We start from the raw sequence: 72,089 nt of genomic DNA on the forward strand, positions 1-72,089 counted from the left end.
ATAATTTTATATTTTGTATTTGTAAAGTATATTCATCTGAGTCTAATAAGTGGTATAATTTATTTTTATTCTTTTAGCTGTGTTCTCTCATTTTACTCCAGACCTTTTGCCTGAGCAGAGCATAAAACATTTATTCCCAAAAGTGATACTGAGAAGATATGAAAGCTATAGCATTGAAAATTTAAACTTAAGAAAAGACTGGAAAAGTGTGGGTTACTGTAAGGGACAGAAAAAAAAGTTATAATGGACTTAACCAATATTTATCAACTACCCTTAGCAAAATCTTTCTTTCCTATTTTTTTTTTTTTTTTTTTTTTGAGACAGAGTCTTGCTCTGTCACCCAGGCTGGAGTGCAATGGCATGATCTCGGCTCACTGCAAGCTCCACCTCCCGGGTTCATGCCATTCTCCTGCCTCAGCCTCCCGAGTAGCTGGGACCACAGGCACCCACCACCACGCCCAGCTACTTTTTTGTATTTTTAGTACAGACGGGGTTTCACCATGTTAGCCAGGATGGTCTCGATCTCCTGACCTCGTGATCCACCCACCTCGGCCTCCCAAACTATTGGGATTACAGGCGTGAGCCACCGCACCTGGCCAGCAAAATCTTTCAATGCGATGAATGTGGCAAAGCTTTTAACTGGTGCTCAATCCTTATTCAACATGACAGAATTCATACAAGAGAGAAACCATACAAGAGAGCCTTTAACTGGTTCTCAAACCTTACTCAAAATAAGAGAATTCGTACTGTAGAGAAACCCTACAAATGTGAAGAATGTGGCAAAGCATTTAACCAGTGCTCACACCTGATTGGACATAAGAGAATGCATACTGGAGAGAAACCTTACAAATGTGAAGAATGTGGCAAAGCCTTCAACCAGGGCTTACATCTCACCGGACACAAGAGAACTCATACTGGAAGAAAACCCTACACATGTGAAGAATGTGGCAAAACTTTTAACTGATTCTCATACTTTTCTCATCGTAAGAGAATTCATACTGGAGAGAAACCCTACAATGGTGAAGAATGTGGAAAAGCTTTTATGCGTGGCTCAATCCTTACTAAACCTAAGAGAATTCATACTGGAGAGAAACCCTAGAAATGTAAAGAATGTGGTAAGTCTTTGACCAGTGCTCAATCCTTACTGAATAAGATAATTCACATGATAGAGAACCCCTACAATTGTAAGGAATGTAGCAAAGGTTTTAATTTGTGCTCAACTTTTACTGTAAGTGAGTTCATTCTGGAGAGAAACCCTATACATGCAAAGAATGTGGCAAAGTCCAGCCCTCAGGCCTTATAATACACAAAATTATTTATGCTGGAAAAAATCACTACACGTGTGGAGAATGTGGCCAGGCCTTTGACCAGTTCCAAACCTTTCTTATACATGAGAGAATTGATATTGGACAAAAATCTTATACATGTAAAAAAATGTAACAAAGCCTTTAACCAGCCCTCAAAACTTAATGAACCTAAGAGAATTTATTTTTAAAAACAATTGTTTTTTAAGATGGAGTCTCACTTTTTCACCCAGGTGGGAGTGCAGTGGCACTATCTCAGCTCACTGCAACCTCTGCCTGCATGATTCAATTGATTCTCCTGCCTCAGTCTCCTGAGTAGCTGGGATTGCAGGTGCATGCCACCACACTGGCTGATTTTTGTATTTTTGGTAGAGATGGGGTTTCAATGTATTGACCAGGCTGGTCTCGAACTCCTGACCTCAGGTGATCCATCTGCTTCAGCCTCCCAAAGCCTAAGAGAATTTGTAGTAGAGAGACCCTACAAGGGTTAAAAATGGGACAAAACCTTTAAGCACATCTCAGGCCTTACACAATATCTGATCATTCATTCTAGAGAGAAACCCTACAAAAGCAAAGAATGTGGTAAAGCTTTTAACTAGTCTTGAACCCTTATTATATGTAAGAGAATTAATACGAAGAGAAACCCTATAATAAGGAATATGGAAATGTCTTTAAAAAGTCCTCAAACCTGAATAAATGTAAGATAATTGATACTGGAGAGAACCCCTGCAATTGTAGAAAAAAATGTGGCAAAGTCTTTAACTGGTTCTCCATCCTTGTTAATTAAACAATTTTATACTGGAGAGAAACTCCACATACATAAAAAATGTGACGGAGCATTTAACCACACCTCAATCTTTTCTACAAACCATACTGGTGAGAAACTCTAGAAATGTGTTAAATGTGTTAAATGTGGCAAGGCCTTTAAATGGTAGTCACATGTTTATGGTAGGCAAGATAATTTATACTGAAGAAAACCCCTACAAATATGAAGAATGTGGCAAAACATTTAACAAATTCTCACACCTTATTGCACCAGAAAGCATTTATGCTAGAGAAAAATTGTACAAATACAAGAATGTGAAAAGCCGTTAATATCTGCTCACATCTTACTCAATAGCAGAAAGTTCATACTTAATAAAAGCATCATAGGCCGGGTGTGGTAGCTCACACCTACAATTCCAGCACTTTGTGAGGCCAAGTGGGTGGATCACGAGGTTAGGAGTTCAAGACCAGCCTGGCCAACATGGTGAAACCCCATCTCTATTAATAATACAAAAATTAGCTGGGTGTGGTGGTGTTTGCCTGTAGTCCCAGCTACTCAGGAGGCTGAGGCAGGAGAGTTGCTTGAATCTGGGAGGCAGAGGTTGCAGTGAGCCGAGATCAAGCCACTACACTGCAGCCTGGGTGACAGAGGAAGACTCCATCCAAAAAAAAAAAAAAGGCATTATAAATGTGATTACTGTAAAAAGACCTTTCAGAAAATATAGGCCTTTAAAGACTATTTATTCTGAAGACAAACATACAAACATAAAATGGATTGTTATACCTTTACTTGCATTACAGATGTTATTGTACACATTTTATATTAAAGGAAAACCCTGAAGCAGATGCTCAAACTTTGTTGAACATCAGAGACTTTATATTGGAGAGAAAGTCTAAAAATGTAATTAATGTGAAAAAACATTTGTTCAAAAACTACAGCTTAGAAAACACCATTTTATTCTAAATATTTTTGCAGATCCAGTAAATGGGGAAAATATATATAATTAAAAATTAAGTCTATAAAAACATTTGAGGATTCACAGTAGAAAGAATGAAGGCACTGAAACTTCAGACATTACACTAAATGAGAGTATTGAGTATAAAAAAGGTCCAAAGGTAGCACTATATACAATTTAAAGAAGTAGATTAGAGATTTTATAGCTACATTCGAGGTATGCTTCTTTTTCTGTGAAAAACATTAGATTTTCTGAAAAGCAAATAATAATGTATCTCAAGTCTCAGATTACTTCATGCTGATTCTTTCTTCTCCTTGTTTGTGAAAGTATTTGATCAATGTTGCATCACAGACATGACAGATAGTTTTTTTTATTAGGTGTCCATTATTTATGAACTTTTCTATGGAAGAGTAAGGACATTAAGTTGTAAGATGCATAATGAAAATGTAAATAGATAGGCTTTTTGTTGTTGACTTTTTGTTTTTGTGATGTATAAGGCCGGTGTTCAGAGTAATATTCTGAATTCTAGTGAGAGGAAAATGTTTGAATATTAGTATAAATTATTTTATCAATTGTAATTTTATGTAAATAAAATGCGATAAATTCAAAAATTTTTTTAAAGTTTATGTGTGAACATAATTTTTTCATTAAACAAAGTTGTTTTTAATGTGTTAAAACTATAGTGCTTTGAACAAAGTGTTAATTTGCCATCAGCTTTAATGTGTCCCATCTTATTTAAGGTTCTAAATAAAATGGTAACAATATAGTATTTATTAATGTAGGGGAATGACATCTCTAGTAATATCTTTCTTGCCAGTGTTTGTTTGTTTGTTTGTTTGTTTGTTTTGAGATGGATTCTTGCTCTGTTGCCCAGGCTGGAGTGCAGTGGCGTGATCTTGGCTCACTGCAACCTCCACCTCCTGGGTCCAAGTGATTCTCCTGCCTCAGCCTCCCAAGTAGCTGGGACTACAGGCACGCGCCACCATGCCTGGCTAATTTTTGTATTTTTACTAGAGATGGGGTTTCACCATGTTGGCCAGGCTGGTCTCAAACTCCTGACCTCAAGTGATCCACCCGCCTCGGTGTCCCAAACTGCTGGGATTACAGGTGTGAGCCACCATGCCTGGCCTGCCGGTGGTTTTTAACTGCCCTAAGTTAAAGAATTTCTTTTTCCCCATAGGTCAAATTTGTATTCAGGCAGAAGTCTTTTACAGGGGCAGAGCCCTCATGGAGAACTTGTGCTAGGGCAATGCAGAAGGGAAATGTGGGGTTGGAGCCCTCATGCAGAGTCCCCATTGAAGCTGCGAACTGGAGTTGTGAGAAGGCCACTATACTCCATGAGCTTGCACTATGCCCCTGGAAAAGCCACAGGCACTCAATTCCAGTCCATGAAGGAGCTGCCCAAGGCATGAGGGCCCACCCCTTGCATCAGCATGGCCCACATGTGAGACATGGAGTCAAATGATATCATCTCAGAGCTTTAAGATTTAATGACTGACCTGTCGAAATTCAAACTTGCATAGGGCCTGTAGCTCCTTGGTTTTGGCCAATTTCTCCCATTTGAAATGGGAGAATTTATCTAATGCCTGTACCCCCATTGTATCTTGGAAGTAACTAACTTGCTTTTGATTTACAGGCTCATAGGTAGCAGGGACTTGCCTCGTCTCAGATGAGACTTTGGACGTAGACTTTTGGGTTAATGCTAAAATGAGTTAAGACGTTGGGGGACTGTTGGGAAAGCATGTTTGCTTTTGAAATATAAGAAGAGCATTAGATTTTGAACGGGCCAGGAGCAGAATGATACCCATGGTGTTCTCATGATAGTGGGTGAGTTCTCATGAGATTGGATGGTTTTATAAGAGATAATTTTTCCTGCTCTCCCTCTCTCCTGCCACCTAGTGAAGAAGATACCTGCTTCTCCTTCACTTTCTCCCATTATTGTAAGGTTCTTGAGGCCTCCCCAGCCATGTGGAACTGTGAGTCAATTAAACTTCCTTTCATCATAAATTATCCAGGCTTGGGTAGTATCTTTACAGCAGTGTAAAAAGAGACTAATGCACAAATATAAGATAGGGCTATGTCTGTCCTAGATGCTTCATAATCAGCCATAATTATTCCTGCTTGAGTTTTTTTGTAACTCTCAGCCACAGATGGAAAATATTCATGGTGAAAATATAACATTGATTCTGCATGTGCAGAGGACATCTGTTCCCAGGCTGCAGAACGGCCTCTCTGAATTTAAATAAAAATTCTGCTTTTTAAATTTTCTGATTATCTTTTGTTTTGTGTCTGTTTATGTCTATCCAAATGATGTGTCCATCACAGCCCTTCCCCTTTTTTCTGTGCTATGGCTACAGCTTTCTCACTGCTCTCTCTGTACAATGTCATTTCACACAGTACTTTGTAGATTCTGATGAGAAGTTTGGAATTTTTTAATATGGTGAAAAACTGTGTTAAACTTGGGAGTTTGAGCTTATTTATAGCTTCTCGATGTAACTTCCAGATCAGTTAATTGAGATAAGAGGCATACACTGTCCACAGGTGAGAAGATTAAATCAGGTAGCACTGTTTGTCTTAGTAAATTTTTTTTATTAGATTCTAAGACAAAGTGTAGCATATACAAAATTAGTTAGAAAATATAGCTTAGAAATTAAACTTATTGGAGAGTTAATACTAAGGGATAATTATTAAATGTAATTTTTATGATATATTTATAGCACAACTTATGTTTTCATGCAGAATCATGTATTTTTGAGTGTGAATGTTAAATGTTGCAAATAAAATGAGTTCTGTGGATTTAAAATTTGGAATAATATTTCTTTTTCATATTAATGTTACAATCTTGAGAGATTTTTCCATTACTTTATGATTATTTTTGACTGGGTGAGATTCACAGTCTACAGTTTTCACTCTTAGTCACCTAAGCATAGCCAACATTTTGGTCATTTTTCTGGGAAAATTTTGGAGATTATGGCAGCTTTTGGGTTAAAACATTTACTCAGTTGTTTTCATGCAAAGATGTTTATTGTGTCACACAGTGACCAGTCATGTGACAGAGGGTAACAGCTGATTTTTAGTGCCCTCTGTTACATTGCCATCAGCACCAGAAACTAAAGGTCCCCAAGCTGAAAGTAAAAGCCCTGAAGTATATTGGCTCCTCCCATGTGCTTCTGGACCCAGAATATGCTGTAAATATCAGAGTTTCTATTGCTATTGCTGACAAGTTAAATAACAAACAGCACAGAAAAACTGAGGAAAATGCATTGATACATTTTTTAGTTCTTTATAGTTTATAGAACTTTCTAGTTTCTAAATTATTGTAAGTTGAAGCAATTTCAACATGCAGATATCTATAAGTTCTATCTAGATGATGGTATTAATATTGTAATCACTGATAATTTTGAGCAACAATTGCCCCATTTGGTTTACTGCAAAATAATTATTTCTCTTCTAAATGTAAGTAGTGAATAGGGTTTATATAATTGTAAGCATACAAGGCCTTTTAAGATGATCACTAAGATTAAAATAAAATTCACACCTATTTAGTAACATAAATTTTAATTATTTTCTAACAGAAGTGAAGAAGCAATAGAAATAAGTTGTTAAAATGAGCTCAAAGAAACTACACATGTGGTCATTAAATAACATTTAAAACCACATTGTAAGTGACTGATTAGTAATTCTGTTTCATTTTAGTCACTGAGAAAACAATATTCTTTAATCATTCCATATAAAAAAGTGTTCATTTATTAGTGTTTTCAAAACTTTCAGAAACTTTAGACCACTCAATGAATAAGGTTGTACATTTAGATCACAAATTTTAAATAAAATAATAGGTTTATTCTAGCTTTTTTTTTTTTCAGACGGAGTTTTGCTCTTTTGCCCAGGCTGGAGTGCAGTGGCATGATATCAGCTCGGTGCAACCTCTGCCTCCCAGGTTCAAGTGATTCTTCTGCCTCAGCCTCCCAAGTAGCTGGGATTACAGTCACTGCTACCACACCAGGTAATTTTTGTGTTTTTAGTAGAGACGGAGTTTCACTGTGTTGGCCAACCTGGTTTCAAACTCCTGACCTCAAGTGATCCACCTGCCTAGGCCTCCCAAAATGCTAGGATTATAGGTTTGAGCCACTGCATCCAGCCTCATTGTAGCTTTTAATGTAAAGGCTATTTTTCAAAAGTACCATTGGTGACTCTTTTAAGTAATGAGAGGAACAAGGTTGTTAGAAACCATTTACCAACCAAAGCATTTGTGTTAGGCTTTGTTATGAGTTCTTTGAATGCAAAATGAAGTTCTCCATACTATCTAAGGGTCAAAAAGTTGTTTTTAAATTCTGCTTAATCTCTACTAAATTAGAAAATTCAAAGCAAAAATGTTAAATAAAAAATGGAAAAAAAACATTGAGTGAGAGGGGGCTGGCCATAATGGTTAATATTAAAGCTCAGTATCTGGTGGTTCCTGATTGCATCCTGGTTCTGTCACTATGGGCTGTGTGACCTGGAAACAGTTTCTTGACATCTCTGTGCTTCAGTTGTACAGTAAGGATAATACTGCCTAAATCCTAGGGTTTTGGTAAAATTAAAGCAATTAATACAAATAAAGGTGTCAGAAGAGGGCCCAGCATAGAACGAATGTACAGAAAATTTATTAGCTCTGGTGATTTGTATAGTTTTTTAGATCAGGACCAATGTGAAGCCTGGGAACAACAAGGTGGCCACACCAGGGGGTTGTAATCCATGTTCATTTTAATTGGTCAGTTTGGGAATGTAACAGTCGATGGATATTTTTAATACTATCTTTGGCAAATTCTCATATGTTTTCATACAGCATGAATATAAATACTAAAGAGAGATCCCTCATCTTGTACTGCTTTTTACCACTCTAGTAACACTAGAGAATAAGCACTTAAATTCTGAGTGTTGTCAGTTGTAAATTAGAGAAACAGGCAAATTGTTTTCTGATCTACTTGGTTAATAAATTTTTTTTGCCAACTAATTTTTAGGTTCACTTGGTAAATTTAAAGGTAGTTTAAAATGTATATTTAAATAACTTTATAAGTGAAGAAAATCATTTATCTTGAGATAATTTTACTTTAAACAGTTGCTTTAGAGTCTTTCTTGGAAAGTATTCTATTATCAAATAAAGCCGGGTGCAGTGGCTCACGCCTGTAATCCCAGCACTTTGGGAGGCCAAGGCAGTCAGATTACCTGAGGTCGGGAGTTTGAGACCAGCCTGACCAACATGGAGAAGCCCCATCTCTACTAAAAATACAAAATTAGCCGCGCGTGGTGGCGCATGCCTGTAATCCCAGCTACTCAGGAGGCTGAGACAGGAGAATCGCTTGAACCCAGGAGGTGGAGGTTGCGGTGAGCTGAGATCGCACCCTTGCACTCCAGCCTGAGCCACAAAAGCGAAACTCCGTCTCAAAAAAAAAAAGAAAAGAAAAGAAAAGAAAGAATTACATTATTCTGAACAATGATAATTAACATTTTATTATTGAGCGATAGGTTCACACTATTCATGATATCAAAAGTACCAACATCACTAGGTAACCAAGCTGTGTGTAATTAGAAATATATACATATCTTTCCTGACATTATAAGATAGAAAGAAACATTTATTTCTCTGGCCCAATTTTTTAAAGTTAAGTTTTACAAAAATATACTTGTATTACTACCAGTATATTTGACTGACAAATCAAAATTGGGTACATTTATGGGGTACAGTGTAATATTTTGTATATGTATAAAATATGAAATAAGTCAAGTTAACTAATATATCTATTACCTCATTTACCTATCATTTTTTGCAGTGAGACATTAAAACTTACTGTTAGTTATTTTGAAATATAGATACATTATCATTGACTATAATCACCCTACTGTGCAATAGATCTCAAAGCCTCTTTATTCTGTCTGTAAAACTGCATTCTTTTGTCAACATCTGCCTCTGGTAACCAATTATTCCACATTTTACTTTGTTATTAAAACTTTATTAGATTCTACATGTAAGTGAAATCATGCAGTACTTTTCTTTGTGTGTCTGGCTTATTGTACTTAGCAAAGTATCCTGTAAATGTATCCATATTTTTTCAATTGACAATATTCCCCCCTTTTTAAGGCTACATAATATTCCATTCTGTTTACTATTATTCTAAATATATATACCACATTTACAATAAAATTGTAATTTAAATATATATTCATCTAATGGTTGGAAAAATCATGTGTAATGGAAAAATATTTGTGTGAAAGCATATATTAACATAATTCAGCATATAAATATCTAGTTAATAATAGCTAATTTGTACTGAGCACTAACCATAACACTGTACATGTGTTAATAAATTTTGTTGTCACATTGTTGTAGTCTGGCTGTGTCTGCACCCAAATCTCATTTTGAATTGTAGTTCCCATAATCCCTATGTGTCATGGGAGACATCTGGTGGGAGGTAATTGAATCATGTGGTCAGTTACTCTCATTCTGTTCTCATGATAGTGAGTGAGTTCACATAAGATCTGATGGTTTTCTAAGGGGCTTTTCTCCCTTTTGCTCAGCACATTTTCTCTTCTTGTCACCATATGAAAAAGGACATATTTGTTTCCCCTTTTATTATGATTGTAAGTCTCCTGAGGCCTTTCCAGCCATGCTGAACTGTGAGTCAAATTAACCTCTTTCCTTTATAATTTACCTAGTGTTGGGTACATCCCTATAAAAGTGTGAGAATGGACTAATAGACACAGTAACTTAATAACATATTATTATTATCCTCAATTTACAAAGAAGAAAACAGAGCCAGAGAGAGAAATAACTTGCTTACAATAGCAGATCCAGTATTAAAACACAAGCAACTTTGACTCCAGAGATAATACTCTTGAATACAACAGTAAAAACCCTTTCAAACAGAAAAGAAGTTATCTTTAACACCCATTCTTAAAAATTTAACAAAAATTTAAAATGGATACATTTTTATTGTTATATATGTATGTATGTGAATGTATAATATAAATGAGAAACACTTCATATAAGCCAGGAAAAGCTAATAATTATTTTAATAAAATTAAAAAGCAGTTCAATTAATTATTATTTGCAGATGGTATCTTAGTTTACTTAGAAAGACAACAAAAGCAACTGAAAGGTGATTTTAGAAATCTATTCAGGTGGGTAGGCAAAATTCTCAGATGACCCTAAGGTTCCCACTTCAGTGCACACCTGCTGTGTAATCCTTTTCTCTTGAGTGTGAGAAAATGTGTGACTGTGGTGGGACATTATTCATGTAATTAGGTTACTAATGTATTGGCTTCCTGTTTATCATAAGAGAGATTATCTTGATTAGACTAAACTTAATCAGAGTTGCCTTTAAGAGAAAGAGCACATCATAGAAAAACATCCCTGCTTCCCTGAAATTAATCAAACTTCTTGGTAAGCCATGTCGTAAAGTGTTTATGGTGGCCACATGGCAAGGGATATATTTGTATATTGTCTCTATTTCTACCTTCCACATGTTGCTTTCAGTAGAGAGAATGGGAGGATCTCATGGCAGAGAAAAAAGAAGGAATCTCATTTATGCAAGAAATAATCACCCCTCATCTGGGACAGCTTAAGAAAAACAGAGACCAGAACATGACCACATCAATGGGAAACAAAGGCAACTTGGTTGAAAGGGCTCACTGGCATTAGGAAGCAATGTCTACACAACTGAAGTAAATGATCAGCCACTGGGATACCAACAGTCTACCAACACGGCTGAATTCATTCTTATTCTGATTAAATTAGCATTTCTGCACCATTCTGGTAACTCAGTTTTACATAATTTATGACAAAAATACCATGCAGATCATTGAGTACCCTCCTAGAACTGAACTTATGAAAAAGCCTACCCAATTCTTTAATTTCAACATTGGAAAATGTTGAAAAAATAATGAATTTATTAATAATAATCTGACTTTCTAATTTTAGAGAATTCTACTCTTTTGTAATACAATACTGAACTTCAAACACCTTAACATGAATATTTCTTGAATGCATAAATTGTTACATAGTTTCTCTTTTAGATTAATGCAATAAGACTAACAATTAGAGAAAACATTTGAAATAAAATAAAAGTCATCAGAATCACATCTTTCAATGGCTTGGCATAATTGCCATGCTCTTTAATATGGTCAAGAAGCAAAGACAAGATTTTGGCTTTGCCCAATTATTAAGTCCTTGACCTTTTTAAATCTAATATCCTGGCTAAAAAATTAGGATGGAATATATTTTAGGTGGCTGCCTAGAGTGGCAAAGGCAATATGAGAAGAATTTTGATAGCTGGGCAAGAAAATGCATACCACATACACACATTACTCTTCTCTGATTTGCTTTAACTTTGAAATGTTGGAAATTGCAAATCTAGTCCCTAAATTTAGGGTAAATTAACAAAAGAGTCATGTTTCAGCTGAGCAAGTTATTGTATGAAACTTATAGGTAACAGATGTCATTAGCTGCAAAAACCAAAATAGTATGACTACATTCAGTAACTATCTAGCCATGCAAATGATAGACCAATTAGATTAAGAACCTAACAGGTGCATGTAGAAAGCATTTATGCACAATGTTTTGACCCTCCCCCAAACATCTTTTTCTGTCTCCTTACAGAGATACCAAATTTTCCTGAATACCTCAGGGTGAATACTGGGAACTGAGAGGCTCAGAGTTGATTACTGGGAACAGAGTTAACACATTTCTTCTATATTATAAAGAAATTTTATGAATCTTGCTCTGCCTCAGAAAGGCTTTTAGTAAAAGATTGTTCATGTGTAACACTCTATTTGGATTCATGAAAATTTTCAATATTCCATTTAAGTCAGACACACTGAAATGTCAACCAAATTTCATAAAACATATTTGAATGAGATCAAGTCTTTCTTAGCTAAGAATTTTATTTCAGCAGTAAATTTAGAAGAAAATAAGAAATGTGTGTACTTTGGGCCAAATAACAGTGTTGGCCACTTGGGAACAATTCAGACAAGTGCTCTTCATCATTACTCTTAAAGTAGCAATAGCACCACATCCATTTCCTGGTACTAGCCAGCCTGTTTTTCACTGATATGAAGTGCAGAAGACATTGAAACAGTGAAGAAGGGTGATATAAATGGAATACTTATATGAAATACAATTGTTAATAAAAGGTAGCATTTGATATTGTACAACTATAGATAAGATGACAAGTGTGAGATAATATTTTTACTTTAATTGACAATAACTTTATTCACAATATTTCTATTTCAAATAATTTTTTTGCTTTTCATCCAATATTACCTGAGCTCAATAGGAATCAATAAAATGAAACTTTATTTCACCACAAGAATTTTATTCATGCATATGCTTAATTTGCTGAAAATATGTGAGCCTTCCATGAAAGATTTATACTTTGAGTGTGTCATTTTTCGCTGAGAAGTGGCTCTCCTGCCAGAAAACTGCTATTCTCAACTCTGCTCACATTGACTCTGGTCAGCATAGTGATGGCAAGTGATGAGTGAATAAAAAGCAAATGTGTCTTCCTTGAATCTTTTTTCATCTATTGGCTGAAGAAACAGAGAATGCAGATAGAAATTTTTTTTAAAAATCTAATCTCTGAATAATCACAAAGAAGTTTTCTTAACCAGAAATAAACCAAAGGGGATGGTGAGTTAAGCAGAAAATGTATTATTTTGCTAAGCCTTTGAAATTTTAGAGCTTATTAGTATGACAATCTGCATTGCTTTAACAAATCTATTGGTCTTTCAGTTTTAATTCTTCCGGATATGATTCAATTTCCTGATGAATCTGAACTGAGAGCAGAGTAACTTACATGGGAAAAAATATGTTGACTAAAATAAGATAGTCAAAAAGAGACAGACAAAACAGAAAGTAAAATGATGTTCTTCAGAAGCAGAAAAGAGAGAAGGAGAAGACAGTTTATTTGATATTAAATTGCACTTTTTTTTTTTTTGAGACGGAGTAACGCTCTTGTTGCCCAGGCTGGAGTCCAGTGGTGCAATCTTGGCTCACTGCAACCTCAGCCTCCCAGGTTCAAGTGATTCTCGTGCCTCAGCCTCCCAAGTAGCTGGGATTACAGGCGCCTGCCACCACGCCCAGCTAATTTGTTGTATTTTTAGTAGAGTGAGGGTTTCACTATGTTGGCCAGGCTGGTCTTGAACTCCTGACCTCAGGCGATCCACCTGCCTTGGCCTCCCAAAGTGCTGGGATTACAGGTGTGAGCCACTGCGCCCAGCCAAATTGTACCTTTTAAAGATAAAATTGATCTAGAAATTTGTTTCAAAATAATGTAAGTATACTTAAAAGCACTCAACATATAGTTTAAGTATACAGCTTTAAAATGTTTAAGATGGTAATTTTATCTTTTTAATCACAAATATTTACATCTCTCAAAAAAGTTACATTTTTAGAAATTGCTTTAAATAACAAGTGTTTTTCTCACACAATAACATATATTCAGACAATAAATAGACGGTAATTTTAGGCTGACTTTTTGACTACTCATCTATACAATAAAACACTGACAACCACCCGAGAAAAGAAATAGATAATCAATAAACAAAATGGGGCAATACTTACACAGGTAAATATCACATAAGTAACTTTTATAGGCAACAGAAGTGTCTGACTTATGGGGCTGGGCGCAGTGGCTCATGCCTGTAATCCCAGCCCTTTGGGAGGCCGAGGCGGGCAGATCACCTGAGATCAGGAGTTAGAGACCAGCCTGGCCAACATGGAGAAACCCATCTCTACTAAAAATACAAAATTAGCCAGGAGTGGTTGGCGCATGCCTGTAATCCCAGCTACTCAGAAGGTTGAGGCAGGAGAATCGCTTGAACCTGGGAAGCAGAGTTTGTGGTGATCTGAGATCGTGCCATTGCACTCCAGCCTGGGCAACAAGAGCAGAACTTTGTCTCAAACAAAAAAAAGGAAGGAAGGAAGGAAGGAAGGAAGGAAGGAAGGAAGGAAGGAAGGAAGGAAGAGGAATCAAAGCATATAACAGCAACGAAAACAAAAAAAATTCAACCAAACACAAGTGAAGACAGCATGAAAAGAAAAAGATATTATTAAGTTGGTGCAAAAGTAATTGCAGTTTTTGCCATTAAAAGTAATGGCAAAAATACTAAAGCATAATACTAAATTGTCAGACAAAAATTAACAAAATGGCAGTAGAAAGTACTTACCTATCAATAATTGTTTAAGTATCAAACAAATTATCTAATAAAAACACATTGCTATGGTTTGAATGTCCCCTTCAAATTTCATGTGGAAATTTAACTGCTATTGTTATAAAATTATAAAGTTAGATGTTTAAGAAGATAATAGGTCCTGAGGGACCTACTCTCGTGAATGAATTAATGTCATTATTTCCAGAGTGGGTTAGTCGGCAGGAAAGTGGGTCTATTATAAAAGTACGCTCCCTGGTGTGCACCTTCAGTCATCCTCATGCGTTTGGCCATTTTGTGATGTGGAAATACGATTCTCATCAGATGTCAATGGGATGCTCTTGGACATCCATAATCTAAAATTGTGAGCTAAGTAAACTCCTATTTTTTAGAAAATACCAACTCTAAGGCCGGGCACGGTGGCTTACACCTGTAATCCCAGCACTTTGGGAGGCCGAGGTGGGTGGATCACCTGATGTTAGGAGTTTAAGACCAGCCTGGCCAACGTGGTGAAACTCCATCTCTACTAAAAATACAAAAATTAGCTGGGTGTGGTGATAGGTGCCTGTAATCCCAGCTACTTGGGAGGCTGAGGCAGGGGAATCACTTAAACCCAGGAGGCAGAGGTTGCAGTGAGCCGAGATTGTGCCATTGCACTCCAGGCTGGGCAACAGGAGTAAAACTCTGTTTCAAATAAATAAATAAACAAATTTAAAAAAAAACAATTCTAGGATATTCTGTTATTAAAGCAGAAAATAAAATAAAAGATTCGCAGAATGTCTAATTAGATTTTTTAAATTAACAGTATGCTTCACACAAGTGACATATTTTAGATTTAAGGGCATACATATGTTAATGGTTAAAGAATTTAAAAAACCCATACCAATAATAATTGAAAGAGTGTAAGAGTGGCTATATTTATATCAGACAAAATAGACTTTTAGAAAAAAAATCTGTCCCAACAGACAAAGAAGATCACTCTCTAATAATAAGAGGATAATTTGTCAAAAGAATCTAACAATTAAAAAATATATGAACCCAACATTGGAGCACATAAATATATAAACATATATAAACAGAACTTTAAAAAAGACAAATATGACAATAATAGAGGACTTTCTTATTCTACTGAAAACAATAGATTATTCAGACAGAAAGCTAGAAAGAAAACAATGTGCTTGGATAGTGCTGAAGAACAACTGTACCCCCTGGGCTTATGTAGACTATTTCATGTAACAGTATGAGAATACACATTCTTATCAAGCACAAATGGAACATTATCCAAGATAGATCATATGTTGGACCAACAAAAACAACAAACTCTTTTCAAATTTAGAGATTAAAATTATATCAACTTTTTTTGTTTTTGCTTTTGAGACAGAGTTGCACTCTGTCACCCAGGCTGAAGTGCAATGGCATGATCTCAGGTCACTGCAACCTCCGCCTCCTCGGTTCAAGCGATTCTCCTGACTCAGCCTCCCAAGTAGCTGAGATTACAGGTGTGCACCATCATGCCCAGTTAATTTCGTATTTTTAGTAAACACAGGGTTTCACCATGTTGGTCGGGCTGGTCTCAAAACTCCTAACCTCAGGTAATCTACCCTCCTCGGACTCCCAAACTGCTGGGATTACAGGCATGAGCACTGCACCTGGCTGTATCAACTTTTAAAATTACAGTTTAATAAAACTAGAAAATAATAGCCAAATAAAAATTTTAAAACTCACAAATATGGGGACAGTAAACAACATGTTCTTGGACAACCAATGGGTCAAAGAGAAAAAGCAAAGGGAAATCAGAAAGTGTATTGAGAAAAAAGAAAATAGAAACACAACATACAATAACTCCTGGGATACAAAAAAAAAAAACAAACAAACCACAAAACAGTTCAAAATCACAAGTTTATAGTGCTGTTTTTGTATGTTAAGAAAAAGGAAAAGATGTCAAATAAAAAACATAATTTTAATCCACAAAATACTTGAAAAAGGACAGCTAAATAATTGCAAAGTTAGCATAATAAAGTAAATGATAGGTCGGGCGTGGTGGCTTACGCCTGTAATCTCAGCACTTTGGGAGGCTGATGTGGGTGGATCACCTGAGGTCTAGAACAGGCTGGCCAACATGGCAAAACCTCATCTCTACCAAAAATACAAAAATTAGCCGGATGTGGTGGCGGGCGCCTGTAATTCCAGCTACTCTGTAGGCTGAGGCAGAAGTATGGCTTGAACCCGGAAGGCGGAGGTGGCCGTGAGCCGAGATGGCACCACTGCACTCCAGCCTGGGCAACAAGAGCGAAACTCTGTCCAAAACAAAACGAAACAAAACAATACAAAAAAATGAAAGAAAGAAAAAAAGAAAAAAGAAAAAATAATAAAAATTACAAAAGAAATAGACTTCATACATACTGAAAGGACAACAAAAAATATTAAGAGCAGAGAAAGAATTTACATATAAAAGCTATCTAAATAAAACTTTAAAAAAAAGAGGAGTTAATTCCTTTTATTGTTTTGAAGTTGAATGATTGTCTTATTTTTATTTTGTATTTATGCTTACAATAAGCAGGTCAAAAAAATTTATCCTGAACTCATGGACATTTGATTTCCAGTAGGGTTTGTATTAAGGCACACAGGTGTGGACTTGGGTTTGTGAAAGAGTGTTTGTGGAAAATAAAAAGGCAGAATAAGAGAATGTGTTATAAAAAGCCTATGGGGGCTGGGCACAGTGGCTCATGCCTGTAACCCCAGCACTTTGTGGAGACCGAGGCTGGTGGATCACCTGAGGTCAAGAGTTCCAAACCAGCTGGCCAACATGGTGAAACTCAGTTTCTACTAAAAATACAAAAATTAGCCAGGCATGGTGGCAGGCACCTGTAATCCCAGCTACTTGGGAGGCTGAGGCAAGAGAATCTCTTGAACCTGGGAGGCGGAGGTTGCAGTGAGCCGAGATCCCACCACTACACTCCAGCCTGGGCAACAAGAGTGAAACTAGGTCTCAAAAAAATAAAAAAAAATAAAATAAAAAAATAAAGAAAAGAAAAAAGAAAAAAGAAAAGAAAAGTAAAAAAAAAGAAAAAAAACCTATGGGTGGAAAACAGTACCCAGTTGGTGAAAAGACTGGTTAGTGCTACAGATACTGGTCCAGGCAGGGTAGCTCTGATTTACAGGTGCCCGCCACCACATCCAGCTAATTTTTTGTATTCTTAATAGAGACAGGGTTTCATCATGTTGGCCAGCCTAGTCTTGAACTCTTGACCTCAAGTGATCCACCCTCCTTCGCCCCTCAAAATGCTGGGATTACAGGCGTGAACCACTGTGCCCGGCCACAACATTACTTTAGAATAAAGTTGCTTCTTACCTACATCTAAATTTATTTTATTTGACAATATCTAAAAACAGCCCCAAAACAATAATTACATCCTGACAGAGGACATCATAACCCTCCTCCCATCTCAACTCTCATTGCACCTGCCCGTGCATCCCCACAGTTAAGATGGTGACATATACTTTGACCCAGCTTATAGGCATTATGATAACTCTTACACATAGGCCCAGCAAAAGAGAGAGATTTTGACTCTCATAGATAGGACTAGGGCCATGAGTAAGGTCCTGTGTCTTCTACTTGTATGAAAATCACAGAGAATTATGACACCCATGCATATTGAATAAACCCCGTGGGTGGTACAGAGAGTCTAATAACAGGGCCCAGAACACAGGTGAGATTGAGAGTCTTGTATGAACACACAGCCAAAAGTAGAAATTGTCACATGCCCAAGTGTACACAGGTCACAATTGAGGTTCTGAATCTCACACCCAGGGGCAGTCAAGAGTTGTTGCTACAATCCCAAATGTAGGATCATGCCCATTGCCCTAAGCCCAGGCATGAGAGTCGACATCTCTCCTCTTATATACAGATCCAGTCCACAGGTGAAGTGGGAACTCTCCAACCAGGATTCAGCACACCATTGATGTTGCGACTCCTCTACTGGAACACAGCTTGGAGAAGGGATTGGGGCTCTCATGGCAGGATGCAATCCACTGTTGAGATTGTGACTCATGCACTTGAACCTAAGTCTCAGGAGTTGTTGACTCTTACACCTGGAGTGGGGAAATGTGTGGAATTGGGAGTCTCATTCCTGGGCCTCCCTGCAGGTTGAACTGTGACATGCACTTCTACCTAGAACCTTAGTAATTTCATTGTCCTTCTGGGCTCAAAACACAGTTATCTTGTGACTTTTACCTGGGCCAAGCACCTAGGTGATGTGATTATATTGCCTGGCTACTTCCCTCAAAGGAATTGTAATATATGCTTTACTGAGCACCTAAGTGATGTAAACCTTCTCTCTTGCCTGGACTCTGCCCACAGGTAAGGTTATGACATATCACCAAGCCTAGCACTTAATGGCATGACTGTCCTATCATGTTTGTGCCCTGCCCTGAAGAAGCACTGTGACATTACTGGCCTAAGTAAAAAGGTAATTCGAGTCTTCTGCCTGGGACATGTGCACAGGGGAGATTGTGAAATATCTCTTGGCTTATCAACATGTTGATGTGATTCTCCTCTCTTGCCTGGTACCTTTTTCCAGTTGGGATTGCAACATATTGCTGGGCCCAGCACCGGGTGATGTTATTCTTCTCCCAGGGCCCAGCCCACAAATGGCGTTGTGGCATCTCTCTGGGTCCATCACCTAGGTGCTGTGAGTCTGCTCTTCTAACTGGGCACTTTCCACAAAAGGAATTGTGACACATAGCTGGACCCAGCTCCCTGGTCATGGAACTGTCTTGTCTTGGTCCTGTGCAAAGGGGTCATTGTGATATATTGCTTGGCCAAGCAGCTAGGTGATATGACTCTCCTGAATGGGCCCTGCTCTCAGAGAGGATTTTCACCCATCACTGGGCCAGTCATATAGATGATGTGTCTCTCCTCTGTTGCCTGGACCCTGCCCAAGTAAGAATTGTGACATCACTTACCCAGCACCCAGGTGATAGGACTCTCATGTCTGGTTCCTGCCCACAGGTGAAATTGTGACATATACATGGTCACAGCTCACAGGTGAGGTGATAACTCACATACCTGGATCCAGCTAAGAGAACAGATTTTGACTCTGATATCTAGGCTTAGAGCAACAGGCAAGGTCCTTGGTCTCCTACTTAAATAAAGGTCATAGTGTATTATGATACCAAGGCATACTGTGTAAAGTCCTCAAATAATACAGTGTCATAACAGGACCCAGAACAAAGGTGAGATTGTGACTCTTATATGCACATCCAGCTGAATAGAATTGTCACCCTCACATATAGACAGTGCTCACTGGTGAGGCCTAAATCTCACATGCAAATGCAATCCAGACTTGGAATTGTGACTGTCATATGTAGGTGCAGCCACAGGTGAGAAAGTGACTCATTTTTGAACCCAGCTCACAGGAACAGCAATGGAACTCATACCTGGACCCAGTCAGTAGCAGAAATTCACAATCCGGGACATTTTCCAGGACATAGCTAGAGGTATAAAAGTCGACACTTCCTGTGGGTTGAGTTCAAGTATGCAAGTCAATCACAACAGTGGACTAAATCAATGCACAAGAGCCCAAATCTCACCAACAGACTGTGTTTCGATAGGGGAAGCACAGCCCCCCGGTGTTCTAAATCCTGGACTTGGCATCATCACCTCATCTGTCGATTGGATTGATGCATGAGATTCACAATTCCAACTCCATTGCCTCTTGGTGTGTGATTCGGAACCTCAACAGTGGGTTCTGTTAATGTGGAAGGCTGATAATCCTCACTTTCATATGAGTTTGCATACAACAGCCACGATTTTCCCTGTGTGCTGGGCTCTATTTTGGCACACTGTAGCACTTGAGAGCTTCATACAATGTGCATGCAAGTCATAATAGTCTCTGGCCATCCTACAAGTTGAAGACCCAGAACCTTAGTTTTTGCTCTAAGACTAACTACAAGAGTCATATCTTCAGGTATGAGTCATCATTCCACCTGTAAGCTGTGCCCATGTGTTTTTCCCAATTCCAACTGTGGAGACAGACCAGGCACAAGGGTTGCATCACCTGGGTGCTGGCCAGAGATATGTCACAATTGCCACTTTGGGCAGGGTCAAAATCTCCCCTTAGTGCAGGGGCAATTCAGGAGGGTCATATCACCTAGGTGGTGGGCCCAGCGATATGTCACAATGCCCCCCATGGGCAGGGCCAAAGCAGTACAGTTATATCATCTGGAAGCTGGGCCCAGTGATATGTCACAATGCCTTTTGGGGGCAGGGTTCAGGAAGGAAAGAAGAGTCACATCACCTAGGTGATGGGTCTAGAGATATTTCACAATGCCTTCTGTAATCAGAACCCAGGAAAAAGAGTTATATCATTTGGGTTAAAGGTCTGGTGATATGTCACAATCCCAACTAAGGGCAAGACCCAGGCAGAAAAAGAGACTCAATTCACTTTGACAATTGGCCCACAGTATAATTTAATTTCTCCTGAGGACAGGGCTCATGTAGAAGAAAAACATAAATTAAGTGCATGGCCCAGGTATATGTTACAATCTCAACTGTACACTGGGCCCAGGCAATTGAATAAAATTAATCAGATGCTGGGAAAAAGTATATGTCACAATCACACCTGCAGAAAGGTTTAAAGATAAGATTTAAAACCCCACAGATGTGCTGGCTTCACTTATGACAGTCAACATATCTTGTGAGATGTGTTCAAGTATTCAAGTCACAACCTCAACAGTGCACTGGCTCTGTGCATGAGAGCCCAAACCCCACTTGCAGACAGTGTCCCAGTAGGAAAGTCACAGTCTCACAGGGGTGCTGGATCTTGGTGTGAGAGTCACCGCCCTACCTGTGGACTGCATTCACGTATGAGAGTCACAATTCCAACTTTTGACTGCCTCTGAGTGTGAGATTCAAGACGTTGTAAGGAGGCTGTGTTCAGGTGGGAGGGTGAGAATCCTTATTGTCAGCCAGGTGTGCATATGAGAGTCACAGTCTCACCTGTTTGCTGGTCCCTGTTATGACACTCTCTGTACCACCTGAGGGATTTATATGGCACATGTGAGACTCACAATCTGCTTTGAGACCTTTGTGCTTGCCCAGGTGTTTGTTACAATCCCAAAAGTAGGATCACGCCCATTGCCCTAAGCCCAGGCATGAGAGTCAACATCTATCTTGTTTTTGGGTCCAGGTAAGAGAGTCATTTTTGTTCCTATAATCTGGTTACAGAAATTGGTCAACATCCCTCCTGTGGCTCAATCCACATGTGACAGGCATGATCCCAACTGTGGACTGTATCTGTCAGTGAGATTCAGGAACTCACCATTTTGCTCTCTCCCTATGTAAAGGTGACAATTTTAACAGTCAGCTGAGTGTGCATACAATAGTCACAACCTCAGTGTTGTGCTGGGTTCTGTTATGACACTCTCTGTCCCATCTGAGGGCATTACACAATATGCATGTGTGTTGTAATCACCTGTGATTTTTTTTTTTAAGTAGAAAAGCCAGAATTTTATTTTTTGGCCTAAACCCAGCTATGCGAGTCAACACCTCTCCTATTAGCAGAGTTCAGGTATAAGAGTCATCGCTGTGCCTGTAAGCTGGGTCCAGCTATGACTTACCACCTGACCTTTGGCCAGATCCATATGGGATGGTCAATATTCTAACTGTGTATTGTGTCCTTATATGAGAGTCAGGACCTCACCAGTAAGTTTTGTCAGTGTGTGAGGGAGACAATTTTAATTGTCAGATGGGTGTGCCTATAAGATTCACAATTTTACTTCTTTACTGGACCCTGATATGACACTCTTTATATCACGCAAAGACTTTATAGAATATGCATAAGTAATATATTGTGTGATCTTTCTACATGTAGAAGGCCCATAATCCTTACCTGTTTGTCTAAGCCTAGCTAGAAGAGTTAAAATCTCTTCTATTGGCTGGGTTCACATATGCGAGTCTTCGTTATACCTGTGAGCAGGGCCTAATGTGTGACCATCCCACCTGTGGGCAAAGAATAGCGGGGAGAGTCGTATCAACTAGGTGCTGGACCAGTGATATGTCAATATTTTTACTATGGGCAGGGTCCTGGCAGTAAAAGTCACATCTCCTGGGTGCTAGGAAAAGCAATATGTCACAATCCACCCTGTAAACATGTTCCAGGTAGAAGACAGCCACATCATCTAGGTGATGGGACCAGTGATATGTAACCATTTCTCCTGTAAACAAATTCAAGGCAAAAAAGAATCGCATAACATAGGTGATGGGCCTAAAGATATCTCACAGTATCCCCTGTGGACTGGCCCAGGCAGAAAGGGAGAGACACATCGCCTAGGTGATCGGCCCAGTAATGTGTCACAATACCCAGGAGGGCAGAGCCCAGCAGGAAAGTCACATTATCTAGATGCTTAACCTAGTTATATTTCACAATCTAAACTGTGGGTGGGGCCTAGGAAAAAGGGAAAAAGTCAGATACTAAGCGATGATATATGTCACAATCACACCTGTGAAAAAGTTCAGAGATAAAATTTACAATCTCTCACACACCCCTGCTTCAGGGTCAGAGTCAATACCTCCTGTGAGTTTCACCCAAAAGGCAAGTAACAACTTCAACAGTGGACTTGATCCATGCATGAGAGCCCCAACTCCACCCGCAGAGAGTGTCCCAGTCAAAAAGTCAAAATATCACAGTGGTGCTGATTCTTGGTGCAAAAATCACCATGTTACCTGTGTTTAGAATCCATATATAAAAGTAAAAATGCCAACTTTTGACTGCCTCTAGGTGTGAGATTCAGAACCTTTACAGTGCACTGTGTTCATTTGGAAAGTAACCGTACTGTTGGCTGGTTGTGCATATGAGAGTAACAATTTCACCGGTTTTGGGCCCTTTTATAATGCTCTCTGTAGTACCTGATGGCATTATAAGGTATGCACCAGAGTCACAATAATCTGTGAGATTTGCATGCTTGTGTGGACACACAATCTTACCTATTACTTTAAGCCCAGAGTCAACATCTCTCCTATTTTCTGTGTCCAGGAATGAGATTTATCACTGTGCCTGTGAGTGGGGTCCAGAAATGAGTCACCATCCCATCTGTGGCCAGATCCACATACGACAGTCAAAATATCAACCATGAGCTGCATCCATGAGAGATTTAGGACCTCAGCAGTGGGCACTGTCTGTGTGTGAGGGTGACAATCTTAACTTTTGACTAGATGTCTATATGAGAGTCACAATCTCAACTGTGTGCTGGGCCCTGTTTTGACATACTCTGTACCACCTGAGGGAATTCTACCATATGTTAGAGTTTCATAGGCCCCTGTGACCTCTGTAGAGGTAGGAAACAGACGACCTTACCCATGGACCTATGTCTATCTATGAGTCAGTATCTGTCCTATTGACTTGGTCTGAGCATGAGATTCACCACCATGCTTGTAAGCTGGATCTAGAAATTAGTCACCATCCAGCCTGAGGCCAGATCCACATATGACAGTCAGAATTCCAACTCCGGACTGCATCCGTGTGTGAGATTCAGAATCTCATCAATGGGTTCTGTCCATTTGTGAAGGTGACGGTTCCACTTGGCTACTGAGAGCCACAATCTCACCTGTGTGCTCGGCCCTGTTTTATTTATAAAGCCCAAGGGCTTTATAAAATACATGTGTGTGTCATAATCTTTTGTGACCTTTTTATAATTAGTAGACCAAGGTTTTTAGTTGTTGCCCTAAGCATAGCTATTAAAGTCCAAATTTCTCCTATTGGCTAGGTCCATGTAAGAAAGCCATCAAATGACTGTTGCCTGGGCCTAGGTATAGGTCATAATCCCACATGTGGGCAGAACCAGGGAGGAAAGTCACATCACCTGAATGCTGGGCTGGGGAAATATCAATATCCCTCCATGGGCAGGACCCACGCAGGAAAGCCATATCACCTTTATGCTAGGTTTAGTAATATGTCACAAAGCCCACTTTAGGAAGAACCTAGTCAAGAGCCAGATCACCTTGGTGCTTGGCCCAGCAATATGTCACAATCCCTTGTGTACGTAGGGCCCATGCAGGAAAGGGGAGTCACATCATCTAGGTGCTGGGCCCAGTAATATGTCACAATCCACCCTGTTAACAGGGCCCAGTCATGAGAAGAGAGTCATATCACCTAGATAACATGCCCAGATTATATGTCACAAATTTTACTGGAGAAAGGGATAGTCAGGAAAGTAGAGTCTCATCACCTAGGTGAGGGTCTCAGAGATACATTACAATGCTCCTTGTGGGCAGGGCCCAGGCAGGACAGTCATATCACCTAGGTGTTTGGGCCAGGTATATGTCACAATCCCAAGTGTTAGCTGAGCTCAGGCAAGAGAGTAAAGTCAATCAGGTGCTGAGAAAAAATTATGTCAGAGTCACACCTGCAGAAGGTCCAGGGATGAGAGTCACAGTCCCACATATTTCCTGGCTCAAGTTATAAGAGAAAACACCTTTTGTGAATTGTGTTTAAGTACACAAATTACAATCTCAATAGTGGACAGAATTCATGCATAACAGCTCCAAACTCACCTGCAAACACTGTCTAATTAGGGCAGTCTCAGCCTCACAGGTGTGCTGAGTATAAAAGTCACCATTCTACCTGTGAACTGGATCCATGTATGAGATTCAACTTTCAACTGATCTGGGAGTGATACTCAGAACTTCAACAATGGGCTGTGTCCATATAGTATAATGACATTCCTCACTGTATGTATGTGTGCACAGAAGAATCACAGTGTCATCTGTGTGCTGGGTCTTTGTAGGACACCTTCTGTGCCACTCAAGAGCTTCATACAGTATGCATGAGAATGAAAACCTGCTCTGAGACCTTCATGCTGGTATGAACTCATGATCCTACATATTGCCCCAAGTTCAGGTATGAGAGTTAACATTTCTCTTATTTGTTGGGTCCAGGTATAAGAGTCATCAGTATGTAAGCTGGGTCCAGAAATTAGTCACCATCCCATTTGTGGATGGATCCATATATGACAGTCACAATTCCAACTGTGAACTGTTTCTGTGAGTGACATCCAGGACCTCATGAGTATACTCTGTTCTGATTTAATAGTTACAATCCAAACTGTGGCCTGTGTACACATGAGTCACAATCTCAATTTTGACATGGGCCCTGTTTTGACACTTTTTGTACCACCTGAGGGCATTATACAATATGCATGAGTGTTGCTATTCTCTGAGACCTCTGTTAAAGTACGAAATCCAGGACCTTATCTTTTGCCCTAAGCCTAGATACAAGAGTCAAGATCTCTTCTATTAACTGGAACTAGGTATGAGAGTCATTGACATGCCTATGAGCTGGGTCCAGAAACAAGTCACCTGACCTGTGGCCAGATCCACATATGACAGTCCCAAATTCAACTGTGGACTGTTGAACCCTCACCAGTGGGCTTTGTCCAGGTGTGAGAGTGATAATCCTAATTTTTGGATAGTGTGCCTCATATGAGAGGCACAATTTTACCTCTGTAATGAGCTCTGATATGACGCAAGTATTTTATAGAATATTTATGAATGTCAAAATCCTCTGTAATTGTGATACAATTAGGAGACCCAGAAACTTACTGATTGTTCTAAGCTCAGCTATGAGAGTCAGAATCTCGTCTATTGGCTGGGCTGTCACATGACAGTCATTATTATTCCTGTAATCCGAACCTAGGTATATGCCAGAATCCCACCTGTGGGCAGAACCAGGCAGGAGAGTCACATCACCTGAATACTCAGCCAGGGGTGTATTAGTATCCCCCCTGTGAGTTGAGTGCTGGTAGGAAATTCACATCACTATGGTGCTGGGACGAGTGATGTGTCACGATGCCTCCTGTGGGCAGAACCCTGGCTGAAAGATTACATCACATGATTCCTGGCTCAGCAATATGTCACAATCCCCTTTGTGAACCGGGCCCAGGCAGGAGATGACAATCACATCATCTGGGAATGAGACCAGAGGTATATCACAATGCCACCTGTGAGAAGGGACTAGGCAGGAGGGTCACCTTACTGAGGCTTTTGGCTTAGGCATATGTCACAACCCACACTGTGGGCTTTATTCAGGCAGTATAGTCAAATCAGTCAAATTCTGGCTGGGCAAAGTTATATGTCACAATCACACCTGTGGGAAGGTCGAGGAATGGAATTTACATTTCTGCACATGTTCTGGGTCCAGGTATAAAAGTACACACCTCGTGAACTTTAACCATGTGTCCAAGAATGCAAATCACCATTTTATTTCTTTCCTTTCTTTCTCTTTCTTTCTTTCTTTCTTTCTTTCTTTCTTTCTTTCTTTCTTTCTTTCTTTTTCTTTCTTTTTCTTTCCTTTCTTTCTTTTTTTTTCCTCTTTCTCTTTCTCTCTCTCTCTTTCTTTCTTTAGTTTGACAGAGTTGCACTCTTGTCACCCAGGCTGGAGTGCAGTGGTGTGATCTTAGCCTACTGCAACCTCTGCCTCCAGGGTTCATGTGATTCTCCTTCCTCAGGCTCCCAAGCAGCTGGGATTACAAGTGCGTGCCACCACACCCAGATAATTTTTGTATTTTTAGTAGAGACCAGGTTTCACCATGTTGGCCAGGCTGGCCTCAAACTCCTGACCTCAGGTGATCCACCTGCCTTGGACTCCTCAAGTACTGGGATTACAGGCGTGAGCCACCACACCGAGCTGCAAGTCACAATTTCAACAGCAAATTGAACCCATGCATGACAGCCAAACCTCAGACAGCACCTATTAGGAGAGTTAAAGCCTAATATTGGTGCTGAATCTTGGTCAGAGACAGGCTGGATCCACATATTAGAGTAACAATACCAACTTCTGACTGCTTTTGGGTGTGAGAATCAGAACCTCAACAGTGGGCTGTGTCTATGTGGGAGTGTGACAACCTTTACTGTTGGCAGTGTATGCATATGAGAGTCAAAATCTCAACAGTGTACTGGGCCTTGTTATATTATTACTCTTTGCACCATCTGCGGCGGTATATAATACGTGTAAGACTTGCAATGCACTCTAAAACATTTGTGCCTATATGAACCCATGATCTTACTCATTTCTCCAAGTCTAGGGATGAGATTCAACATCTCTTCTATTGACTGGTTTAGATATGAGAGTCATCACCATGCCTGTGAGCTAGGTCCAGCAATAAGTCACCATTTTACCTGTGGCCAGATCCACATATGACAGTCAAATTTCCAACTGTAAACTGTGTCTACTAGTGACATTCAGGACCTTAACTGTGGGCTCTATGTGTAAGATTGACAATTTTAACTGTTGGCTATGTGCTGGGCTCCGGAATGACATGCTCTGTACCACCAAAGGGCATTATAGAATATGCATAAGCTTGCTCATACTTTGCCATCTTACCGGAAGCAGGAGGCTGAAGACATTATATATTGTCATAAATCCAGCTAAAAGAGTCAAAATCTCGTCTATTGGTTGTGTCCATGTATGATAGTCATCAGCATGCCTATGAACTGGACCCAGTTATATGTCACAATACCACCTGCAAGCAGGGACTAGGAAGGAAAGCCACATCACCTGAATACTGAGCCTGAGTAGGTCAATGTCCCTTCTGTTGGAAGAGTCCTGGCAGGAAAGTCGTATCACCTGGCTGCTGAGCCCACTCAATGTCACAATGCTCTCTGTGGGAAGGGCCAAGGCAGGAGAGTCAAATGACCTGGGTGCTGGGTCCAGCAGTATGTCACAAATTACCCTGTGGACAGAGCCCAGGAAAAAAAGGAGAGTCACATGACCTAGGTGATGGGCACAAAGATATGTCACAATGTTCTCTGAGAAAAGTGTCCAGAAAGAAGAGTTACATTACCCAGATGCTTGACCCAGGTTTATGTCACTATCCCAACTATAGGAATTGCTAAGACAGAAGAGCCACGTCACCGGGATGCTTGGCCCACTGATTTGTCACAATCCTTTCTGTAGGCAGGATCCAGGTAAAAAATAGACAGTAACATCTACTAGGTGATGGGCACAGTAATCTGCCACAATTCCCCATGCAAGCAGGTCCAAGGCAAAAGAGGAGATTCATATCACCTAGGTGATAGGCCTGGGGATATGTCAAAATTCCAAACGGGGGTTCGGCCCAGGCAGAAGGGGAGAGTCATGTCACCTAGGTGATAGACCCAGTAATATGTCACAGTGCCTGTTATGGGCTGATCCCAGGCAGGAGAGGAGAGTCATATTATCTAGGTGATTGGTGAATAAAATATTTCAAAACCACCTCTGAGAGATTGGCCTGGGCAGGAGAGTCCCATCACCTATGTGCTTGGCCTAGGTATATGTCACAATCCCACATTTAGACTGGACCAAGGCAGAAAAGTAAAATCAATCCGGCGCTAGGCACCTCTTGTGAGTTCTGTCCAAGTACCTAAGTCACAGTCTCAACAATGGACAGGATCTGTGCATGACAGCCCCAACCTCATTTGCAAGCAGTGTCCTAATAGGGGACACACAGCCTCACAAGGGTGTTTGATCTTGATTCAAAAATCACTGTCTTACCCGTGATCTGGATCCATGTATGAGAATCACACATCCAACTTTCAATTGCCTCCAGCTGTAAGATTCAGAACATTTTGTAAATTTTATCTTTTCAAAAAAACTAACTTTTCATTATGTTTATCTTTTCATATTTTGTTTTATATTCATTTATTTCTGTGATAATTTTTATTTTCTTCTAATTTTGGGTTTGGTTTGCTCTTTTCTAGTTGTATATGATACATCAATAGTTTATTTGGAGATTTTTTTAAACTGTTTTTGATGTAGGCACTTATTGCTATAAACCTTCTAAGTGATTCTTTCACTCTATTCACAGTTGCGTTATGTTTTTATTTTCATTTTTTTCAAGAACATTTTAATTTTTTCTTTCAGTATTGGCCCACCAGTCACTCAGGAGCATGTTTCAATTTCTATGTATTTGTATAGTTTCCAGAGTTTTTTCTGTTAGTGATTTCTAGTTTTATTCTATTATCATCAGAGAAAATACTTGATATAATTTTATTTGGGGGGAGATTATTTTAAGAGTTATTTTGTGACCTAACATGTGGTCTATCCTTGAGAATAACCCAGGGGCTGAGGTGTAGAATTTGTATTCTGTAGCTTCTTGATGAAACGCTTTGTAAATATCTATTAGGTCTGTTTGGTTTACAGTGCAGATTAAGTCCAATGTTTATTTGTTGGTTTTACTATCTGGATGATCTGTCCACTGCTGAAAGTGGGTTGTTGAAGTCTCTAGCTATTATTGTATTGGGATTTGATCTCTCTTTATCTCTAATATTTACTTCATATATCTGAGTTTTCCAGTGTTAGGTGCATATGCATATAAATTTGCAATTGTTATATTCTCTTGCTGAATTGACCACTTTATTATAATATAATAACTTTTGTTGTCTCTTTTTATGGTTTTTTTCTTGAAATCTGTTTTGTTTAATGTAAGTGTAGCTATTCCTGCTTTTTTGATTTCTGTTTGCATGGAATATCTTTTTCTATCCCTTCATTTTCAGTCTGTCTTTGTCTTTATAGGTGAAGTATATGTCTTGTAGGAAACAGATTGTTGTGTCTTGTTTTTATTTTTACCCACTTGGCCAATCTATGTCTTTTGATTGGGGAGTTAAATTAATTTATATTCAGTGTTAGTAAGTAAAGACTTAAGTCAGCCATTCTGGTATCTGATTTCTTGTTGTTTTGTGGTATTTTCTCTTTCTCTCTCCCATTCATCCTGTCTTTCTTTTAGTAAAGATGATTTTATCTACTGGTATGTTTTCATTTTTGATTTTATGTATGTGTGTCTCTTGTAAGTTTTTTATTTGAGGTTACCATGAGGCTTGCAAATAACATCTTATAACCCATTATTTTAAACTGATGGCAACTTAACACTTACTGTAAAAATGAGCAAACGAGCAAAGAGAAAAACTAATAAAAAATACAGTTTAACTTTTTCTCCCAACTTTTTAACATTTTGTTGTTTCTATTTATATCTTATTGTACTGTCTATGTCTTAAACTTGTTTTAATTAGTATTTTGGATAACTATAACAGTTATCCAAAAAGTCAAAATATGAGAGCTATGGCCTTAAAAAGGAGGTAGAGAGTTATTATTTTTAATAATTTTAAGTATAGGCTAATCTTTTAGTCTTCTCAAAATATGAATAGTTTATACGCCACATTTACGGTGCTAGAAAATTTTGTGTTTGTCTGTGTGCTTCATATTACCAGTGAGTTTGGTACCAGATGTTTTCTTGTTGCTCATTAATGTTCTATTCTTTTAGACTGAAGAACTGCCTTTAGCATTTTTTGTAGGACAGGTCTGGGGCTGTTAATAAAATCTCTCATCTTGTTTGTTAGTTTTTTTTTTTTTTAATAGTTGAAGTATATTTTTGCTGGGTGTATTCTAGGATAAAAGTTTTTTCCTTCAGTATGTTAAGTATGTCATGTCACCATCTCCTGGCCTGTGGGATTTTCACTGAAGAGTCCACTGTCAAACATATTGGTACTTGTTTGAATGTTGTTTTTTTTCTATTGCTGTTTTCAGAATCCTTTATCTTTGACCTTTGAGAATTTTATTATTAAAGACATTCAGGTGGTCATATTTAAGTGAATTGTGCTTAGTATTCTACAACCTTCTTATACTTGAATATTAATTTTTTAGGTATGGGAAGTTCTCATTATACCTTTGAATAAACTTTCTACCCAGAACTTTTTTTCTACCTCCTCTTGAAGGCCATAACTCTTAGCCCTTTTGAGGCTTTTTAAAAAAATCTCATCTGACTGTATCTTTTCAAATAACCTGTGTTCAAACTCACTGATTCTTTCTTCTGCTTGATCAATTCTGCTGTTGAGAGACTCTGATGCGTTCTTCAATATCATTTAAATTTTCAGAACCAGAATTTTTGCTTGATTCTTCAAAATGATTTTAATCAATTTGTTAAGTTTATTGGATCAGATTCTGAATTTCTTTTTTTTGTTGTTATTTTGAATTTTGCTGAGCTTTTTCAAAACAGCTGTTTTGAATTTCCTGTCTGAAAGGTTACATATCTCTGTCTCTCAGGATTTGCACACTAGTGCTTTATTTGGTTTTAATGAGGTTATGTTTTCCTGAATAGTCTTAATTTTTGTGGATGTTCATTAATGTCTGGGCATTAATAAGTCAGGTATTTATTTTAGTCTTTGCATTCTGGGCTTTTTAATACTTGTCTTTCTTAGAAAGGCTTCCCAAGTATTCAAAGGGAATTGAGTGTTGTAATCTAAGTCTTTGATCATTGCAGTCATATCTGCATTAGGGGACACCCCAACCTGAATAACACTGTGATGCTTGCAGACTTGTAGAGGTACCACCTTGGTGGTCTTAGGTAAGAACCAAGAGAGTCTCTGGATTACCAGGCAGACTCTTTTTCTGTTTTTTTAACATTCTGTCAAATAAGTGGAATTTTCTCTCCATACTGAGCTGCCTGGGGCTAGGGTCAGTGAAACACAAGCACCCCTGTGGCCACCATCACTAGGACTACAATAAGTCAGACCCAAAGCCAGCACAGGACTGGGTCTCACATAAGGTCCACAGTGACCACTACCTAGGTACTGCTGATGTTCACTCAAGATCCAAGTTCTCTTCAGTCAGTAGGTGGTGAATCCAGCCAGGCTTATGTCCTTGCCTTCAGGGCAGTGAGCTCTGTTACTCATCCTGGGCTGGGGATAGCAAAATGCCATTTGGTAGGAAGAACATGGAGTCAGAAGCCTTAGGAATCTACTTGTTGCCCTATTCTGCTGTGGCTTAGCTGGCACTGAAGCCATGAGACAACATCCTTCCTACTCTTTTCTCTCCTTTCTCAAGCATAAGAAGCCACTCCCCATGGTCACCACCACCCAGAGCCCACAGTAAGTACTTCCAGGCTACTGCTGATATCCAGTGAGGACCCAAGGATCTTGCGTCAGCTTGTGGTGAACTCTGCTGGGCCTGCTTCTTTTGCTTCAGGGCAGTGGGTTCTTTTCTGGCCCAGGGTGGTTCCAGAAATGTCATCCAGGAGCCAAGGCCTGAAATCAGTGACCTCAGGAGCTATCTTGTTACTGCTACCTCACTATGGCTGAGCTGGTAATCAAGCTTCAAGACAAAGCCTCTTTTACTCTTCCCTCTCTTTTCCTCAAGCAGGAGTCTCTCCACATGGCTGCCACAGCTTGGATTGCACTGCACTGGGTCTCACATCCCAGGGGCTGCAGCAAGTACTACTTGGTTACTGCTGATGCTTATTCATGGCCAAAGGTGATGAATCCTGCCAGAACTGGTACCTTTCCTTCAAGGCAGTGTGTTCTCTTCTGGCCCAGGCTATGTCTAGAACTGTCACCCAGGAACTAAGTCCTAGAATGGGGGCCTCAGGGCTTTTTCTGGTGCTGTATTCTACTGTGGCTGAGATGATGTCCAAGTTGCAGGACAAAGTCTTCTTTACACTTCTCTCCCCTTTCCTCAAGTAGAAAGAAAGATTTTCTCCTGGAGCTGTGAACTACACTGCCTGTGCCTGGGGTAAGGATGATGCAGGCACTTTCTTGGCCATCCCAGTTGGCATCTCACAGAGCACCAGGATTTGCCCAGAAATTGCAGTCCCAGTGGCTTACACTGCCTTTCAGGTTTATTTATAACCCCAGAGCGCTTTAGCCTATGGTGATGGGGCTACCTGAAACTCAGGTTTTGATTACTGAAATGGACACTTCCTCTCTGACTATGGCTAGTCTGAGTGCTCCGTCTGTAGGCTCTGGCTGAATTCTGCCCCATGTTGCTTTCTGCTATGACAGGCAGCTCTGAGTTTTACTGCACAGTCTCATAATCACTGCACTCTCCCTTCTGTAAGCACATGGATTTTCTCTCTCTGCCAAGCTGCACTGCCAGGGAATGGAGGAGGGCTGCTGTTGGCAATTAACAGCTTTCTTGTTTACCCTCCTCAGTGCCTCTTTCATGTGATGCTAAAACTAGGTCCTGTGATCGCTCCCCAGAGTTTTGGTTCTTATGAAGATGCTTCTTATTTGGATAGTCATTCTATTTGGTGTTTTATTCGGGGAATGGTTGCTGGAGGGTGCTATTAAGTCATCTTGCTCCTCTTCTCCTCTGCAGCCATGTTGTTTAAATTAAGTGCCACATGTGAGGCTAAGGTGAGCCCAGCGTCAACCACAAGTGTTTTCAGATACATTCACGAGAGGTGAGTTTAGTTTTAGTCCCAGATAAAGATCATAGAGACTGCTCTGCTTGGGTTTGGTAGGGGCAGGTCAGTGCGGCCTGTATTCCCATTGCTGCAGTAGAAATTGCTGGCATCTGTGGCAGAGAAGGGCAACGAGTACTGGAAAGGGGAAACTCACATTTTGTTTTTATGTAGGAGTTTATTGGTTCTGAACCTCTCCTGTGATAAAGGACAAAGAAAGGCAGACTTTATCTGCAATTCTAGGTCCTTCTGCCTGTGGGTGTGGTGGTTTCAAGGGAAGGAGTTTCACTGATGCTTCAAAGGCGTATTCTCAAGAAACAGGTTTAATTTGTGCAGATAGTCACACCTGGAAGGGATCACAGATCCATCTTTATTCTCTACATCCCAGCTCTTAATAAGCCATGAAAAAATTGTCACCATGAATTTATAACCTGCAACATTACAAATGTTCCTTTTGTGGCTGTAGAACATAGAAAGATGTGGATGCCCAAGATTCTTGTTTGAGATGGGATCAGGTGCTTGGTTATCAGTGAAGGAGACCATGTACTATTTAGCTTCCATTAAATCTATGCAAAACTGCTTGTAAAAACACACATTTAATGAGAATGGTCTTTATTGCCCAGGATAACTCAGAAAGTTCTAAATAAAAAATAATTAGAAGAGACTTCTCTAGGATGCTAAAGCAAGGAAATAAGAGAGGATACAAACAAATGGAAAAAAATTCCATGCTCATGGATAGGAAAAATCAATATTGTGAAAATGACCATACTGTCCAAAGTAATTTATAGATTCAATGCTATTCCCATCAAGCTACCATTGATTTTCTTTACAGAATTCGAAAAAAACCACTTTAAATTTCATATAGAACCAAAAAAGTTCATATAGCCAACACAATCCTAAGCAAAAAGAACAAAGCTGGAGGCATCATGCTACCTGACTTCAAACTATACTACAAGGCTACAGTACCTAAAAGAGCATGGTACTTGTACCAAAACAGATAATGTAGACCAATGGAACAGAACAGAGGCCTCAGAAATAATACCACACACCTACAACCATCTGATCTTCGACAAACCTGACAAAAACAAGCAATGGGAAAAGGATTCCCTATGTAATAAATGGTACTGGGAAAACTGGCTAGCCATATGCAGAAAACAAACTGGACCCCTTCCTTACACCTTATACAAAAATTAAGTCAAGATGGATTAAAGACTTAAATGTAAAACTATAAAAACCCTAGAAGAAAACCTAGGCTTCAGGACATAGACATGGGCAGAGACTTCATGACTAAAACACCAAAAGCCAAAATTGACAAATGGGAACTAATCAGAGTGAACATGCAGCCTAAAGAATGAGAGAAAATTTTTGCAATCTATCCATCTGATAAAGGGCTAATATCCAGAATCTAGAAGGAACTTAAACAAATTTACAAGAAAAAAAAAAACCCCATCAAAAAGTGGGCAAAGGATATGAACAGACACTTCTCAAAAGAAGACATTTATGCAGCCAACAAAGATGAAAAAAAGCTCATCATCACTGGTCATTAGAGAAATGCAAATCAAAACCACAATGAGATAGTATCTCATGCCAGTTAGAATGGTGATCATTAAAAAGTCAGGAAACAGATGATGGCTTGGATGTGGAGATACAAGAACACTTTTACACTATTCTTGGGAGTGTAAATTAGTTCAACCATTGTGGAGGACAGTGTGGCAATTCCTCAAGGATCTAGAATCAGAAATACCATTTGACCCAGCAATCCCATGACTGGGTTATAAATCATTCTATAAAGACACATACACTTGTATGTTTATTGCAGCACTATTTACAATAGCAAAGACTTGGAGCCAGCCCACATGCCTATCAGTGATAGACTGGATAAAGAAAATGTGGCACATAAACACTATGGAATACCATGCAGCCATAAAAAAGAATGTTCTTTGCTTGGATATTGATGAAGCTGGAAACCATCATTCTCAGCAAACTAACACAGGAACAGAAAACCAAACACTGCATGTTCTCACTCATAAGCGGGAGTTGAACAATGAGAACACATGAACACATGGAAGGGGAACATCACACACTGATGGCTGTCGGGACTGGGGGCAAGGGGAGGGAGAACATTAGGACAAATACCTAACACATGTGGAGCTTAAAACCTAGATGACAGGTTGATAGGTGCAGCAAACCACCTTGACACATGTATACCCATGTAACAAAACCACACGTTCTGCACATGCATCCCAGAACTTAAAGTTAAAAAAAAAAGTTTAACCAAAAAAAAGAAAGACTTATTTATATACACCATTAGAGATTACAGAACATGGGAGATATTTGTAGCTTAAATTTTTGCTCAAAACTGATGTTTCTTCATGACTAGACTCAGATTAAGTTCACCCTTTTTTGTGTTAATGTTAATAATAGCACAGTAGTGTCATATCCTTCTTTGTTAATCAGCACCTGATACAAATTTATTTTAATGTAGTTGATCTTCATTTATTTACTTGGTAAATATGCTCTTTGACATATTTTTTTCACTCTAGAGTTAATTATTTTACTCTTTATTTTTAATAGGTACCTTGGGGAGTTTTATCAAGTGATGTGCAAAAACAAGATTAAACCACATTTAATCTGAGAGCTCTTCTTCTTACCTTCTCTTTGCATATCGCTTCCTATGGAAAGTGAAGGCTCTCGTCTTTCTTTACTGGTCAAATAAACTAAAAACCTAGGCTGTGCCACTTACTGAATTTTTGACAAAATATTCTCCTTGGGCCAGAAGCAGTGATACCACTGGCAAACTATCAATTCAAAAACTCAAGCTTTACCCTAGATCTTCAGAGTCAAAATCTACATTTTAACAAGATCTCCTGTTAATTGATTTGAGAATAAGATGTGAGAAGTATGCTTTTAACTCACCATGAAGTTTCCATATGGGAAGTATAGACAACTCATCTTATATTATGTAAATATAGCATTAAGAAATGTACATACCTGTGTTAATGTCCTTTATTTAAACTGTATCATCAAGAAAAGTATTGCACATACACTGGTTTCATGATCTTATGCCACCTTTTCTCAGAGTTAAAAATACATTAGAGAATATCTCTGTGCTGGAAAGTATCCTATTGGATAACTTCAGTAACTCATGTAAGTCAGAACCAGCTCTCTTTACTCTCATTTTACCTGATGTCAAATCAGGAGTTCTTTCTATGGTCACTTGGTAAATATGTTTTGTTTTTCAGGGAGTGTTGACATTCAGGGATGTGGCTGTAAAATTCTCCCCAGAAGAGTGGGAATGCCTGGACTCTGCTCAACAGCGTTTGTATAGGGATGTGATGTTAGAGAACTACAGAAATCTGGTCTCCTTGGGTGAGAATAACTTCAATATACAACTCATATTCTACATTAAATATTTTATTCTGGTTTTTTTTGGAAGTTCTGCTTTGCATAAGTGAGTTCCAGAATCCTGCTTCAAAAAGAAAAAATTGGGTATCTGTTCAGGTAGAAAATATAATCTTTAAGATGTTTCATCTTAACATTAATCTTTCCCTTTTTTGAGCTCATCTGTATAGAGTCTAAATTAGTGGTAATATCAGAAATTTAATGCATAAAATATTGTTACCCACACCTAAAAATGCAATTTTCACAACTGACTTTTGATTCAGTATCACTGGGTAATAGAGCTAAGAACCCACAAATTTAAAATACTTTCTAAATATTCTAAAGTTTATGTTAGGAAACAGTAGATTGGAATTAATTTTCTAGAGTCTTCTATAATGTTCTTTCTTCTCTACTGAGCATAGTACTAGATTAGTAATCGGATTATCCTAGCAAGAGTCATGTTATTTTTTTCTAATAAAACAGGTCTTGTTATCTTTAAGCCAGACTTGATGACCTGTCTGGAGCAAAGAAAAGAGCCCTGGAATGTGAAGAGACAGGAGGCAGTAGCCAAACACCCAGGTAGGCGGGAGTGAATGAAGCAAATGACACAAATGACGGATCCCAATGTCAAGGAGGAAGCCAGACCTTTAAACATGCTTCCAGAAGCTCTGCTCCAGTGGAAATCATTTCTGGGAAGCCTTCATTTCTTTCTCTTGCTTTAACATAGGGACATTTTTGGTCCCATTCTTGTGAATTTTCCAAGCACTGTACTTCACCTTCACTAATGTATTTTGTTGTTGTTCTTGCTGTTTTTTTTTTTCTTTAAGTTTACAGTGATAATGAAAGTTGTTTTCATGGCTTAAAAGAAAATGTGTGATTTGACTGCTTTTCCATTGCTTGGGAGAAACAGCAATATCTGTATTTTTGAGAAACTCTATTAAACCATTTTTTAAGTTCTCTTTTTGGATAATGTCTAAATATATAAGTTTTGGTGATGTTGCAGTTTGGATCAGAAATCCCAGGAACACCACAAAAAGATGTGTGCTTCCTGCTTTATAATTTTCTATTCTATGGAGGCTTCAAATGTGATTTTATGGGAATTTATACTCAGTAATTATATCAAAACACTAAGCATCTCCCTAAATGAAACAAACTCTAAAATTGTGTTACTTCAAATGTTATTCTTTTCATATAAACAAATGTTCATAAATGTGGCCAAATTCCTCAACTGTAATATAGTTCAGTGTATCTACTTCATACATTTATTAAATATACTATGTCATTGGAGAGCTTGAAACATTGCTGAGTACATATTAAACTCTCAATTTTAACTTTATTTTAAATGACATCATTTTGTGATTTTATTTAGTATAAAGCTTACTGTGACTGTCATTCATATGTGTGTATATATATAAACACGTGTATATATGTATGTGTATGACACACATATATAATCTCAGTAACAAATGTTTTTCACAAATTGAATACCTATATAGCGTATACAGTGTATTGATTTTATATCTGTATACATAATGAAATGATTAATGCAATCAAATTAGTGAACAAACACATTTATGACCTTACTTACTTACCTTTTTTGTAGTGAGAACAATTAAGATCTCAGCAAATTTTCAGCATGCCTAACAGTATTACTTTCTATAGTCATAAAGCTGTACTTTAGGCTACCATAACTTATTTGTCTTTTAACTGAACATTTGTACCATTTGAACAACATATCCCACTTTCCCCACCTCCACGGCCTAGCACTCACCTCTGTACTCTCTTCTTCTAGGAGTCCAACCTTATTATATTCTCCATAGAAGTGAGATTATGCTTTCTGTTTCTTTCATGTTTCACTTAGCATAATGTCATCTAGGTCCATCCATGTGGTAGAAATGGCAGGGTTTTATTACTTTTTATAGCTGAATAATATTCCATTTTGTATATATACCATGTTTTCTTTGTGCAGTCAGTTTCCACAAACACTTTAGATTGCTTTTGTATCTTGACAATTGTGAAAAATGTTCAATGAACATGGAGGTGCAGGTATTTCTTTGAGATAGTAAATTTATTGTAAATGCAGATGTGAGATAGCTAAATTGTACAGTAGTACTATTAAAAAAATTTTTAAAGAACCTTCATACTGGTTTTCATAATGTCTCAAAAAATTACACATCACCAAGAACGTAAAGCATTTCTTTTCTTTAATATATTCTTGTCAACACTTGCTATAAATCTTCTTTTTGATATTAGCAATCCTAACAGGTATAAGTAATATCTCACCATGAATTTAATTTGCATCTGCCAGATTGGAGACATTGATCACCTTTCTATATACCCGTTGCCCAATTAAATGTTTTCATTAATAAACATTTATTTAGTCCTTGGCTTATCTTTTAAATCTTGTTATTATTACTATTAGTATAGTTGTTACCTTTTATTTGTATGAGTTTCTTATATATTTTTGATTCTAACCACTTACCAGATATGGTTTTCTTATTCTGTTTTTTCTTGGTTATGCAGAAGTGTTTTAGTTTGATGCAGTTTAATTTGTCTATATTTGCTTTTATTGCTGTACTTATGCTGTTGTATCCCAAAATTTATTATGAAGAGCAATATTAAGGTCTTTTAATATGTTTTCTTTTAAGATTATTAAGAATTTTGTTAAACGGATGCTTGAAGGCAGCATACTCGTTAAGAGTCATCACCACTCCCTAATCTCAAGTACCCAGGGACACAAACACTGTGGAAGGCCGCAGGGTCCTCTGCCTAGGAAAACCAGAGGCCCTTGTTCACTTGTTTATCTGCTGACCTTCCCTCCACTATTGTCCTATGACCCTGCCAAATCCCCCTCTGCGAGAAATACCCAAGAATGATCAATAAATACTAAAAAAAAAAAAAAAAAAAGATTTTTGTCATACATTAGAGTCCTTATTTTATATTTAGTTAATTTTAAATACAGTGTAAGAAAAGTGGTCTAATATTATTCTTTTACTTGTGGGTGTACCCTTTTCCCAGCCCCAAGCATGGAAGAGACTGTACTTTCTGCATTGTGTATTCTTAGTGCCTCAGTGTCAAAGATGAGTTGATCTCGCATGAATGGATTTGTTTCTGGGCTCTCCATTCTGCTCCACTGATATTGGTGTGCATTTTTATCCACAGAGCATCCTGTTTTTATTACAATAGCCTTCAAATGTAGTTTAAAATTAGAAAGTATAATGCCCCTAGCTTTGTTTTTAATTCTCAAAACTGCTTTGGCTATTCAAAGTTTCTTGTAATTTCATATAAATTTTAAGATTGCATTTTCTATTACTTTGAAAAATTTTACTAAAATTTTAATAGGGGATTTATTGAATCTAAATTTTCCAATTTTATAGTCTGATTTCAGCAGACAAAAATCTTCTCTTGGGTCAATTAGCTAGTAGAATCCTTTTTGGGTATGCAGTGGAGAGGGGTTATACATGGGTCACATGGCTGCTTCTTGGTCTGTTATGGAGTTTGTGTTTTGTGGGTTTGTTACCAGGAGGCTGGGTAGTTGTTAATCCTGTCTTATTTATTGGCAGATTGAATTGCCTTTAGGACTTTGATCTGTAGGGCTAGCTCTAGGGCAGTGTTGTGCATTAGGGTTGGTATATGGTGGGCCTGATGTGTGTTTCTTACTGAGTATGTGGCAGGATTTCCCCAGTTCACTCTCTGGGTACTTAGGTTGGTAGAACTGGCCACAAACTGTGACTATCAGTGCTGAAACTGAGTCGCTGAACTGTTTCAGAGAGCACAATAAAGGCCAAGGTCTGCAGACCTACCACTGTAACCACAAATAGGCATCTTACTCTGGGTCCCTGGATGTGCAGAACCACTCCTAGACTATGGCCGGAAGGAGTTGGAGATGGTTATAGAGTCACTGCAAAATTTTAAGTGGGGTCAAAATAGGTGAACCATTCCTTGGTCTGTAGCCAAGACCAAGGGTTTTCAAGTTTGCCACCTGAATGAGGGCCTGCCTTTTCAAAATGACTCCAATCAATCTTTAGCCCTAGCACGTTTTAAAACCCTCTTCCTGAAAAACAAAATTATTATAATGGTCTCTTCTTTGAGAAGGGGTCTCACCATATCACCCAGGCTGGTCTCAAACTCCTGGCCTAAAATGATGCTGCTTCTGCCTCAGCCTACAAAGTTGCTAGGATTACAGGTGTGAACCACCATGTCTGTCAACATAATGGACTCCATGTAGTATTTCTTACAAGACTGTTCTAGGGGTAATGAACACCCTTACCTTTTGTTCATATTAGAAAGTCTTTATTTTTTTTTTATTTTTAAAGTAAATTTCTCCCAGATTAAGTATGCTTGGTTGGTAGCATTTTTTTTTCATCACCTTGAAATTTGGGAAGTTCTTAGTCCCTTTTTTCTTCAAATAACCTCTCTACCTATGATTTTCCCCTGCATTCTTCTTCAAAGAATCTTTTCATGAATATATTGGTCTCCTTAATAGTATCTAATAAGTTACATATTCCATGTTGACGTTTTTCAATTTTTTTCATGACTCAATATTTATAAATAACATGTCTTTAGTTTTCTGATTTTTGTCTTCTGGTCAGTTATTCTGTTGTGATTCTACAAAATTTTTCAACAATTATTTTTCTGTTCCACAATTTCTTCTGGGTTCTTTTTTTTGTTTTTGTTCTTATTAAGCATACTTACTGTCATTATTTTGACATCTTTGTCAGATGATGCAAAGATCTTCTTTTCTTAAGGATTGAGTTTTGGAAATTTATTTCTTCAAGTGGGGTATGTTTTCTTTTTTATGTCATGTGATCCTTTTATGAAATTTGGAAACTTAAAAACAGCCTTCTAATCTAATATTTTAAGGATTTGCTTAAAGACTGGCTACAGCAGTGAGCCAGGCTATAGATTTTCAGTGCTTCACAAACATGTTCTCAGTTGTGTCTTTGGACTTTTGTGTGTAATTTCTAAGTTAAAGAGATTTTTTTATCATTTTCTTTTCAGATTCTATAACTTTTGCTTCCCTAGTTGACTGTGGCATTGCAGTTCCTCTACTATTGCAACAAACATTCACCTTTCATCTAGTACATACAAACTATAATTCTCATTACTCCATCATTTTCATGTTGAGGGAGACAGACTCTATTAATTAGACCATCTCCTATAATTTCAGAACTTTAAACAGACCCACTGTTCTAGATCTCTCCTGAGGGTAATACTGGGAGTTGATTGTGCTTTACTTAGCCCAGTTGCTGTTGAGGGAAAGAAAGGTTGTGTTGGAAAGTCTTTAAGCTAGACCTGGTTACCTTCTGCAGTATAGAAAATATTACCAGAATATGAGAAGAGTGGAGAGAATAGCCATACACTCAGATAGGTATGAATGATTTAGCAGATAACATATGTGAAATGTCCAAAGGTGAAGGAGAAAACAAGAGTTTAAAATGTGGATTGGGAAGCTGTTCTCCAATGGAATTGATTCTTGAAAAGCCTCTTACTGTCATGGAAGAAAATTTTTTGGTGTATGCTTATTAGGCTTTTGAATTCTCTGTCTTCAGTTCATTTAATAATCTGCTGGTGCATTCACAGTGAGAGACAAACTCCTCTTTTTATGTTGTGAGGTTCTAAATAATCTAACTGCTCTTCTGTTTCTTTGAGGGATCTGGAAAATTTGTGCAGATTTTTGGAGACCACTATGTTAAGCTGTTCTTAAAAATCTGTTTGTGCCTGATGTTAGACATCTGTGAGAGGACTAGGGAGACATTCAGATTTGGTCAAGAGATTTGAGAGAGGTTAGGGACAGATGTCATGTGTCTTCTGCTTTATAATTTCCAGTCAATTCATTATACAGAAAATGAAAGTGAGAACTTTTATCAGAGCACAAAGCATCTGATTACAAGAAAATCTAAACATCTATTTCACTTCGAAAGTATCTTTTTTTAAGCAGGAACTAAGCTTAGAAATTTAAATGCTGTATGGCAAATACCTCTACTGTGGAATAGTTGATTTTATCTACCCAGCTCACAGAATTCCTAAAAACACTAATACCATAGGTTACTTAGAACACTGTCCAGCATATAATTTCCAAATCATTATCTATTTCTTAATAATTATTATTTTTAAATTTTATCTTCTTTACAGTGAAGATTACTAGGGCTCTGTCCTATGTACATTTTTTTTCTTTCTGGTTTGCTGTATACCAACTATGCCTGTAATTTCACAAGTTCTGAGCTAATGTGCTCAAATGTATGTTATATAAAAAGTGAATTAGATAATAGGCACACCACATGTATTAAAATCTTTTTTATATGTTTATGTTTACTACATACAAAATTATCAGCATTTTCATCAACTTTTCTCAAACTTTGTCTATGTAATTGTATAAACTTATTGCTAATTCATTTTATTTTATATCATATTGTACTATATTTATATTTATATTATTTAGTAATGTAATGCTTTGCTTTGCTTCCAAAGGTTGCCTTATTGCCTTTACATTTTGTGCTAAAATAGCAGCTATATATTAATGACATAATAGATGTGTCCAGTATTATTTAAGGGCCTATTTCTTCATATTTTCTTATCAAGGTTTTTTATGAATGATTATAATGCATTTTCTTTAAAATGTTATTGCTATCACTGTATTCTAGTGATTCAAACTTTATTGTCTTCAATAGCAATGACACGAAATCAATCTAATTGCCCATCAGTGGTGGATTGGATAAATTTGTGGTACCTATACACTATGAAATACTACACAGCCAAAAAAATTACGTTCTTTGTAATAACATTGATGCAGCTGAAAGCCATTATCTGAAGTAAATTAATACAAAAACAGAAAGGCAAATACTGCATGTTCTTACTTATAAGTGAGAGCTAAATATTGGTATACATGGATATAAAGATGGAAACAATAGATGCTGGAGACCACTAGAGGAGGAAGAGAGAAAAGAGACAAGGCCTGAAAAGCTACCTATTGGGTACTGTGCTATCTACCTGAGTAGTAGTAGCAATATCCCAAAACTTAGCAATACATAATATACCAGTATGAATCAGTCATACGTATATTGCCAGTATAATTATTTCTGTGTTTGTTTGCCTGTGTAAAATGTTGCCCCTATTTTATGACTTGTATATTTGCTTTTTGTTGTTGTTGTTATTAGTCAATGATTGTTTTATTGTTAATTGTAAAAAATACAAGGGCCAGGCATGGTGGCTCACACCTGTAATCCCTGTACTTTGGTAGGCCAAGGTGGGCGGATCACCCGAGGTCAGAAGTTCAAGACCAGCCTGGCCAACATGGTGAAACCCCATCTCTAGTAAAAATACAAAATTAGCCAGGTGTGGTGGTGCGTGCCTGTAATCCCAGCTACTCTGGAGGCTGAGGCAGGAGAATCACCTGAACCCGGGAGGCAGAGGTTGCAGTTAGCTGAGATTGTGCCACTGTACTCCAGCCTAGGCATCAAAAGTAAAACTTAATCTTCAAAAAAAAAAAAATATATATATATAATATATAGCAACATTTATAATCTTTAATGTTTTCAATTATATAGTTCAGCTTTGTTAAGTATATTGACATTGTTAGCAACATATCTTTAGAACATTTTTATTTTTATAAAAGAAATATGCTATACACATGAATCTACTACTCATTTTTCCCATTGTCTGGCCCTTAAGAAACATCATTCTATTTTCTGTTTTTAAGGACGTAACTATTTTAGATATTCCATGTAAGTAGATTCATAGAGTATTTGTGTGTGTGTGTGTCTGGCTTATTAAATTTAGCATGATGTCTTCAAAATTTGTCTTTATAATAGATATTGGAAGATTTCCTGCTTTTTAAAAGCTAATTAATATTCCATTTTTTTGTATTTTAAATTATATTTATCCATTTGGTAAGGAAAGTTTAAATTGATTTTACCTATTGGCTTTTGTGAATAATGCTTCAGTATGGTGTGCAAATAACTTACTTGACCATATGTTCCAGAGTTTATATCTGTGCTGCATTTTGTTTCATTACTTTGGTGTTCTACCTTTATACCAATATCAAAGTGCTTTGATTACTGTAGGTTTGTTTTGTGTTTGAAAATTATTAAGTGTAATGCTTCCAATATTTTTCTTCTATTTAAAGATTGTCAGGCTTTTCATGGTCCCTTGAGATCTTGTGTAATTTTGTGAGGTTTTTTTTTTCTATTTTTGGAAAAGTAAAATTTAAAATTGAAAAGGGGTGTGTTGAATGTGTGGGTCACTTTAAGCTGCATGGACATCTTCACATTATGTCTTCCAACCCTTGAAAAAGAGCATGCTCAAAAGTGTGTTGTTGGCTGGGTGTGGTGGCTCACGCCTGTAATCCCAGCATTTTGGGAGGCCGAAGTGGGAAGAGTACAAGATTGGGACCATCATGGCCAACATGGTGAAAACCTGTCTTTACTAAAATACAAAAAATCAGCTGGGCATGGGGGTGCATGTCTGTAGTCCCAGCTACTTGGGAGGCTGGGGCAGGGGAATCACTTGAACCTGGGAGGTGGAGGTTGCAGTGAGCCGAGATCATGCCACTGCACCTCCAGCCTGGTGGCAGAGTGAGACTCCATCTCAAAAACAAAAAAAAGAAAAAAAAAACCACAAAAGAGTGTGTGGTTTAATTTTTATATATTTTTAAATGTTTCAGCTTTTCTTCTGTTACTGACTTCTAGTTTCATTCCACTTGGGCCATAAAGAATTGTAAAATTTCAATTAAAAAAATTGTTAAGACTTCTTTCGTGGTGGCACAGGTGGTCTATCTAGGAAAATGTTTCATGAGTTATTGAAAAGAATGTGTATTTTGCTGTCTGTATACATTTGTTAGGTGTAATTATTTTATAGTGCATTGAAGTTTTCTGTTCCCTTATTGATATTCTGTCTTCATTATTTATTACTGAAAGTGGGATATTGATGTATCCTTCCATTATTATATTGCTGTCCAATTTTGCTTAAATTCTGTCAATGTTTGCTCTATGTGTCTGTGAAAACTGTCAGATATATTTACAGATTCTCAGTGAATGAACCCTCTTGCTATAATTGAATGTCCTACTTTCTCTCTTGTGAGTTTTGACTTAAATTATATGAAATATGAGAGTTTTTGACGTAATAAATTGTTACCTCTTCTCATTTGGTTGACACTTGCATGGAATGTATTTTTCATCCTGCCATTTTCAGTCTTTTTTTTTTATTAGCTCTGAAGTGAGTCTCTTGAAGACATGACATATTTAGGTCTTGATATAGATCATAATATGGTTAGATTTTTTTTTTCATTTTGAAGGATACTTTCCTGGATATAGTATTCTTGCTTAGACTTTTTTGTTGTAATCTTAGGTTCTAATTTGTATAATAAAAAGCCACATGTCAAGATCTTTATTAAGTGGTTTTTGTCTGGGGGAATATGATACCAATTTTTTAGGCTGGAGATTCTTGGAGTCTCTCGAGCTGGTTCTATGGACATTTTCTCTGGGAATGTGTTTTTTAGTTAAAAAAGATTTCCTTTTTTTTTTTTTTTCCAGTCAGAGTTTCACTCTTGTTGCCCAGGCTGGAGTGCAATGGCATGAGTTTGGCTAACTGCAACCTACACCTCCTGAGTTAAAGTGATTCTCCTGCCTCAGCCTCCTGAGTAGCTGGGATTATAGGCACCTGCCACCACACCCGGCTAGTTTTTGTATTTTTAGTAGAGATGGGTTTCACCATGTTGACCTGGCTGGTCTTGAACTTCTGACCTCAGGTGATCTGCCCACCTCAGCCTCCCAAAGTGCTGGGATTACAGGCATGAGCCACCACTCCTTGCCATCCCTCATGTTTCTTATTGAGACCCTGTAATCACTTGCTATTCCCATTCTCTGTCTGTGATACTGAAGTCTTTCTTCTCTTGTAACAGTCATTTACCTTTGGTCTCCGCTGTCCAAAACTGTCAAAGTATACCACCTTTCCTTTCAACACTGTCATGGAATACAGAAATTAGTCTTTGGTAAGGTCTCAAAAAGTCAGAAGCATGGACATATGTGCCACTATTTTATTTATTTTTGGAGGGGGGAAGACAGGAGTCTATATTTAAGTCATCATGGGATGAAGAATGGCTGTGGTGGGCAAATATGAAATACTTTTATTACACTTCTATATGGTTCTTGGCATTTTGCTCACTTGGGGTGCTGCAAATGCTTAACTGGTTCTTACACTTCTCACAAAGGCATTTTGGTCAGTATATTTCTGTTAAGTTTATATGTCTATAAAGGAATTAGAGCCTGTGGTATTTTATTGTGTCACCTTGTTAATGTGCTTTGTATAATTATATATTTGTAAAGTATATTCACCTGAGTGTAATGAGGGAGACATTTTGTTCTTTTTTTTTTTCAGCTTGCTGTTTTCATTTTACTGTGGAGGTATTGCCAGAGCATGACATAAAAGATTCATTTCAAAAGGTGATTCTTAGAAAATATGGAAGCAGCGACCTTAATACTTTACATTTAAAGAAAGACTACCAAAGTGTGGGTAATTGCAAGGGGCAGAAAAGCAGTTACAATGGCCTTCATCAATGTTTGTCAACTACCCGTAGCAAAACCTGTCAATGTAATAAATGTGGTAAAGCTTTTGGGTTGTGCTCAATCTTCACTGAACATAAGGAAATTTTTAGCAAAGAGAAATGCTACAAATGTGAAGAATGTGGCAAAGACTGTAGGTTGTTCTCAGATTTTACTCTACAGAAGAGAATCCATACTGCAGAGAGATGCTACAAATGTGAAGATTGTGCCAAAGTTTTTAAAAAGTTCTCAAACCTTACTGAACATAATAGAGTTCATACTGGAGAGAAACCCTACAAATGTGAAGAATGTGGCAAAACCTTTACCTGTTCCTCAACCCTTATTAAACACAAGAGAAATCATGCTGGAGACAGACCCTGCAAATGTGAAGAATGTAACAAAGCGTACAGGTGGTTCTCACACCTTGCTAAACATAAGAGAATTCATACTGGAGAGAAATCCTACAAATGTAATGAATGTGGAAAAGCTTTTACATGGATCTTGGTCCTTAGTCATCATAAGAAAATTCATTCTAGAGAGAAACCCCACATCTGTGAAGGATGTGGCAAAGCCTTTACCCGCTGCTCAACCCTGATTAGCCACAAGAGAATTCATATGGAAGAGAGACCCTACAAATGTGAAGAATGTAACAAAGCCTACAAGTGGTTCTCAAACCTTGCTTGACATAAGATATTGCATACTGGACAGAAACCCTACAAAAGTAATGAATGTGGAAAAGCTTCTACGTGGATCTTTTCCCTTAGTCAACATAAGAGAATTCATACTGGAGAGAAACCCTACAAATGTAATGAGTGTGTAAAGGCTTTTACGTGTATCTTGGTCCTTAGTCAACATAAAATAATTCATATTGGAGAGAAACCCTACATCTGTGAAGAATGTGGCAAAGCCTTTACCCACTCCTCAACCCTTACTAACCACAAGAGAATTCATATGGAAGAGAGACCTTACAAATGTGAAGAATGCAGCAAAACCTTTAAGTGCTTCTCAGACCTCACTAATCATAAGAGAATTCACACTGGAGAGAAACCCTACAAATGAGAAGAATGTGGCAAAGCATCGAGCTCGTTCTCACACTTCATTAGACATAAGAGAATTCATACTAGAGAGAAGCTCCACAAGTGTTAAAAATGTGGAGAAGCCTTTAAAAAGTCATCATATTGTGTTCAATATCAGAGACAATACTGAACAAATACAGTATAAATTTAATGACTGTTGAAGAACACTCAACATCTTGGAGGGTCTCTAAGAACTTGCTTTATAATCTGGGTGCTTTTGTGTTGGGTGCATATATAGCCCTTTACTATTATGTAATGCCCTTGTCTTTTTTTGTTTTTTTAAATCTGTGTTGATTTAAAGTTTCTTTTTCCAGAAACTAGGATTGCAATCCCTGCTCTTTTTCTGTTTTCTATTTTCTTGGTAGATTTTTCTTTTTCCCTGTATTTTGAGCTTATTTGAGAAGGGTGTCTCAATTACAGCATACCGTTAGATCTTGATTCTTTATTCAGCTTGCTACTCTATTTTTTAATTGGAGCATTTAGCCCATTTGCATCTAGGGTTAATATTCATATGTGTGGATTTGATTCTGTCAGTATGATCTTAGCTGGCTGTTTTGCACATTTTTTTATGTGGTGGCTTTATCGTGTCAGCAGTTTGTTTACTTCAGTATGTTTTTGTAGTGACTGGTAATCGTCTTTTTCTTGTTTAGTGCCTTCTTCAAAAGCTCTTGTAAGGCAGGTCTTGTGGTAACAGATTTCCTCCGCATTTGGTTTTCTGAATAGGATCATATTTATTTTTTGCTTCCGAAGGTTACTTTGGCCGGATATGAACTTCTGAGTTAGAATTATTTTTTAAGAATGTTGAATATTGGCCCTTAATCTCTTCTGACTTGTAGGATTTCGGTTGAAAGCTTTGTTGTTTGTCTGATGGGCTTCTTTTTAGAAGTGACCTGCCTTTCTCTCTAGCTGCCTTAAACATATTTTTTCTTTGATTTTGACCCTGAAGATCTCATGATTATGTATCTTGGGGATGACCACCTCATGGGGTATCTCACTGGGGTTCTCCACATTTTCTGCCTTTGAAATGTTGGCCTCTGTATCTAGGTTAGGGAAGTTCTCATGGATGTTATCCTGAAATATGTGTTTCAAGTTGTTTTCTTACTCCTATTGCTTTCAGGCACTCTCTTTAATCATAGATTTGGTTTCTTCACAGGTTTCTTTACATAATCCCATATTTCTCAGAGGTTTTGTTCATTCTGCTTTATTCTTTCTTCACTATTCTTGTCTGTCTTATTTCAGAAAGCCAGTCTTGAGGCTCTGAGAGTCTTCCCTCTGCCTGGTGTATTCTTCTATTAATACTTGTGGTTACATTATAAAGGTTTTGTATTGTGTTTTTCAGCTCTATTAGTTTGGCCATATTTTTCTCTAGACTGGTTGTTTTTTTCCATCAGTTCCTGCAATTTTGTCCTTCCTTGCATTTGTCCTTCCTTGCAACTTACTTTTGTAGCTCAGTGAAGTTTGTCTCTATCCATATTCTGAATTTTGCTTCTGTCATTAAGCTTAGGCCATACTGGAAATGTAATTTGGTCATTTGGATGAAAGAAGTCACTCTGGCTTTTTGTGTTTTCAACATTTTTGCACTGATTTTCTCTCATCTCTGTGGGCATATCTTTGAATTTGCTGAACCTTGAATGGGGTTTTGGATTTTTGGATCCTATTTGATGGTCTTGAGTATTTGATTGTGGTAAAAGGTGGATTCAGCCAACAAGCTTTGTTCCTGGGAGATTTTTTTTTTTTTTTTTTTTTTTTTTTTGTGACGGAGAGGAGGTAATGCTCAGCTTACAACTCAGAGTCTGTATACTCTAACTCTGGGGGACTTGTATTGAGCCCCAACTGTGTTCTGTGGCTCCTTGTGATTTGGAGTCCACCACTCTATGGGACTAATGTGCCACAGCTGTAGCAGAGTGCTAGTGGATATGGGGTTTCTGCCTGTCTTTGGGTATTCACCTCAGTGGCAGGAGCAAAGCCACTGGTGGGGGAGTAGGGGCTATCTGCTGGAGACTGTGTGCTGTTGCACTAAAGGTAGTGTTGGCTTGGGGCAAGATACTGGCCAATGAAGGTTTTGATGCCTTCTCTGTGTCCCCCAAGAAGGAGTGATTGTTCAGAGTGTGGGAGGATACCCTGTTCTCCCCACAGTGTTACCGCAAAGGCCAGGGTGGGGCCTTCTGGCTGTCTACCCACCAAAGCTTCATCTACAATGGCAATTGCTTGGGGGTGGCAGGGTCATACTGCATTTCCATTTGATGGTGGAGCAAGCAAAGCCAAACTCACCTTTGCAGGCATATGCCAGCAAAGTAATTTGGGGAGTTGTCATGGTCTCAGGGGAAGCTGTAGTATGGGGAAGAAACATGTGGGCTGGTCCATTCATAGACGCTGCCTTGCTGGACCTCTTCATGGGTCAGGCATGGCCCACCAGTGCATATGCTCTGATATGGGCTCCTAATGTACCTGAGACTGCCCTGTAAGCAGCTGTGGTCAGACTGGGTCCCTGGGAGAGGCCAGCAGACCAAGGAGTGCTCAGTTGGACCAGCTTCTTCTGATTTGCAAGACCATCCTGCAGAAATTAGGTCCAACAGTTCCCCTAAGGATAAAGTCTCTTATGGGAGAAAGTTGAGCCTAGAGAAATGGCCATCAATGGCCACACTTTATTACAGATGCACTTGAGCTCAACCTTCTGGGCACCACATGAGCTGGCTTGCTGCCCCACCTCTTTGCTTGTCTTCTGGGGGCTGCATCTCAGAGACATTGAGGCCAGTAATCACTCAGTGCAGTCTGCCCAGGATGGCGGATCTGTGCTTTTGGCCAAGTTAGTTGTTCACTGTCTGGCGATAAGTAGTGTGTAGTTTGTGGGACCCATGGAGGATGGACTGGCCTCCTCTCCTTGGGTAAACTGCAGCTTGTTTGAGGTGTGAATAAGGCACTTAGGGTTTTGGATTTTTCATTAGTCTGAGAGTAGCAAGGACAGTTCTACTGCAGAAGCAGAGGCAGAATTATTTTCAGTTGCCCCTGGAGGCTCTGGCCAGGGAGTTTCTAAGTTGCTACTGGCTGAATAGCTCTGGAAGAAATTGGCTAGTGGCCCAGGCCTGGAGAACCTGACCAGTGAGAATATATGAGAAAAGGCATTCACGTAACAGTCTGGCCACTTTACTGAAGGGCTGCTGCAGTATGCTGGGTGTCCACTGCAGTTTCTAGTCACCTCAGATTTTCCAGCATCTGACTTTTAACACCACTGAATGCTGCAAAACAGCAACAATGACAACATGCCCTTTTCTCTAAGGGCTCCATCCCAGGGAGGTACAGGCCTGTTTCCAGCCCCAAAGCACCTGTAGGAGGTACCTGGAAACCCCTGTTGAAAAGTCTTAGCCAGTGAGGAGAACATGATTGGGGACCCACCTAAGAAAGCAGTGTAGGCTGGGTGCAGTACCTAGCACTTTGTGAGGTCAAGGTAGGTGGATTGCCTGAGCTCAGGAGTTCTAGACTAGCCTGGGCAACATGGTGAAATCCTGTCTCTACTAAAACACAAAAGAAGAAAATTAGCTAGGTATGGTGGCATGCACCTGCAATCTTATCTACTCAGGAGGCTGAGGCAGGAGAATTGCTTGAACCCAGGAGGCAGAGGTTTCAGTGAGCCAAGAATGTGCCACTTCATTCTAGCCTGGCGACAGTGAGACTCTGTCCCAAAAAAAAAAAAAGCAGTCTAGCCACATTTTTATAGGATAGCTCTGCTGTGCTGAAGTACCACTTCCACCCCCAGTTTATTTGGACTCTCCAAAGCCAGAAGGCTGGAACAGCTAAGTCACACAAACAGCAAAAATGGCAGCTCACTCTTCCCTCTAGGAACTGTATCCCAAAGAGGATTCAAAACTCCATTGATCAAAATGCACCAGTGGTGGTAGCTGGAGACCCTGGTTGGGAAGTAGTTTGCAGTTAGGAGGAACTAGATTGGGGACCTGCTTTAACAGATAGTCTGGCCATGTCTTTTTAGAGCACCTGTACTGTGCTAGGAGATGCTTTCTGCCCCCAGTCAGCTTGGGCTCTTCAAAGCATGAAGGCTGGAATGGCTAAGTTGCCCAAGAAGCAAAGATGATGGCCCATTCCTCTTTCTGGTAGCTCCATCCCTGGGGGGTGCAGTGCTGCTACCAGTGGTTGGCTGTAATTCTAAGCCAGTAGGTGTTACCCTGTGAGGCACTGTGGAAGTGGGTCCTAGGGACCATCACTGCTCAGCCACTTGGGTCCCGCCTCTTTCCCATGGGTATGTACAGAGGTGTAATGCCCTACTTTGCTGGAGTTGCAGCTACTTTTTCTGGGAAGCCTGGAAAGCCAGCGTATCTAAGACTCTTGAATCTCTATGCAGGCCTCAGTGGCTGCTCTGCTGAGACTCCGTGTAGCTCTGTGTGTTAAGCTGAAGGCCTTGGTGGAGTGGGTTCATGAGGGTATCTCCTCACCTGAAGGTTGCAAAGGTCTGTGGGAGAATCATGGGTTTCTAGGGTCACACATGCACTCACTGCCTTACTGGGTGGGGAGGTTCCCTTGGCTCCATGTTGTTCCCGGGTGGCCCATTGTCCTGCCTTGCTTTACTCCATTCTCCATAAGTTGTTTCTTTCATTAGTTCCAATGCAAGTACCTGGATGTTTGAGTTGAAGGTGCTGTATCTACACACACCTTGCATTCCTCTCTATGAAGTCTAGCTCCTTCTACTTTTTTATTTTAAAAGAATTTAATATATTTTCAAAAGCAAGTATTCATATAATTTAACTCTTACATTTGATGCTATGTCTTCATTCTAGAATTTTGTGAAAGAACATGGTCAATGGTTGCTGCACCAGAGTTAGGAGAAGTTCTTCCATATTAGATAAAAAGATTTCTATACTTTCCCATGGAAGATTAAGAAAACTGAAATCTGAGATACATGAAGAAATTCTAAGTGGAAAGGCCACTTAGTGGTTGGCTTACAGCATTATTATAAGTGACAGGGTGATAGAAGTGTGGTAAGTGATTAGAATAATATTCTGCATAGTAAGAGAAACAATTTGAATTTTAGGAGAAAATTGCTTTACAATTTGCAAACTAAGGTAATTAAAATACAGTGAATTTCAAAATGCCTTTTTAATGACAATGTGTGAACTTGTTTTAATAAACCAAAATTGTTGTTATTGAGTTAAGGCTATTTTACAGTGAATGTGTGTCTTGCCACTGATGTTAACTTATCCCATCTTACCCAAGGTTGTAGGTCAACAGATGGTAACAATATACTATTGTATGACTGTGGAATAACATCTCTAGTGATTTCTTTGTCAGTGGTCTTTAACTTAACATAATTTGGAGAATATGATTCCTACAAATTAACATTTTTGTTTTTCTTGTTAACTACAGGTTATTATGATGGTTGTAATGAAGATTATATGAGTATAATGGAGCTATATGTTTCTGAATTCTGAACAACTAGTTACAAAATATTCTACTTTTTTCTGTTGAACATATGACGTATCTGGTCTGCTAAACACATGTAGACCTTTAGTTTTGATATATATGGATTTAAATATACAGACGTGTAACTGTAAAATAAACTTTAGTTGTAACAGATTTATAGAGAAAGTAATCATTTGTTTATGTTTGTATACCTATTTTGAAAAGAAAAATATTAGAATGAAACAGATAATTTTACAAGTGTTGATATCTTACCAGCAAACCAGAAATTTCAAAGATTTTGAAAGCAAATCTATTTTCTCTGTTTTGTATTAAATTCATTTATCTAAAATGTTATTGCTTCTGGCTTAGAATTATTTTGTGCAAATTCTCTTTTTCTTTTTTTGGTTTGTCTGTTTGCCTGTTGCTCACCATAGACATAATATATAATTTTCTGTTCATCTAATTTCATAAAACATTCTTTGTATAATCCCCTCAGAGATTATGACAGTGACTGATAAAATTTAATGGTGTTCACAGAATAATTTTCACGTGTGAGTAATTTCACACTGAGTTTATTATTTTGTGTTATTTATTCAGTACATTTTCTATTTTGTTTAGAGAATGCTATTTAATCCAATTTTCATTTAGTTATTGATCATTTTACTTTATAAAATTGATATACTTTATTAAATATATTGGGTCAATTTATTCAAGTAAACAGTTGAACATTTAATATTGGCATATACATGAAGTTAACCAACAAAAACAATACTAGCTATGTAGTAGAAGCTACATAATTAGAAATCAATATTCTCTTTGAAATTAGTTTGTGGTCTCAGGTGAAAAACTGAAAATATTTATATTAGTTCTGCATATGAAGAGAGCATAATTGTACCTATGGTGCACAATTGGCTCTCCCAATTAAAACAAGATGAAGAGATGGACATTTTAGCAAAACTAAGTGAAAACCTTGTAAAGTTTTTGGATTGTGTTTCTACATTTGAACATCTATTGAGGGAGTTAGAGGGGAAGTCTATGCTGTCAAATCTGGAATTGCTGACACATGTTAAGGGTATGCTCCACAGGTTTTGAAACTGAAAATGCCCTGAACTCTTTTCATTTAGATTAACAAAATAGGGTTTAAGTCTTCCTCGTCTATGTTCTGGCTTAGACAGAATTATCAAGCCATTTCAAGTAGAATTTATTCTAGATTTTTTTTTTTCTTTCTGAAATGGAGTCTCGCTCTGTCGCCCAGGCTGGAGTTCCATGGCACAATCTTGGCTCACTGCAACCTCCACCTCCCAGGTTCAAGCAATTCTTTTGCTTCAGCCTCCCGAGTAGCTGGGACCACAGGCAACCCCCCAACCATGCTTGACTAATTTTTTGTACTTTTAGTAGGGATGGGTTTTCACTGTGTTAGCCAGGATGGCCTTGATCTCCTAACCTCATGATCTGCCCCGCTCAGGTTCCCAAAGTAATGGGAATACAGGCATGAGCCATTGCACCCAGCCTTGGTTCTAGATCTTGACACAGCACATCTTCAACTTACTGTCTCCGAGATGAGAAAACCTGTGTGATATGGAAGAACAAAACCAAACGTGTTATAACCCAAGGAGATTTTATTTCTGCTCTGCTATCCTGGGCTCTCAGAAGTGTAGTTCTGGCAGACATTACTGGAAGGTAGAAGTGGGAAACAAGGCTAATTGAAAATTGGGCGTGTTTTAAGACTGTCTTCTTAGGAACTGACAGGATCAGCCTTCAGTTTTGGGTAGATTTTGGGCAATTGAGTGATATATAAAGAGTGGTTTTGTTGCATCAGATCCTAAGATAACCCAGCTTCTGCTAGTAGTAAAACCCAGTAAGATTGGTATTTTTTTTTGGACTATGAATTGGGCAATTTTTCAAAATAATAGTAATTTTAAAAATCTGTCAATTTTGAATTGCATACCTAGCCAAAATTTTTTTAAGATTGAAGATAAGATGTAAAATAATTCATACAAGTAATATAAGCTGTTTTCTTAAATTATTTACTTATTTAAGAAATCTAATTACATTTTAAATAAATTGCTGTTAACTGTTAGTATTTGTGAGGCTTTTTTTTTTTTTAAGATTTTTGCCTCTAAAACAGGTAACAATTTGAACAAAGAGGAAAACAGAAATTCAATGACTGGCATGAAAATTCATGAAAACAAAAGGTTTGTATGATGACCTAATTAAAATAAAGAATCAACATCTTAATTTTTGCTTTTACACATTATTGGACAAAAGTAGCCCTGAGATAGTAATGTGCAGAAAATACTATTAATCATATTCTTGAGACTCTCTTACTGACTTTGGCACTTTGAGAACCCCCAGCACAGGCCCAGGATTCCCTGCGCATTTCTTTTAAGAGAACATCACATGGAAATGAAGCAGAAGGCCATGTCCACAAAGAGAAATGGATGCTCACCTCCTAGAGACCAGTGGGTGCAGGTTGCAGAAAGAGTAGGCCCTTCTTGGAGGTCCAGGAAGGGGCTATTGGAACCATCCTAGAAAAGGCCTGGAGCTCCACTGAGCCCTTCTGCCTGCAAGGGCCTCAGAGGGCCCTGGGGGAGGCCAGCCAAGGTGCTCTTTTCTATCCCTGGCCCTTGAGTCCTGCCTCACCTGCTAGCTTTTTCCACCAAGAAATCAGGATGGTAACCCCCAATGCAGCCCCACTAGCGGTAGGAGAGTGTCAAGGCCCACATCCATCTTGGCACATTAACTGACTTATTGAAGAACTAGTCAATAAGTTAGAGCAGAATGTGCTGCTGTGACCACCTGAGATTACATTCTAGGAGGAAACCTGAGTGGCACCTGCCTGAGGCTGTGCATTGGAGGAAGGATGGACAGGTCAACTGGGCTTCAGTGAACATGTGCCCCTAGCCAACCCAGGGAGACATGGGCTTGCCAAGAGCAGGCAATAAGGGTGTCATACTGCAGGCATGGTGAGCTGTCAGGTGGGCACAGAGGGGTAGGTATCGGGGGGTCCATGAGTAGGAGAACCCTCTCACGGCCCTGAACTCACCCCAGAGATCCCCCCTTTTGAAGCAGAGGCTGTACCTGGAGCTGCAGGGTGGGCACTGCGCAGTGGACTGGTAAAAGTGGGGTGAGCAGCCAGTCACTGAGGGGCTTTGATTGCCCATTTTTCTGATGAGCAATTTGAGCCCCCAAAGCCACAAGCCAGCAGGGGCAAAAGCACTGGGCTGAGGCATCACCTTTTTTCTTCACTGGCTCCCATAAGCCTCAGACCTCCCTGGCATGCCTTGAGGATGAAGATCTTTCTTCTTTGTGAGTGTAGGCACAAAAGCAACCAGTTGTGTTTGCTAAGCCCACCCACGATCACTTTTGCGGGCCTTCTCAGTCCACTGGCCTGTGAAACCCAACTGGAATTCCAGGGTCCAGAATTCACATTTTGTTTTAGAACCAGAGTTCAGCACCCAGGCCAGAGCAGAAGTGGGCCTGTTAATTCCACGGCACAAGGCCCAAATCGGAAAACTCGCTTGACTATTCAGCTGCACCCAGGCAGTGTGTGTACTGTTCCAAGCAGGTCCCATTCTCTTCCTGGCTCCAATTATTTCACCTGCAACTTGTTATTTCTACCAGCTTTTTCTCTACCCCCCACATCCTGTGGTTTTTGAAATTCCTCTGAAGACCGCATGAGCTAAGCTTTAAGGGTCACAGTGCTCTAGCCGACTCAGGTTGTGCCAGGAAGAGAGACGTCTCAACCTACCTTGACTGTTAAGAGTCATATATAAATAGTACCAACTCTAGCAGGAAGCCTGTCACATACTCAAGACTCTTTCTGGTCTCCATACCAAAAGATACATTAGAATGACAAGGCAAATAAGACAGACCTAGCAGTTCTGCCTTTTAAAGGGCAGCCTCAGCCTGGTCACCCTGAATCACAATTTCAGGGTCTGTTTTAGCACGTCCCACCTTGGAAAATAGTGGAACTGAAGCCCTAGAATAGTCAAGGTCCAATGAAAAAGTGGAGAAGGGGCACCTCAGCAGCCTGTCACCCTGTAACAGAAACAGACCCTATCAACTAAGAAACCATCTCATAAACTTAGACAACTGTACCAGCAATGTGCACACACATCAGGCCTTTTAGTAAACTGTCAACCCAACGATTGAAGAAAAAGCAAAAGCTTTTTTGAATCGAGCCTTAGGAAGAACCTCCACTGCCTGAACCAGCCTGTATAATGGATGCAACTGACAGTGTTCACTTGACTTGGGCATACCTGGAGACTGACCCTGTATTAAAAAATGCTTCTGAGTGTTCAGAGTTCCAAGCTAAAAACTCTAGTAGAGGCCAATCTGGAGATTATTTTGTATCTATGAGGAACATCTGAGCCCCTGGTCTGTCCCATTCTGTGGAATGGAATACAGGCCACACGGGATTGAGGCCATTCCTTTTTTGTTAAATGAAGGCTGATAGGTGGAAGGCTGTTCAGAAAAAAATGTGCTAAATAAAAATGCTATACAAACTACACACTTTTTGCAAGTGGGTGTGGTTATCCTGCTAAGCCCACAGACACTGGACATTCTCCCCTCTATGTAAAAGTCCCCAGTAAAACTCCACATCTCATTCACTGGTTCTGAGTTTCTTCTTTGACATCTTGAACATGGTGCCATTTCCATGGGAGTCGAATTTGACACAACTTACCCCATAGTGAGGAAGGATTTCAGACTGCTCAATGTGCTTCAAAGCTCACCTTCCAAAGGCATCAGCTGTGGAAGGATGCAGTTGTTGTCTTTACCGCTCTCATCCAGGCGTCTTAGGTGCACAATCAGTGGAACACCAAAAAACATGACTAAGAAACACATCGTGGTCAGAAGCAAGATTAATGCCAGAATAAGCAGTGACCATTTGGAAAGAAAAGGGAGCATTTTGCTTTCTCCTCTGGCAGCCCTCAACTTCTGTCATCACATTCTGGCTTCATTGATGGTTTTTAAGCTCATCCTGCCTCTGGAGGAACCATGGGCCCTGGGTGGTAAACACCTTCACTTAATCTTCGTGCAACAAAGCTTTCTCTTGACAAATATGACCTCTGTGATCATGAGCTTCTAAGCAATCTGAACAATGCACAACCTGAAAACCTATGAAAGGGAGATGAGTAGGTCTGAGGGAAACTATTTTCCACTTTTTCCTTTGGCTATTCTAAAAGTTGTGATGGTAGACAAATGTGCAGAAGAGGACAGCATAGTATAACTCCTCATCATGTGAGTTTACAACCAAGAGGTTTTAATCCCAGTTGTGAGAGCTCCAAATGAAAACCAGAAGTTACTTCACTGCATCTATCAATGATTGATTGTGCACATCATTTTGTCTATCATACTGAGGAGTCTTCACTGAGGATTTTCCCAATGAAAATATAAAGACAGGAAAAGGTAAAATAGCAACTCCATGAAATCGTTAGATAAAATGTAGAAATGCTCGTCTTCTTACATCATTAGCATTTTTGCACATATTTGCATGTATATCTACCCATAAAGTTGACATTTTCATAATCAGTTATATGTCAAGTTAAAATAAAAAAATTTTTGACCAGGTGTGGTGGCTCATACCTGTAATCCCAGCACTTTGGGAGACTGAGGCTTGTGGATCACTTGAGGATAGGAGTTTGAAACCAGCCTGGCAAACATGGTGAAACCCCGTTTCTACTAAAAATACAGAAAAAATGGCAGGCACCTGTAATCCCAGCAACTTGGGAGGCTGAGGCAGGAGAATTACTTGAACCCAGGAGGCAGACATTGCAGTGAGCTGAGATCATGTCACTGCACTCCAGCCTGGGCAACAGAGCAAGACTCCATCTCAAAAAAAAATTGTTTTTTCAGAACAAAAAGAGACACGTATGGTCCAGGCATGCCCTGTGGAGTGGAGTGTGTGGCCCTGTCCTTGAAAAGAAGGAAGAACAGTCAGTGCCATGCATTATGTGTGGGGGATTCATTAGGACACAAATAAAGAGTCAGTCAGGGCCTCGGCCTAGAAACACTGAGGCTTGAAGGGGGTTTCTGAAAGCAACAGAAATGGCCCATGGCACTGAATGCTAGGTGGGCCTGTAATAATAAAAGATCTGTGAAGGGATCTTAGCAATCCTGCTAGAAGACCCTGACTATACCCTGGATTGGAGACTCCTGGGGTAGCGTGGCTGCCAGACAGCCTCAGCAAACAAGTCTTGACCAGTATGGCTGGGCTAATCTAAAATAGCTCATCTCTTCTGTTTTACAAAGCAAAATATAGAAAAATAAAGTGAGAAAAAATGAAATCAAGAGAAATATAAAAATTTAAAGTAATTGAAAAATAGGACAAATAAACTGAAATAAAATAGAGAAAAATAAAGAGAAATGTAATTAAGATCAGTGAAAATAAAATGAAGATGAAGAAATACAATAAAATTAAGAGAAATAAATGAAATAATTTGCAATAAAATAAAATTTTAAGAATGAGATAAAAAACTAAAAAAAATTTGGAGAAAAAAAAATATGAAGGGATATGAATGGAAATAAAAGAAACTAAAAGAAATTTTAAAATGTTACAAGCAAGACAAATCTAGAAAATTTGAAATGAAGGAAATGTAACGAAAATAAAAAAATAGATATTAATAGAAAAAAAGAAAGTAAATAAAGAGAAACAAAATAACGATAAAGACAAATATGCAGAGAAATACAGGTTAAAAAGAAAAATAAGACCTGAGGATAATCTACAAAACATTTGACCCAACAATAACATAATACATAATATTTCTAATAGCATATGGAACGTTTTCTAAGATAGGCAAACTTCTAAGACAGAATGCAAGGTTTAGCATATTTAAACAGATGGTAAGCACAACAAATATTATTTCTGACTGCAATAAAACATAACTGGAAGTTAAAAACCAAAAGAAAACTAGCATGTCTGCATATGTATGAAAACTAGACAAATTCTTGAACATACTCTTTTTCAAGATGTAGAACATGCAAGTTTCTTTAGATGTTAATGGTATTTGAAATGATCTACAGATGAATGAGATATCTTTAACAAAAATCCAATGGTACGTTTTGCAGAAGTACTAAAATATTCTAAAATGTTTGAGTCAATATCTAGCTGTGTCACCTAGGCTGGAGTGCAGTGTTGTAATCATGGCTCACTGTAACCTTGACCTCTCAAGCTCATTTTATCCTCCCACTTGAGCCTCACAAGTGGTTTGTACTGCAGTTGCATGTTACCTTGCTCAGCAAGTTTTTGTAATTTTTGTAGAGACAGGGTTTCACCATATTGCCCAGGCTGGTCTCAAACTGCTGGGCTCAAGCAATTCACTTGCCTTTGTTTCACAAAGTTCTGGGATCACAGGAGTGAGCCATCAAATATTGCCCTATAATTTCTATATAAACTCAAAAAACCACAAGCAGCCAAACAACCTGGAAGAAAAGAATAAACTCGGGCATCATTCTTTTTTATTTCAAAACATATTGCAAAGTTACAGTAATCAAAACAGTGTGGTGCTGGCATGCAGACAGAAAAATACATGTTGAAACAGATAAGAGAAGCCAGAAAGACACCTACATGCATATCCTCAGCTTATTCTAAACGAGGGTTCCAAATCCTCATGTTGCAGAACTTTAGCAAAATTGGGTTCTTGTCACATGACAAGGAAAGATTAGGTCAGGGACATTCTGAAGGATGAAAAGTAAAGTCGATTGGGTAAAAAGAAAAAAAAGAAGTAAAGAAAAAGTTTGTTTACAGGCCCCCACCTCCCAGATTGCTGAACACCAGACCATCATACAAGAACTGAAGTGGCCAGATTCCTCCTCCCTGCGCAAGGGGTGAACTTCCCATGGCTCCAGTCCCTTCCCCCAGTGTGCACGTGGACATTCTTCAGAGATAATCAGTTGGAAAAAGCCAGGCCTCATCTGGGACCAGCAGTCTGATTTTTCAGCCTTCAGGAGGTTTTAGGCTTGAAGGTGGGGTTTCACCCAGGACCCTTGGCTGTTTCCTAACTGTGTTATTTCCCCCTCTAAAGAAATACATCTAACTGCAGTTAGAATAAGGATAAGGATGAGAACAAAAACCACTTTTAAGTGCTTCCTGCTGACAGGGGTCACTGTTTTGGAAAACCAACAGTTAGATCTCCCTAAGAGGCCTATCTAAGTGTCCCCAGTGAAAGGAGCCATTGTTCAAAGTTCTGGTTGCATGACTGTTTAAAGTTTGGTAGCCTGAAGGTGAGAAGAATCAAACTGGGTTATTAAAAAACATGTATTAAAACGAAACAAGGGGAAGGTGTCAAGGACAGCTAAAAAATTCCTATGTCCTTTATCAGTTTGCATAGGGAGAGGGAAGCCAAAAGCCCAACTGGAAAAGTATATTTTTGACTTTTTGCCAGCATGTCAAGCTTCCGGGTGCTTTTGCCCTGAGTTCAATCTTAAGCCAACCAGTCTAAGGCTTGGGAAATTAACTCTTCCAAGTTTGGAGGATGCATCTGAGGGGATGTATGTAGACATCAATCATGTATGAAGACATGATTACCTATCTGTAAAGGGAGGACAGAGGAGAAAAAAGGAAAAAAGCATTTTTTCAAAGGAGTCCCAAGAGTCCAGGATGCATTCAAAAGTGGTATAGACTGAAGATTAATGGCTACTCATTTATAAGGAAAGGAGCAGGTGTCCCTGATTTCTTTCTCTTCATAGCAAATACCCAGGGTATGTTGAGGGATAGAAGAAAGAATGTTCTCTTTCCCACTTCCATTCTTGTATCTCCAAGTCCCAGTGATTGTGACAGGGTGCCACCCATGGGTGTCAAAGCAGCTTTCACCCATGTTAACAGGGAGGCCTGGGGGGTGGAAATATCTGCTGTTACCCATATATGCCCTATCTCCCCTGCTGCCAGTAGTTCTGGAGTTCACTAGACCTCATTTATGCCACAGATCCTAGCATGATCTTTATCCATGAAATAGGAGGCTTGACTTAATCAGCTGGAATTAGTCATGCTCACCTTCACTGTGCCTTTTAGCCTCCATTATCATCTGCCTCTGAGTTTCTCAGATCCAGTATTCTTTCCTAGGGCTTCAACCTGAAGCTTGGAATTGAGGTTGGGATAAAAATGTGTGTCAGACTATTGCACAGACTACTTATCATGAGCTGAATGCTAAGATGAAGCTGTTGAATTGAGTCCTCTTTCCACGAGGGAGAGAAAAGAAATGTCTTGTGACATGCCCAGATAACTAGTGGCTATATTTATGCTTGCTAAGATTTGGGTGGGCACCTGATTCATTCCCACCATTCTACAGGATTTGCAGGATAATTGCCCAGAATTAGAATATTAATCCAGATTTTTACATTACCTGTCCTTTTTTGTTTCTTCTGAGCTGCAGTTGAAGATAACTAGTTGGTTCACAGGAATAAGCAGGGTTGGTCTAAAATGTAGGCAAAAATTCAAAACTAGTAAGTTAAGAATTTAATGACAAATGTATAATTTTGAAACATAATCTTTTCTGTCAAGTTCTCTTTTTTGTTAAAAACAAATCATGATAGTACTGAGTTGTTTGTAAAATAAACTTTAGTCTTATACTTGGCCTGATTATTTCCATAAAGTGCAGCAAGAATATTTCTACATAGGTCTTTTACATTGGCTTTGATGGAACTCTGTTCCACAAGAAATTTCAAATAGGACTTTCTAAAGTCAAGCCCAGCCAGGGGTTTGTGTCATCAAATATTTGTAGTGTGATCCTCTCCTCTTATGATCCCAAGATAACCTTGGAGCTCCTGGGCCTGTCAGAAAGTGTCATTCTTTACTTACCACAGATCAGGAACCCTGCACAAGGACTGCATAGATAAGGTATGAGGTCAGTTTTTCCCAAGGGGTGCTTACTGGCTCTGCAAGTTGAGATTGACTCCTTAAAGGGAAGCATACCCTTTCAGTCAAGGCCTTGGTAAAACAACCAGTTTCTCCAATTGTGTCCTGTTGCAAAAGAAAATGGATTATTATTACACTGATGCAAACAGCTATATTGCCATAAGTTAAGAATACTCACAACTATTTCTCAAACTCTGGAGAAGCAATGCAGAGAGAGACAAACAAGCTCCAAATCTTGTTCACAGGAGTACAGCTTAGTCAAATATTAAAGGCTGTAAATAGCTCATAATAAGTTTCCTTGACTCTGGTAAACAATACAAGGATCAGTAATGTTATAAGCAAAAGTCAGATTACCTCAGTTTTCTATTAGTCCAGTCCATTCAGTTAACTCTTTTATGTTTGATATTCATGAACATTTTAGCTTTTCGTGAGTCCTGTACATTTATCCTGTATTCCAAATGTCACAGGCTCCAAAGTTATCAGAAGCCTGCATTTGAGAATACCTGTCAAAGTTCTATAGCTGATTAAAAAACATTTTTTGAAAAAATCAAAACAGGACAATTGTCTGTGTATAACAAAATGTCTAGAGTAGTTACAGTCAAAAACATGACTGACAAAAATTTAACATAAAACTTAACATACAAAAGCTTAACATAAAATCCTTAATTGTGGTTGATAGCATATACTTCAGAAATTAGAATTTTAGAAATCCCATATAATTTTGGAACATATATTAGTGTTATTCACCAAAATATCATCTAAAGAATATTAAACACCATTTTGGCAATTCCATGTAACTAAACATGTCATATAATCCTGTTTACCTCTCTTGTGGATACTCCAAGGGCCCTCTTTAGCATCCAAAAGCTGGGAATTAGGAAAGACAATTTTGTAACTTAAGTTTGATTTTGAGAAGGATGTTACATGTTAGGGGTTTAAAATACTTCATGTTATGAAATAAAATTCCAGATTGCCATAAATTACTTATTTAACCAAAATGATGACTTAGAAATGTAAAAAGCAAAAGCCTTTTATAATTCTTTACAAATTTTGCTAAAGAGCAGATTAGTGCCTTAAGAGTACCTTGTTGCGCATTTATTTCAACGCTCAATTTTACAAAAAAAACCATATAATACCTTTTTGAATTTAATTAATGTTCACACACGTAATTTCTTTGGCAAGATTTATTTTTTGCAATCCTTCCACAACTTGTTTGAATGTTTAGCTTTGTCTTATCTAACTCAAAACAATTATTTGACCCTAGGCAATAATTTATATTTCCAAGCCTTCTTATAATCTTTTATTATAAACACATTTTACTGTTCTTACACACCTTGTATGTAAATCTACTTCCAATGGTTTCAATTACATGTTACAATGGTAATTTCTAGCAATTTTAACTGTAATGTAAAACCAGGTAAATTGTTTTAATTATGTGCTAGGTGCAGGCAAGGGTTTGACACTTTCAGCATAATTAAGGGTGTGGTTAATTCCATTTGTCCTTCAGGTCTTTCCAGTTGTGAAGCAAAGTTTAACTGTTCTCAAAAACTTAAAAAGCAGTTTATAACCTTAAAACATATAGCAAACCTAGTGTCTGACCTGCATAATTTAGTTCACCTACTCATATATTGATGACATTTGTGTTTTACCCATAATATTTAAGGCTGCTTTTATTTCTCAAAGATTGAAGTCATGTGAACTAAAAGGTACATAGCTTTTATCTTCATTTAAAAAATATTTGATCCAAGTTCTCATCATTCTTTAAGTAAATTTATTAGAGCTTTTTTTATAGTCACTACACACACAACACATACATAACTACACAGACAGGCAGAAGAAAACCCTGTAACCATAAGATTTTTTATTTGCCAATTTCCTGATTGAATTACTGGCCTCTCATGCATGCATTAGAGTGGCAAGACGAAATGAAGAAAAAGAATTCAACTGGCTAAGAAAAAACCTTTTCCCAGCAAAACAAGATCCCAGAAGAGAAAAACATAAAGGTCTTTTAAATATACCTATAATTTGGATATCCACTTTTAATTAAGTTGAGCACTCTTTAAGAAAATCCTGTTAAATTCTTTATTTCTTGACTCTAGCAGTGCCAAGCAGCCAGTATTTCTGGCTTGCAAACTTTACCAAAGGTAGCTTACCAGGTGCTCAGAGGAAAAAAAAAAAATTAAGGCAGTTTGGGAAGGGGAAGAGAATCCGCAAATGGCAAAAGTTACATGCTGGTATGAAACCAGAAGGGATTCATTCCCGAAGCCAGGATTAAACCTGGGCCACCATTGTAAAATGGCAGAGGCCAAAACAAAACATTGCCACATGGTGACAAGTCCTGCTCCTAAAAACATAAAACAAGATGGAGGCCTGCAGCAAAATTTCCTAACAACCTTAGAGAATGACATACAAAGCACACCAGATTGGCCAACCTCCCAAATACCCTTTCACAATTAAAACTCTACAGAGAATATAAACAGTGAACGTTTGGGTCCAAGCCCAGCAAAACATTTTCTAAGAAGAAGAAAAAAGACTTTTGCTTAAAAGTAAACTACTGAGAGGGTGAAGAAAAGAAAAAAAAAAAGGCTTAAGTGTAGGGCAGGGAAGAAAATTTTCATTCTTACGCAAATGGGTTTCTTCAACAGAGAGAAAAACTTAATTGTTGTTGGATGAGGCTGGATTCCTTGGCAGGTGAAGGGTAGGACACCATGAATGCCTGGCATTTTCCAGCCCAGAGGACATGGGGGTGAGGAGCCGCCATTCACCTGTCCATCCCGCATGTGCCTGGGGTTGTTGGGGTGGGGTGGTGCACAGTTTCCTCTACCCCCGGGAGAAGTCCAAGGATGAAAAGGCTTACAAACAAAAGAGAAAATGATTTTTTGGTTTACATCTTATCCTTCCTGAAGCCCCACATCTAGTCACTGAAATGTTCTAGAACTTTTTCCTTAGTTCAGCTAAAACCAGCATCTTGTCACATAACCATGAATGAATAGGCTATCGGACACACTGAAGGGTGAGGAGTAAAGTTTATTGGGCAAAAAGGAAAAGGAAAAAGAGAAAAACTGTCAGCAAAGTGAGAGGGATTCCTGTTAACAGATCCCCACCTCACATATTGATGAACACCAGGTCACCACATAGCAACTGAAGGGTCCAGGCTCCTCCCCTGCCAAGAGGTGTGAATTTCCCTGGCTCCACCTCCTTTTCCCAGTGCACAGGTGGGTATTACTCAGAGAGAAACAGTCAGGAAAGGGCGGGCTTCATCTGAAACCAGCCATCTGGTTTTTCAGCCTTCTTGCTGTTTTAGGCTTGAAGGCGGAGTTTCGCCCAGGACCGTAGACTGTCTCCGGTCTCTATCACTCAAAATGAGAAAAGGTCCCTTGGCTATCTCCTGTCTCTGCCACTCAAAATGATAAAGGAACAGTCTTTTTAACAAATGGATTGGAGAATACTGAATATCCAAATGATAAAAAATAAAGTTGAACCTTAGCACAAGCGTGAACTTAAAATGAAGTAAGACTTATTTTTTATAGCTGTTGTAAATAATTTTTTCTTGAATTTCTATTTCAGATGGCTTATTCTTGGCATGTAAAAATGCTCCTAGTAATTTTTGTATGTTAATTTGGTATTCTGCCACTTTACTGAATTTTTTTATTAATTCTCAAGATTTTTAGTATAGTATTTAAGTTTTGCTATATAGACAATTACGTGATCTGCAAACACAGACAATTTGACTTTCTCCTCCTTTATTTGGATGTCTTTTATGTCTTTGGATGTCTTTTATGTCTTTCTCTTTCATGTATGATCTGGCTGGGACTTCCAGTACTCTGTTGAATAAAAGTGATAAAAGCAGATATCACTGTCTTCTTTCAGGTCTTAAATAAAAAGCTATAAAGACACATGCACACGTATGTTTATTGCGGCATTATTCACAATAGCAAAGACTTGGAACCAACCCAAATGTCCAACAATGATAGACTGGATTAAGAAAATGTGGCACATATACACCATGGAATACTATGCAGCCATAAAGAATGATGAGTTCATGTCCTTTGTAGGGACATGGATGAAACTGGAAATCATCATTCTCAGTAAACTATCGCAAGAACAAAAACCAAACACCGCATATTCTCACTCATGGGTGGGAATTGAACAATGAGATCACATGGACACAGGAAGGGGAATATCACACTCTGGGGACTGTTGTGGGGTGGGGGGAGGGGGGAGGGATAGCATCGGGAGATATACCTAATGCTAGATGACGAGTTAGTGGGTGCAGCGCACCAGCATGGCACATGTATACATATGTAACTAACCTGCACAATGTGCACATGTACCCTAAAACTTAAAGTATAATAAAAAATAAAAAAAAGAGAAAATACATAAAAGCATGAATTAGGAAATGAGGTTTACAACTGCAATTTCAAAGAGGTTTGCTTCCCTGTGTTTACTAGTTTTAGGGAAAATAAAGCTTGCATTAAATGTTTTACTTCCTGAAGCAACTCAGGAAAAAAAAAAAAGCTTTCTTCTTTTTCAGTTCAGTGTGATATCAGCTATTGATTTGTCATATTTTGCCTTAACTGCGTTGAGGTACATATCATCTAGACCTAATTTGTTTTGTTCAGTTGTTTTAATCACAAAAGCATGTTAAATTTTTCCAAATACTTTTTCTGCATCTAGAATAAAAAGTAAACGTGTCTAGCAGTAAACTTAATTAAAAAGATAAACACTGTCTACACTATAAATTATAAAACATTGATGAAGAAACTGAAAACATAAAAAATTTGAGAGTTTTTTGCTCATGAGTTATAAAAAATTTTGTTGCAATGGCTATGCTACTCAAGGTAATTTACAGATTCAATGCAAACTCTAAAAATACCAATGACATTTTTTCACAGAAATGGAAAAAACAGGCCTAAAATGTATGGGGAACCAAAAAAAAAAAAAAAAACACCTTCCCAAATAGTCAAAGTAATCTTGTGAAAAAATAACAAAACTGAAAGTATCAAACTGTCTGACTTCAAAATATACTGCAAAGCTATAACAAGCAAAACAGCATGATATTGGCATAGCAAACAGACACAGAGACCAAAATATTCAGTGATACCAGTAATAAATTCATAAACATAGAGACAAATAATTTTTAAGTTGTTTAGAACACATGTAAAAAAGACAACATTTTCAATGAATGGTGCTAGGAAAATTGATTTTTTTTAAATACAGAGGAATACAACTAGGTGCCTACCTGTTACCATATTAAAACAACTTAATTAAAAATAAATAGAAGATTTGAATGTAAAACTTAAACTCATAAAACTATTTGAATAAAACAGAAAAATTCTTTCTCCAATAGGACAGGGAAAAAAAAATTTAAATAAGACCTCAAAAGCACAGGCAACAAAAGCAAAAGCAGAGAAGTGAAATTACCAGAATTAAAAAAAAAATACATAGCAGAAATAACAGAGTGAAGAGGCAACTTACAGTGTGAGAGAATATATTTGCAAAATATATGACAAGGGATAAACATACAGAACATATAACTTAACAGCAAAAATAACACACAATTTAGTAATACGCAAGAGACCTTAAGTGACATTTCTCCAAAGAAGACATAAAAATGGCCAAGTACATGCAAAGATGCTCAACATTATTATTAGAAAAATGCAAATCAGTCACAATAAGATACCAAACCACTCCAGTTAAAATGACTATAATCAGAAATGATACGTGCCTGGCCCTTTCAACAGAAGGCATTGTGACATATCTCTGGTCCTATCATTTATGTGACATGACTCTCCTCTTCTGCCTGGACACTGCCCACAAGGGGCATTGTGCCATACAGTTGGGCATAGCCCCGAAGTTATGTTACTTTTCTGCCAGGAACTTGCCTACAAGGAGAACATCGGAACATTTCTGCCTCAGCATATAAGTTATATGGCTGTCATGCCTTTCATTACCACAGAGTAAATTTTGACATTTACCTAGGCACAGCTCACAGGCATGATAATGACTCTCATATGTGGACCCCACAAGTAGGAGTAATTTTGACTCTTGTAACTTGCTTTAGAAACATAAGTGATGTCTTAGATCTCTTTCTGGCAAAAAGGGTCACAGAAGATTATAACAGCCTCAGATAATTTGCAGCCCTTGGCTTGTACAGAGAGTGTCAGAACAGAACCCAGCAGAAAGGAGAAATTGTGAGTCTCATATGTACACCCAGCTGACTGTAAGGACTGTCACCATCTTACATACATGAAGCCAACTGTCACACATGAAAAGAGGACATGTGTGGTATTGTAAATCTCATCTTGAATATTCTCTCAGTGTGACTGTGATATAAATCTTTGCCAAGCATCTGTGTGATTTGACTCTCCAAACTGGTTCCAGCCCATATATACGGGATTGTGATCTCTACCTGGGCCAACCTCTAGATAATGTGACTCTCCTGCCTGGGCCCTTCTCTCAGTAAGGGTTGTGACATATCACTGGATCTAACACCCAGGTGATGTTACATTCTTGCCTGGACCATGCACAGAGACATCATTGTGACATATCACTATGTCCACCACTTAGGTGATGTAACTCTCCTCTCTGGAATGGACCCTGAATACGGAGTGGTAGTGACATCTTCCTAGGCCAGACACACAGGTGTTGGTACTCTTTTTCCAGGGCTATGTTTCAAGGAGGGCATTGTGACATATCTCTGGACCTATCACCGAGGTGATATGACTCAACGCTTGGGCCTCACCGACGTAGAACATTGTGACATAAAAGTTAAACCTGCACCAAAGGTGTTGTAACTCTTTCACCTTGGTCCTGTCCTAAGGGAGCCCTGCAACATATCTCAGGACCCAGCACTCAGGTGATGTGACTCTTCTGCCTGGTTTCTGCCCATGTGTTAGACTGTGACATATACCTAAAGAAGTGCCTAGGTGATATGACTCTCCTATTCTTCCTGAGTCCTGCCTACTGGGGACATTGGAATATGTCTCTGAGCCCATGGCCTAAGTTATAGGACTCTCTTCTTCTGCCAGGGCCTTTAAAATGGTGGGGTTTTGACATATTCCTGAGCCCAGCATTTAGGTCATCTGACTCTACTCTTTTATCTGAACCATGTCAAAGGGAAATTTTGACCTATTGCACCCAGATGATGTTACTCTTCTGCCAGAGTCCTGAATAAAGAGGGAATTTTTGCATACTGGTGGGCCCAGCACCATGATGATGGTACTGTCCTGCCTGTGCCAGAGCCATAGAGAGTATTTTGAAATATCTTTGGCCCATTCTGTAGGTGTTTTGGCTCTCATCACTTGGCTAAGTTTTTCCACATGTGGAATTGTGTCATATTGTTGGGTCCAGCACACAGTTAATGTGACCCTCCTTCTTAGGTTCTGCCTAGAGAGGGCATTGTGACACGTTGCTTGGCACATCACCTAAGTGATGTTACTCTTTTTCTTAATTTTTTGCCCACAATTGGGATTATGACATATACCTTGCTTCAGTCCATAAGCATGATGGTCAAACTTATACTGGGATGCAGCCAATAGAAGGTATTTTGCCTCTCATTGCTAGGCTTAGGGCAATAGGTAAAATCCTCGGTTGCATATTTGTGCAAAGCTCACAGAAGTTTACAACACTGATTCATATTGTATAAACTCCTTAGGTGGTACAGAGAGCTTCATAACGAGGCCCAGCAAAAGGTTAAGATTATGACTGTCAATTACACACTCAAGTGAAAGTAACAGTTGTCACCATCCCACATTTAAAAAGCCCGCTGTTGAGGTACTGAGTCTAACAATTGAAAAGAGTACAAAGATGGAATTGTGACTCTCATATGTGGATCTGGCCACAGGTGCAATCGTGACTCTTTTTTGAACCCAGCTCACAGGGATAAAAATGGGTCTCATTCCTGAACTCAGCCTGAATGAGAGATGTTGACTATCATGCCTGTGTTTAAGGCAATATATTAAGATCGTGAGTCCATATGAGCATGTGGGCCTTAGAGTAGTTTGCAACTCTCATGCATGCCGTATAAAGCCCTCAGATGTTGTAGAGGATGTCATACGATGGCCCAGCACACACGTGACATTGTGACTCTCATATACCCACCTAGCTAATAGTTAAAGGTGTCACCCTCAAAGATGAGGAGATTGTGTCATATCGCTGGGCCTAGTACCCAGCTGTGAAAACTTTTGCTTAAATTGTTTCCCATGTGTGCATTGGGACATATTGTTGGGTCAGAATCATAATAATGTGACTCTTCTGCCTGGGCCCTGCCAACAAGGGATATTATCACATATCTCTGAGCCTATCAGCTATGAGATTTGCCTACTTTTCCTGTGCTTTGCCCCCAAGGAACATTGTGACATCGTTGGACATAGCATCTAGGAAATGTGACTCTTCTCTCCTGCCTAGGTCCT

General features: G+C 38.6%; 1 protein-coding gene and 2 long non-coding RNA genes across 3 annotated transcripts in view; 2 read left to right on the top strand and 1 right to left on the bottom strand.

Moving 5' to 3' along the window:
- Positions 1-12,364: 12,364 nt before the first annotated feature.
- Positions 12,365-28,271, bottom strand: LOC107972009 (uncharacterized). Its single transcript, XR_001714812.3, has 4 exons — positions 28,049-28,271; positions 27,763-27,937; positions 22,102-22,211; positions 12,365-12,589 (listed from the first exon to the last, which is right to left on the bottom strand). It is a non-coding gene; the product is annotated as an uncharacterized LOC107972009 (long non-coding RNA).
- LOC101059645 (zinc finger protein 736) lies at positions 24,336-48,737 on the top strand. Its single transcript, XM_024357842.3, has 4 exons — positions 24,336-25,107; positions 36,658-36,784; positions 37,280-37,375; positions 47,171-48,737. The coding sequence occupies exons 2-4, from the start codon at positions 36,751-36,753 to the stop codon at positions 48,016-48,018; spliced, it is 978 nt and encodes a 325-aa protein (XP_024213610.2). The 5' UTR covers positions 24,336-25,107; positions 36,658-36,750; the 3' UTR covers positions 48,019-48,737.
- Positions 48,738-70,455: 21,718 nt separating this feature from the next.
- Positions 70,456-72,089, top strand: part of LOC129144577 (uncharacterized) — a 1,899-nt gene continuing 265 nt past the window's right edge. The window contains exons 1-2 of the long non-coding RNA XR_008549013.2: positions 70,456-70,534; positions 72,025-72,089. The exon at positions 72,025-72,089 is cut by the window's right edge and continues 44 nt beyond it. This is a non-coding gene — a long non-coding RNA (uncharacterized LOC129144577). The remainder of the gene's footprint in view (positions 70,535-72,024) is intronic.

The sequence above is a fragment of the Pan troglodytes genome, chromosome 6 (assembly GCF_028858775.2).
Source record: "Pan troglodytes isolate AG18354 chromosome 6, NHGRI_mPanTro3-v2.0_pri, whole genome shotgun sequence".
Classification (NCBI taxonomy): Eukaryota; Metazoa; Chordata; class Mammalia; order Primates; family Hominidae; genus Pan; species Pan troglodytes.

Excerpts from the sequence above, each read along its gene's own strand:
- LOC101059645 (XM_024357842.3), top strand. The coding sequence starts at position 36,751 with ATGTTAGAGAACTACAGAAATCTGGTCTCCTTGG. Across the intron at positions 36,785-37,279 it reads CAGAAATCTGGTCTCCTTGG|GTCTTGTTATCTTTAAGCCA; the intron begins GTGAGAATAACT and ends CTAATAAAACAG. Across the intron at positions 37,376-47,170 it reads GGCAGTAGCCAAACACCCAG|CTTGCTGTTTTCATTTTACT; the intron begins GTAGGCGGGAGT and ends TTTTTTTTTCAG.